General features: G+C 45.0%; 2 protein-coding genes across 2 annotated transcripts in view; both read right to left on the reverse strand.

The window, feature by feature from the left end:
- Positions 1-3,418, reverse strand: part of LOC146197169 (cytochrome P450 4V2-like) — a 26,757-nt gene extending 23,339 nt beyond the window's left edge. Inside the window, exon 1 of the mRNA XM_084596445.1 lies at positions 3,172-3,418. Within this exon, the coding sequence (XP_084452571.1) occupies positions 3,172-3,418 (247 nt within the window). The remainder of the gene's footprint in view (positions 1-3,171) is intronic.
- A 13,056-nt stretch (positions 3,419-16,474) lies between these two features.
- LOC146197170 (cytochrome P450 4V2-like) lies at positions 16,475-46,467 on the reverse strand. Its single transcript, XM_084596446.1, has 11 exons — positions 46,148-46,467; positions 37,485-37,603; positions 36,751-36,836; positions 33,558-33,757; positions 30,846-30,915; positions 29,457-29,583; positions 24,328-24,534; positions 21,300-21,473; positions 19,673-19,739; positions 18,430-18,609; positions 16,475-17,779 (listed from the first exon to the last, which is right to left on the reverse strand). Exons 1-11 carry the CDS (start codon positions 46,392-46,394, stop codon positions 17,613-17,615), a joined length of 1,644 nt encoding a protein of 547 aa, XP_084452572.1. The 5' UTR covers positions 46,395-46,467; the 3' UTR covers positions 16,475-17,612.
- Positions 46,468-72,089: the final 25,622 nt, after the last annotated feature.

Here is a 72,089-nt window from a genome sequence, read left to right on the forward strand (position 1 = left end):
TTACAAAAAATCTGAATGTGCGGTTCTCTTTCACTTCTAATTTTTTTATTTATTTATTTATTTGAAAATACCTTACAGGCCCATTAGGCATTGTGTAAGGGGGACATAAAATCTATACAGTGCAATATATACATAAAATGTAAGGAAACAGGCAAAAAATACAAAGGTAATTAATATATGAACAAACAAAATAGTACGACGCGGAAATTGTTATATTATTAAGAAAAAGAAATACGCAGATAACTTCGCAGTGAGCGATAAATAGCTGCTGAATACTCACAAGGGCAAGGTCTTTGTACACAGAAGAAAAAAAAAACTCCCTTAAATGTTTTTGGGGAAACAAATGTTTGTGTGCACCGCAAATGCCGATGGGATTGGCTGGCACCCTAAACTATATATATATAATGTAGAGACATGACGACAGTTGAGTATAAACCTCTAGATATTTGCATGTGTTAGTTGCTTGTACTAGCTATCTATTCAGAAAGTAGCATTGGAGTAATTGAGTAAGTGGATCAGTGCCTCTATGAGAGGAATCTTGTTGGCATTTGAATATTTTTGCAGACATTTCCCATTTGTTACATAACATTCATATCGCTAAAGCTGCTTTATAACAGCATCAAAAGGGCAGATATGTATAAACTAGACCTCCCACCTGTACCCGCTCATGTATTATTGCATGATGCAAATTTTCATTTCTAGCATGCCGTAAAAGCATATGGATTATTTTTTAAGGCGAAACCCTTTCTTGCTTCGTATACATGGCGTGCACAGAATGTGAGACCAGAAAACGTCCTTCGGACTGGCACTTAAGAAAAATATCTGTCTTCACCGACTATCGAGCCACTATCCCAACGATCTCTAGCCGAGCGCGCTAACGACTACTCCATTCCGGGCTCGGAGAAAAAAGATTCGTAATTCTCTTTGTGTAGCGTGTAAGGATGACAGTAGCGATGGCAATGACGACTCAATTTGTGATAATGAGATTAGTAGCGATGACAATTACGATGCAATTAGTTGGTGATGATAAAGATAATAAGCGATAATGATGACAATAGCAGCGAAGACAACGACGATACAGTTAATGCAAACATTACTGCAAAGCAGTTTTCTCCATTTCCGCTCTTAATCAGACTTAAGCGCAGTCATGTTAATTTTTTTTCTGTTACATACCATTCCTTGTAGGCTATGCTTGTTTAATCTATTGGAATGCCTGACGGCTCCTTATTTGTGTTCTCTTCACTTCAACTTTTGGCACAGTGTTGCGGACGATATAGCACATGCGCGGCAAGTGATGAGCATACGAAGTAGATCGATCGGTTGAATTGGCGTCCGAGGAGATTTGCCCTCTTCGTAACTGCGGGTATGGCAAGCAAGCCATTCGGTCCTTCGCTGGAGGAGATCGCACTGTGCATGCATGAGTCGCCACTCCTGCCTTGGTTGGTTAGAACTCGCATGTGCCGAAATAAAAGAAAGAGCGAAACATCAAGTCAATGTCGCGTTCATAACAGGACAGCGACCTTATTTGCACACTTTCATTTCATTTCATTTATTTCATCCTTAAGGGCCCGAGGGCATTACATAAGGAAGGGCTACAGTTGGGGTAAATACAATCTCGATGAAGGCAGGCACAGTTGACACAAACACTACAAATTGTAAAAGGCAGGAAAAATAAAACAAATAAAGAGCATTAAGGTATCCGTGGGATCATGCAGAAAAGCAACAAATGCACGCGCGGCGGCAAAAAGTTGAAAGGCAATGAATGATTGATGGTAAACACAGATGAAATCTTTACACATCTTGGAAATGACTAGCGAGTTTTGTGCGAAATGATTTGCGATCGTCGCATGATAACTATGTCGTTAGGTAGGGCATTCCAGAGAGTAATCGCGTTGGGGAAAAAAGAACTGTTCATAGCTGAAGTTCCGCTCCTGATACCTGCTATGGGGAGGCTGTGGCTTAGGCGATTGGATGTTCTGAGCGGTGGTTGCAGCAAAGGGTGTCTGGAAGCAGGGTGGTAAAAGAAGCTGTGCAGTAGGCAAAGACGGGAGATGATGCGGCGCGACATTAGAGTGGGCAGGGAAATAGAGCGTTTAAGTGCAGTAATGCTGATTTCTTTGGAGTATTCAGAGGTGATGAAGCGGATTGCACGATTTTGGATGGCTTCGAGTTCGGCGGTGAGGTAGGCTTGAGATGGGTGCCAGATTGATGATGCAAATTCTAGTTTGGGACGGACGAAAGTTTGGTAAGCCAGTTTTTTCACTTCCGGGGATGCTGATTTGAGGTTTCGCCGTAAATAACCTAGAACACGTGAGGCATCAGAGCATATTGTTTGGACGTGATTGACCCAAGATAACGAAGGTGAAAGATGTAATCCACGAACTACTTATTCTGGAATCGACATTTCTCCCCAAAAGATTGCTCATATCGATCGCAAATATTTCCGGAATGATTCCACGCGTAATATACAAGACTGTACGCAGATTAAGACTTAGAGGGGAAGTTTATTGTACACTTGGGTGCAAAACCGGTTGGAGGATTGAGCCAAACATCATCGTGGCAAGGCAGGGATCAAAACTATCGAGCGGACTGGCTCGAACACGCTCGCAAACCTTAACAAAACTTAATTCTATTCAACGCCGGTAAACAGGATTATCTCGGGAGAAGAGCATGAGTTTAAGCCACCTTAACGTGGGTTGGCACTTTAAAAGTAGCGATCATAACATATTATTTAAGATTATCTGCGTAAAGAAATACAATGAAAACGAAATAATAATGATATGGTTAAAAAATAATGTACAGATGCCGTTAGGGAAAAAAGGTACATACAGTACGGTTTAAAATCTATTTATGCCAAAATAATTATTTATATTTGTATATTTTATTATTATCTTTTTTTTTTTCGCAACGGCCTAAAAAAGCGCCGAAATTCATGCGACAGAATTCGAATTGTGCACACAAATTTCCGCATGTCGCTTTCTTGGGTTGCAAAATAAAACGGCTTTTTTTAAACCTGCATGAACTGCGCTCGGATAACTGTATTCCTCCGTATAGAAATGGTAGGACTGACTGACAGCTCCAATTTGTGCTGGGCTTCGTTCGCTTCGTAATTTGCAAACGTTGGGTGAGAACGAAAGCAAGGCCTCGTTCAAAGTATAGAAGCAGGCTTACGAAGTTTAAACTCCTCCGGAGTCGACGACTGTCTGGAGACTGCATTCTTCGCTCCCACAACAAAGGTCATAGGCAGCCAGTCCGGAGGCCCGGGAACCTTCTTAAGAATCCTCCAGGCACGGATGAGCATGATCACGTGATTCCACGAGAACACCACCAGAGAGATCGCACAGGAAGCCACAAGCAGAAGAGTCACGTTGACCGCCAGCCGATCACGCAAGTCACGGGCGTGCCACGCCACATCCATGGTTGAATAGAATCGATGGCTGGGAGCAGTGTCTGATCTCTGTTTGCCAAGGGTTCCTTCACACGCCAACGCTGACCAAGCGCCAAGACTGTCCGCTTCTCTCGGAGACAGCTTTTTCAAGTTTCGTCCTCCCTAGAGGCCCGCAACTCCTTATCTCCTCTACAGGACCAAGCGTACTGATGATGCTTGGGGCAGCCAGCAGAGAAACGGTTTTGCTTTCCTCTGAACCCGTCCTAAGTGCGACTCATGCCGACCTTGTAGAGTCGTTTAGTTACGCTTGACGGATTCGACACTAATGCCACGAGCTTGACTCCGATAAACTTCTGAGTTGACGGGCGCTGCAGAAGAAACGACTTGTAAAACACTCCGCTGTCAGTTCGCCGCCATGAGGTATGCAGACTAGTTGGGGTCAAGGCCAGCAGTGAAGCACTGTGACCGGAGAGCAAGCCAGTGGGCCTATTGGAAAACAGGTGCTAGGGGGAAAACGCTCGCTCCGTTTGAAGAAAACAAAGTTAATGGCATGCACACGCCTCAGTAGGCAACCAATCCAGCCTACCTGCAGTAACCAGTTGACTGTTTTTTTCCTGACAGCTCCAGTACACGCTGTCACAGAACAGGTGGCTCTTTTGAATGGAGGGGCTAATATAAGCAGTGCGCAGCCAACGAAAGGGAGACTGTCACTGAATAACGTCGCGAGCGAAGCGATTGCGACCGGTCGCTTTTTGGAAAGAGTGATCGTTAATTGTGTGGAGGATGACAGCGCTGGGAGATACTAGACCCGGCCTTCCGAGAGAGAGCAGCAGGACTATGTAACCGCAAACAGCGCTAGGGGAGGAGGCGTGCCACAAGCGCGTGCGCCGCGACCGCTGGCCACGAGATGTTCCCGCCAAGGCCGAGTCTATCGCCCGGGAAGGGAGAGAGAAGGCGGGGGATTTATTTCTCTTTTACCCTCTCCCAAGGTGAAAGGAAATGGGCAAACAAGGCTCGCATTGCCTCTTTACAAGTGAAAGCGAATATGGCGTGCTCGCGCGCGCGCGCGCGCGCGAGAGAGAGAGAGAGAGAGAGAGAGAGAGAGAGAGAGAGAGAGAGAGAGAGTGTGTGTGTGTGTGTGTGTGTGTGTGTGTGTGTGTGTGTGTGTGTGTGTGTGTGTGTGTGTGTGTGTGTGTGTGTGTGTGTGTGTGTGTGTGTGTGTGTGTGTGTGTGTGTGTGTGCGTGTGTGTGTGTGTGTGTGTGTGCGAGCGCGCGTGTACGCGTGCACGCGCGCCTGCAAGTGAGAGTTGCATAAGCTGATGGTTGTGGTGGGACACTCACTTACTTTTGGCCTTTTTCCCATGCAGATCGCCGTGAACGTGCGGAATCGAGAGAGACAACTGCCTAGAACGCGGCGTTGCTATTATTATCACGAACGCTCTTAATTTCCGTGCTTCCCCCATGTGAGGAATAAATTTTCAATTTATGCGGAAGCCTCAGGTAGCGCGTTGTGTACAGACACAGATAATGTAAGGGGCTCAATGAAAAATACAGGCTGGTGAGTTTGAAGCGCATTCTGAGGAGTTTGTCAGCCCTCCACGTTGTCATAGAGGCGGAGTTTTGCCATCTAAGCAGAAAATGTTCTCTCTGATTGCCCTGTCGACCGCTGCACGTGGTTTCGCTGCACGTGCTATTGTTGTTGTCCAAATAACATGTAGCACTTACCCACAGGAGGGGGCCGGCCAAGAAGAAGAAAAAAAAAGAAAGTTTTTGAGGTGTACTTCCATGTAATTAAAAAAAAAAAGAAAAAGAAACTAGAATGTGATTGGAGGGGTAGAGGAAAGGAAACAAAAAGGTGAAATAAATGAAATATAACATGAAAAGTGGTAACAAAACGGGAGATTGACAGTGGAATTGTAGAACAAGTGAAGTTGAAATATTTAGCAAGTCAAACTATTTGATCCCAGTAAAAAAATTTTGCATGGCGGCAAAAACAGACTTGTGACTGTGTCCAAGGATGGTGACACCAAAGGATAACAATATCGGGCTACTTAAGCTGAGGCCAAGCTGTTGCAATGACCTTTCCATCAACTGTCTTCTCAAAGTAGTGAAGCGGTGGCCAAACAATAAAGTGTGATCTAATGATTCCTGTTCACCGCAAAATGCGCAGGCTGGAGAAAGTGTCAAACCAGCAAAGGGCCTCACTTCCGCCACTTCCGCATTTCGTCAACGTTTGCTTTTCTGCCTCGCACTCCTTGACCTTGAAAGAAAAAAAAAAAAAAGAAACATCTGAAAACGATTACGACGCCCCCTAATGCGAAATTTGAACACAGCTAAAGCGTTCCTGCTACATATTTATGCAAGCAATTTTAGAATTTGTATGTCGAGCTGCCTATCAGAGCATAGCTGCGGAACAGGGCCCCTAACGCCATTGCGTTAAATGTGACGGACAAGCTTACAGCACTCCTCGTTTCTTCAAGTAGCGGATGCATCGCCCCGACAGGAGCCTCAAAGCCTGTAACAAGGACGCGAAGTGTCGGTGGAATTTACGGGATCCAAAGGGAGCTGTGAGACAGCTAAATACACAGGGTGTATGTAAAAACGTCCCCAGAAAAGAGGTCCCCGGAAGATACGGCCCCGGAAAAACGTCCCCGGGGGATCTAAAGTGATCTAATGATTGGGACATTTTTTCCTACTTCGCAAAAAGGGACATTTTTTCCGGGGACGTTTCTTCCGGGGACATTTTGTTCCGGGAACATTTACTCCGGGGACTTTTTTTTTTTTTCCGGGGACGTTTTTACCGGATTTGTGTAGGTAAAAACAACCCCGGAAAAAAAGTCCCCGAAAGATACGGCCCCGGAAAAAACATCCCCGGGGGATCTAAAGTGATCTAATAATTGGGACATTTTATTCCTACTTCGCAAAAAGGGACATTTTTTTCCGGGGACGTTTCTTCCGGGGACATTTTGTTCCGGGGACATTTACTCCGAAGACTTTTTTTTTTTTTTCGGGAACGTTTTTACCGGATTTGTGTAGGTAAAAACATCCCCGGAAAAAAGGTCCCCGGAAGATACGGCCCCGGAAGTTACGGCCCCGGAAAAAACGGCCCCTGAAGAAGCAGCAACTAGGAAAAAACGTCCCCAAGGCAAAAACTGGAACTAAGCATGATTTCTTCCGGAACTCACATGAAAAAAAAAATTATGCGTTTTATGCCATTCGTGTTTGGCTTTGAATTAAATGTAATCATCATTAGGAACCTGTGTCCTCTGGGCGCTCGAGATCTTTACAAGAAGTGCGTAAAAGCATGGTGAAAGAACCATCTGGCTCTTTACACGTTGCGTGGTTCCGAGTTCCGCAGCTCGTTAAGCAATCATTAAGTCAGGTCTAATAAGCTTGGTAATACTGCCCACAGAGAAAGATACAAGAGGATCAGCGCGTGGTAGCCTTGGGGAACGCCTAAAGCAGAAGACGTAACTAGAATTACATTGCAGACCTTCTCTTGACGAGGTTCAACCGTTCCTCTGATGATGGTGTAGAATGGTGATAAGGGTGAGGACGGTGTAAGCAGAGCGAGGATTAACCGATTGTGCACCATTCCCACCATAAAGCATCGCTCCAAGCTCCTGGTCCGGTAAAGCTGGTGGTCAGCTCGCCTTTTAGCCGCAAATAAGCGAAGACGAGGCGCTGTCACCGTATGATCACTGCCATAATTTTTCTCTTTTTTTTTTTTGTTATGAATGCCCGCACCAGTTAGATGTTCGCGGCCGCTTCCAAGCCGACAGGTGAAATCCCTGTAATAAAGTAAACACACATCATTCATCATTGCAGCTCACCACGGGGAAACGCAAGGCTTCAGTCCCCGTTCGGGGACATTTTTTCCTACTTCACAAAAAGACATTTTTTCCGGGGACGTTTCTGCGAGGACAATGTTTCCAGGGACATTTACTCCGGGGATTTTTTTTCTGGGGACGTTTTTACCGGATCCAAAATACACAGCAGCGAAAACAACAGGTACCACGGAGCGCCGCTACTCTCCATATGCTCGTGAGTACACTTTTGCTGCTGGCGCCTTGACGGCTTGCGAGCACGTGGCCAGGAAAAAGCCAGGCGGGCGATCTAGTAATGCGTTTCTCTCAATGGACCGCGATTACACCATTTCTGACCTCGTACGTGAGCTGCGTCCCATACGGTAGATGCGAGCTGCTTATCGATGCGGTTGGTTGGCCAACCCTACCCCGCCTAATTATGTAACACTCGACGTACGGTACGGCTGGCCACCGCAATTTACGCCGCTCGTGCGGTTACCGCAAGCGGGTTTGGTTGAGCTAAAGATGTTTGATAAACAAGCTTCTCCGTATAGGCGTGGTGTAAGGTAAAGGGTCGTCCACCTTTAACACGAACACGCAAGCCGGTTGTTGCTGTTTCCAAAGCGTCGTTGCGTCCAATGGGGCCACATATTGGAGCAAGTCATAGCAGGCACATATTATCCTATAAATGGTGCTTCGTAGCCACTTTACTTCAGTGCATGGACGGATCATGCTTAGTGACGCTTTGAAGAAAGCGACCATCTGTTCGCGTGTTCGCACTAATAGTAGACGACTCTATATATACACACTGCGTATTAGTCTTGCGCAGAGTGCTCGGGGGTGGTATGTAGAAAATGAGAAGCACAATAAGAGAAGAGTTAGATGATTTGGCGGGATGTTGCCCGTACTCAAGTAGTGCCTATCCTACCTGTTCTAACGCACCGTGAATATTGCAAGTGATCTTGCACGCTGGCACACACTTCTCTCCTTTCAACCTTTCCAGGTGCTCTTTTCTAGTTCCTTCTGTTGCGCGTTCGAGCATACGCCTCGTCGAGTGGTCTACTCAGTCATAACCATAGCAAAAGGCGGTACAGTAAAGATCAAGCGCGAGAAGAATCGAATCTGAATATTATTATCGCATGGAGTTACGGCGTTCTCCAGTTTGGAGCTCTTCAGCTTCGGAGAACGCAGACATAATCCATTGATATAAACATCCTGAAAAAAAAAATAATAATAAACTCAAAATCTGATGTGCTGGTGCTGCGAAATTTATTTGTTGTCGTTGTCGTTCTGATATAGCCACAAAGGTTTTTTGCTCCGTGGATAGAGCTCAGTAGCGCTGCCCAGCGGTCCTTACCAGAGGGAAAAGCCCCTAGCAACACCGCGTGACTTTGGAAACCGCTCCCACTGCATCTAATGCTACCGAGCAGCGCACACACGCACACACGCGCGCGCGCACGCACACACGAGCACGCGCACACGCACACGCATACACGCATGCACACGCACACACACACACACACACACACACACACACACACACACACACACACACACACACACACACACACACACACACACACACACACACACACACACACACACACACACACACACACACACACACACACACACACACGCGTACGCACACGAGAGGGGAGTGGGTAGAAGGGCGTGGACAGAAAATAAACCGAAGCGAACAGAACAGTTGAAGGCGGGAGCAGAAGGAAAATGCTTGAAAAAAAAAATCCGCGGACCAACGACCTTCGCACCGAACGCGTGGCAATGGGAAGAAATACGTGCATCTTGCGCAACGTACACTTGAGCGACCTTCGAGCGGTTACTGATACGACAAAGAATGTAACTGCATTGGCACGCTACTCAGAGTATTCGCTGGCGAACTGTGCAATTTATACGACGGAGGATGCGTTAATATATAGGCTCCTTTTCCGTAGGCTCTCTATATTGAACTGAGCTTATACAAAGCAATGACAATTTAATTTCTCTGTTATCCTGCTGCGCGGCTCTAATGACCCGCTGTTCTACTTACTTTTCTTGTGTTCTTAGGCAGTCCCTATTTCTGTATAAAAATAAACAAGCAGAGCCAGCAAGAAATCTTTTATAATAAATCAAGAGACAGTGCTTTGCAGCGAGATCAAGGTGTCTCATAACGCGAAGTTACAAAGCGAAATTTAACTATGAAGATAACAAATTACTCTGGTGAGCGAAATCCGTGGAAACAATGCCCCATATATTTTGTTAAATGGGACACTATCCACACGATTGCCGATACAGGCTCAGGAACCCTGTCTGCGGTCTTACAGTTTAGACAGCGGAAATGTAAAGTGAGGAATATACGGTAGACATTATCAAAAAACAATTAAAAGACTCGCAGCCCAAAAGCAGGGCGGGGACATAAATGTGCATATTCATGATTAAAAACTGGTCAAACGTTAAAATAAATAAAATGTTTATGTAAAGAAAAATACCGACTGATAGATAATGCCGCCAAGTCTGAAGATTGGTTGTAAAAAGTACAATAAAAAAACCTGACGGTTTAAATTGGGGTTAAGCACCGATTATGGTGCGCTATAGCACGTGTTTAGCTTCGGTTTTGCATCGCTAATGCTGACTTTCCGCGGTTTTTCTGGAGTTGAACTTCCTTACCTTATTTGATGCATCATTTTTCAGAGCGAAAAAATAAAATGTCCGGCTTTAGTTAGCCGAAGCGAACGTGCCTGGAAGGCTATAGGAATAGCTTGTAGACTCGGGCTTCCGAGTGTCACGGTGGGTTTCGTTCCCATCTCAGTATGGCTGCCCAATTTGGTAGCTCCTGACGATCCAGAAATGTTTTGTAGTTTCATGACGTCACGCAATCTGCCGACCAATCACTGCCCGCTCATATATCACCTGCGAACTACCACAGGCATGGACATATGCATCGCATTTTTCGTTTTTGTTTTCTTTAGAACGGTAGCTCTGCTCAACGGGAAAGTCGCTCACCAGGATATCCCTGATTTGGCCTTGATTGAATATTTAGAACAAAAGCATATCAATCAGGGCCATGGCTCCGGCAGTTGGTAGTTGGTAGATGACATAGCCTAGCATCCATTCGTTTAGCGGTTGTGTGACGCAGAAAGACCACGTGATATCAGATTGGAGGAGCTACCAGCTTTGAGGTCTCAGGAGGCTGGGATAGGAATAAAAATTCCTTGCCTTTTGGATGCCGCGGGGAAGGCACGCTAAACCTTGGTCGTGCAGGCATGTTCATACGGCTTGGCTGCGCTTTTTTTTATCTATGTCCAGTAGTAAATTACGACCAGCAGCTGAGCAGCGTGGTAGCTTAAGACTGTATGCTAATACGAATGTGAGAGGTATATCAGAGATACAGGATAAGGGATTGGTAACTATGTGAGCTGAAACCACATGCAAACGAGCGATGAACTGTAAGGAGAGCCACAGATATAACACATAAACACAGTCGCGCCATAAACTTGGAGGGAGCTTAAGTGTACCCGATAGCTTCAGAGCCGTTTAGTGTCGCCGAAGCCGCTGTGAGCATACTAATTCGGCTGAGGTGGATGAACGTTTGGTTGACTAAACCGAGTGACCACACATCGACCGTAGATTAAACCCTGTTTTTTTTTTTTTTTTTTTTTTTCTGCTTCCTTGGAGGGAGGCTCGTAACCGAGAGACGGCCATCGCTTGGTTTTCCTTCGGCTAATCGTTCTAATGCTATAACATATTAGTAACGGGTTGTACCTCCTATATTTGGGTCTTTATTGTGTATTGTGTGTCCTGCATCACAGGTTTAATTCCTTGTAATTTTTACTTGACATCCAGCGTCATTGTCCACAACACAATGTCGTATAGAGTTATAGCTGAATGTGCAATAAAAAAAAATTATGCTCTTAGACGGAATTGTTAGTGCTAATATAAAAATAGGTATATTTCGCTGTGACTCAACAGTGTTTCTATTCCGGAGGTAGAAGGGCTTCGAGAACTAATACTCTGCGTGACACAGGGCAAAAAAAAAAAAAAAAAAAAAAAAAAGAACATCACCATTTTTGTTATCGTAAGACGAACTTCGTCCATCGCAGAAAAATTGATGGAATGTATTTAATGGTGACATATTCAACCCCCGTGTCCGTCCACAGTGCAAAGAAAATGGCTGTCTTCAACTGGGTCACTATCATTGCCGGGTGCAGACAGAAGGGAGTTGAAAAAAAGCAATGCAAAGTATGGAACCATGCTCACTCCGCTGTAAACCTTAGTCAGGCAATTGCTGCAGCTAAAGGTATACCCCCCAAAAAGCCGAACACGAAAAAAGAATAGTGAACGCATGAACGTTTGTCATCCTCCACGCAGCTCATGCAATGCACAGTATTCAGTTAGTGCGCCAAAACTGCGATAAATTTAGGAGCAGGGAAGCACCAGGCGGAAAGCGAATAATTATATAAAGAAGACAGTTTGCGAGGAGAAATTCTGAATTGGTTGCGAATTTCCAATATTATAATGCAATTACCAAAGCCAAACTCCTCGAAAACGTGTAAATTTTAATGCTTCTGTGACGTATACATATATTGCGTGCTTCCCTTGGATGCGTTCACTGCTGCTCTCGAGCACAAGGTCGTCGCCTCCATCGTACGTGTGTGATTGTTCGCATTTTCATGTGCTTCTATGGTATACATTTCTTTCTTCAAGTTTTATAACGTTTCTTTTCTTTTGTGTGTGTGTGCGTGTGTGCGTGTGTGTGTGTGTGTGTGTGTGTGCGTGCGTGTGTGTGTGTGCGTGCGTGCGTGCGTGCGTGTGTGTGTGTGTGTGTGTGTGTGCGTGCGTGTGTGTGTGCGTGTGCGTGTGCGTGTGCGTGTGTGTGTGTGTGTGTGTGTGTGTGTGTGTGTGTGTGTGTGTGTGTGTGTGTGTGTGTGTGTGTGTGTGTGTGTGTGTGTGTGTGTGTGTGTGTGTGTGTGTGTGTGTGTGTGTGTGTGTGTGTGTGTGTGTGTGTGTGTGTGTGTGTGTGTGTGTGTGTGTGTGTGTGTGTGTGTGTGTGTGTGTGTGTGTGTGTGTGTGTGTGTGTTTTGGCTGGTCGCGTGTATGAAACATCTATAAATATTGTCAAGAACCAGGGAGCCGGGAAGCCGTGCAGGCACCCTGCAACAGATTCGTAGTAAGTCAACCAGCGCTCGGAATCCTCGGGTTTGCCACCGTGTCAGAGCATCAAAATGGGCTTGTTGGTGTAACTGTTCGGGATGCCTTATCTGATACGCCTTGTCTCCACCAACGCTTTGTCAATAGTTGCGTGACGCCGGTCGCCCACACCAGCTCTATCGGAGCCGTTGTTTGTTTAAGAACGTTTGTTTACAAACGACGAAACCGTGCATCCGTGTCCGATATCAGGTGTTTCTTTACCAGTCGAGCGATTTGTTTGTTGGATGGCTGCAAACATATATCTAAAAAAAAAAAACATGTGGTGTTAGCTCATGGGTGCGCGTTTTTGTCGAGTCACGACGCTGTTATCTGACACACGGTGGCGTTCAAGATCGTTGCTGACGTCACACGGTTTGGGCATCCTGAGTACCACCGCCCAGACCTATTGGGCGTCAAAATTATGGTGTGAAGAGGGCTGCAGGTAAGAAGCATGCAAAGAGGTAAAACTAAGCCTAGAAATCTGCACTAGTTGGTTTCTAGTACAATTGTGAGACATTGTTCCAGCGCACGCAAAAAACACGGACGAAGGTAGAAGAGAACACGTACGTGTCGTCTTGTGTTGTCGCTTCCACCTTCGTCCGTGTGTTTTCCGTGCGCCGGTACAATGTCTCACAATTGAGCTAAAACTATTTCCGATGTATTTTATTTTCGGCACTTTTCTATAGTGACACGGGCTGGCCGTCACAGCGAGGTGAAGACATCATGGTGAATACGTATATGTTAAATGCATTCATCCACTAAAATTGAAAACATGGTTGCAGTATAGAAAACAGGCAGTACTAATTCCAGATCTAGTAATCTAATGATGTCACGGCTCAGTGACTTGTTTAGTTGTAAGATAAGATAGTGGTGACCGCCGTACCATGCAGCTGTGATAAGTGGCTTATTCCTCACAGACGCACTGACTACGTGTTGCAGTCCCTAAAACAAAGATTACCTTTTTTACTAAATAATTTTTTTAACCAAGGTGTCCATTTCACTACTGCTATACTGGAGACAAATACGCAAATTCTTTGTTGCCTAACTGACGCCGGCTTCTTTTTTGATGCTGGTTTGTTCATAATGAAATTTTCTGGGTGCTGACTTTTCTTTGTTACTTTTCCTTTTTAGCAATATTTGTGATCTGTGTATGTTTTGCTTGTGATCTTGACATGGGGGTACACTAAGAAACAAAATGGTGATTTTTGTCCTAGATGCTAATGCACAGACATGCTTTGTATGTTGCTGCCTTGTACGGGCCCCAGGTACCCTCAAGCTGTTTCTCAACAGCTTTTTCGTCTGGGGAACCCCAACGACATGTTGGAAATAAATTATAATGATGATGATATTATGAGCAACAATTTTGCTATCCGTGCGCTTTTCTTCTTACTGCAGCGGTGGCATAGAGATAAAACATCCGCCTCGCGTGCAAGAGGAGAGTGGTTTTAATCCTGGGACCGCGTCATTCTCCATCGGATTAAAAGAAAATTCTTTGCAGGAATTTAGACCTCTCTCAAGTGCCGTAAGGTCAAAGCCTTTCTTGCGGCTCTTCGCACTCATATGCCGCTTTCTACGCCTTTTCTCTCATTTGCTTCCTTTTTTTTTTCTGTCTTTCTTGCTCCTTTTTGTCTTTTTTCTACGTTTTTTGCATAATTCTGGCGTACCTTGCACAATTTCGACGTCGGTGGCTGTTTTGACGACTAATTGAGTTTTTTGCTCTAATGAATTAACTAATCGCTCCACATCAACGAAAGTTTGCACTCAGACACGTTTTTTTACCCTTTACCTCGTGCAAACATTATTTTACTCATAAATCAATTCATGTCCCGACAATGACGATGTGACACCCTCGGCGGGCGCACAAATCATATATGCACTCCCGAGCGTGTAATGGTTATCGACTTCAAAGAGAATCCATGTGTCGATGCAATGGCATAAACAGGTATAAGGTGCGACCTCTTGCCTGCGAACACCTCCAGAAACGCACTTTCTCACCAGAACATGATTTGGCCCCACTGGTGTAGTAATTGGCTGCAACCTCCTACGAATTCTCCAATAAACCCCCGGCCCTCAGACGGCAGTGGCTTCGGAGCGACTGACAACGGCGGTGGTCACACCTGTGACGCAGCGGAGAGTGCTAAGAATCTCTGGTGGTGGTGGTGAACTCTTTTATTGCGCCCAAAAACAGGGGACCAGTCAAAGGACCGGTTGCGCTGACTTAGAGGAGGTCGGCGGGGATCCTTTGGGATGCCGCAGCCTCCACCGCGCGGCTGGATAAGCCAGTGTTGGTCTGCTGGCTCGGAACTACACAGGAGAGACTCCCACGTCTCTGGGGTGTTTGTGTTGTCTGTGTTGTAATGTGTACAAGTCCACACCATGTGTATGAGTGTGGCCGGAGTTGAGAATCTCTGGCTCCGCGCACGGTGGCCATTTAAAACCGACCCTAGCAACATTTACTGCTAGAACCTTAGCTAGTGAGGCTACTTTAGCAGTGCTCTTCGAGTAACTAGCGGGCCTGAAATGGAATAAGGCTTAATGAGGTTAGGAGGCCGAATGAGGCATATATACTGCACTGAAGTGCGGGAATATATTGTGTTATCGAGATTTACCGGAGAGACAAGAACTGGGAGTACGGTTGCTTGTCAATAGCCATATAGCAGTCTGCACTCGGTAGGCGCCGCCACCGTAGAGGCTGCGTTCGGCGCCCCGCACGGCCGGTTCTTCGTCCCTATCATGAAGGCTCCCTCCGCGTCTTCGCGTCTCCGCAGCGTATTGCCGTTCCCCGAAAACTGCAGCAGCGGAAGTTCCGGGTACGTCACTCAAAAATAAAACGCAACATACGTTTTGTTCCAGCATGAAGCGCAGTACGGAAACTGAAGTGCAATATTAATAAAATAGTTTTATGGACTAAAATTGCTTACTGTAAAGAGCGTAATGCATCGGTGGCGTCTGTCGCGCCATCTTTCCGACGTTGAATAAGTTAACTTAAAAAATCGGCGCGGCGTAAATCCGTAAAAAGAGTTTAAAGCATGTTAAAAGGCGATTGTTGCTGAGAGCACGCAACCTAAAGGTAACATACACTCACTGAAGACAGGAATTGATTACGGTGAAGGTAATTGTACAGTGTCAGTTCAGTTCAGTCGTGTCCGACTCCTCGTGATTCTATGGACCATATCACGCCACGCTTTCCGGTCTCTCACTATCTTCCTAAGATCACATAACTTCATCTGCAGCGCCTCGAGGATGCCATCTAACCATCGCGTTCGCTGCCTACCCCTTCTCCGGCAACCCTCAACTTTTGCCAACATCAAATCTTTCTCCAGCGACTCCTCTCTTCTCATCAGACGACCAAAGTAGCTGAGCTTTAACTTGTTAAAGCTCAGCTACTTTAACTGTACAGTGTAACATTTGCCATACCGTCACATCCTGGCTGCGTTCGCGGCTGGTTTTGCTGATTTTAGGAACAAAAACTCGCTCTTATCGTTTTCATTAAGCGTACTAAAGATGGCGCGACGGACGCAACTGGCATGAGCAGAGGATTACTGCAAGCAAATTTAATCATGCAAACTATTTTATTGTGCATGCATTTTAGTTTATGCACTGCAATGTATACTAAAAAACATATAGCTTCATTGACTTCCTTTTTTTTGCGTTTTATTTTTTAGTAACGCCACCCGGCACTTCCGTTGGTGTAGTTTTAAGGGAATGGCAATACGCGTCTCCGCAAGGATGTCGTCTGCTAGCGATGCGCCGCTGTTTCTAGAGGGAAGATTTGGAGCTTTTAATGGGGTTGCAAAATCCTCTTGAGGCGCAAACACCAGAAAAGGAATGAAGCTTTTTAAAGCAGGCCATGTACACGACGGGAAGGAGATAATTGGCGCCAGATGACCTGTGTTCTAGAATACTCGATTTCTCGCTCACCTCGTCGGCATGTGAATGGGGCAACGCACGAGGCGCTTCGCTCATCAAGGCTACCTCGCCCAAGCCGCTGGCTTCTCCCATCACATGCCAGTAAAGATGCGGCCATTGACCCGTTTAATTGTAATTGTAATTGTAACGGAAATTTTGCCAATGGTAATTTAGGTTCGTCTCCGTGCTTTACCTGCATTCGGGCGCCATCGTGTACTCGGCTTTTCTTCACAAGGAACGACATTTTATCTGCATTGTGGAGTCATAAAATGTTTTTGAAACATTTGTTTGCAAGTATTCCAAGTGTTGACATTCTACTCGGAACGCAGAAGTGGTCACTGATGGCGCTGAACGCAGAGCCGTTGGTGGCGGCACCTGGCGGGTACACGGAACCTATATTGGACATATGAGAAAACAGGCGGGGAACTGGTGGCGTGTCCTCGTCTCTGAAGAAGAAAAAGAAGTACTATACATAAGACCAGTGCAACTTAATTATTGCACGTGCGTGTGCGCATATGAGCTTTGTGTGCGTGCTGAAGGTAACTGATTATAAACTCATATGAAGCATTACCTATTCATAATGCTTAAAGTGATTTTAACCGATGAACCGAACACTAAGATGGCTGTCCATTCCACAGTAAGGTACCATCAGTTTAGTTGGACAGGCTACCAGCACAAACCTTCTGTCTGCTGAAACAGCGGCCACTGTTGCAAAAGTACATCTGCCGCTTAAGTTTATGCAACGAGAAATCCACCGAACACGTACTTGCGTGGATACAACGAGGTGTGTAAAGGTGAGGGCAGTACTTGCACATCCCGATAGTTGAACATTGCACAGTTATGCGTACGGCACTTCAAACTAGGTCCGATCAAGCCAGTGCCATGAAATTTACTGCCCGGGTTCTGCGATCGCGAACAGAGCCAACCGGACAATCCGGGTGCTACGGCGCATGCAATGTTGTGCGTCCGCTCCCACTGGGCCCGCAGGGCAATGATGTCCACTCAACGATCGTCCAGTTGCACTAAAATCCGTATAACAATAGGAAAATGAATGGTCTGAATATCACACAAGGTCTTCTGAACTCTGAAGTGCACTAGAAACAACGCAGCGGAAACGCTTAGAGATGTCCCACTGAAGCACTGGTCACTTTCATGCAGAAACGGGGAAAAAAGTCTCCATTATAAAGGCATGTCCTCTCCGAGCTCTTCTGTGGCCATATCGCAACACTGTTTCACGTGTGTGCACAAAGTTCAGATTCTGAGCAGGGAACGCTGGTGAAAGCGCTTGCTGCACGAAAAAAGATGAGAGTTGCCAGATGATGTCACTGAAAACTTCGTGGCAGGAACTGAACTTTTAGGCCGTCCATCGGTCTCAGGACCAGTCCCCACGTCAGCCGTACGGTGTCGCGATGATGCGGACTGCGTAGCCGGAAGTGACGCAGTACGGTCGATGTTACCACTTTCTCTTCTTGCAGTGCAAAGCGTTGACCTATTAAAGAAGAAAAAATAAGATTAAGTGTGCTCCCGCAAAGAACGTCATAGCAAGCGCTAAAATATTCACGTAGGGCAGTCGTCTGTCGCCTCGTTTTATGCACGCAAACTCCGACTACAGATAAGAGGCTACAGACTACAGGTGATATACGATAAGTCATGTCTGAAACCTGGTTAGGATATGAAAATCATGCAAAGGGTGCACAGAACGGAATATGGGCAGAGCAAGCGGCTGTTTTGGTTATCTCTTGCTTGTACCAGTCGCTTTTTTAAGATTACGACCTGAGTAGCTAGTTGTAACAAAGAAATGTCTTTTTTACGGGATGGCCCTTTCTTTTTAGATCAAACATCATTCTGTACTCAGATTAAATTCCCCATTTATATGACTATACAGCGTGGATTGTGGAGTAATATGAGAGCGCTACTAAAGGAACAAGAGCACAAAATAATTACTATAGAATTTCATAGGGAGACGCAAAACAAAAAAAGAAATTCTCACAATCGAATCACACTGCAGTGCGACTCAATATTTTCGGTTTTACATGCATTGGTGAAGGACCACAGCGGTCATAAAAAGAGTCATGTGTTGCTGCAGAGTAAAGACGAACGCTCCTGGACAGCGGAGCGTGCCGTACAACAGGTGCGTACCGATACAGTTGCGTGGTCCAGCCGAGAAGGGCACGTAGGCGTACGCGTGCCTCCCAGCGCTGTTTTCAGGCAGGAACCTCTCGGGCCGGAACTCCTCGGGCTCCGGGAAGAAACGCGGGTCACGGTGCAACGCGTACGTCACGGTCAGCACGGTGGCTCCACGCGGAATGCAGTGTCCCACTGTATGTGTGTAGGAAAGGGAACGGTATTGAGTGGTAGCGGGGGAGTGGGGGGGGGGGGGGGGGGGGGGGTTAAAAACGGAGGTGTGAGGAAGCGTGCGGGACTATTAACAAACTCTAGCCCTGTGCGCCGGAGAGGTAAAGGGGATGGACCTGAGAGTTAGAGGAGAATTAAGCGGGGTATGAAGGTAAGAATGAGCTCGAATTAGGAGAAGGTCAGGAAGGTACAGCCTCATGCGAGAGCAGAGACGCTAATATATGATGTATACCTTTGGCAAGAATGTGAATCAGCTGGGGAACATAAACCCTAGCTACGAGAGAAGAGCAAGGATATGAGTATGACGCGAAAGTGTTATTGAATCTCGTTTGCCGGTGGTCGCCTACATGGATCTACTCGCCTAATTACTAATTATTTAATTTATCCCACTATGATACCTCACAAATGCTCTTCAGCAAACATTCGTATGTTAATAGCCACTCGGCGTATATATAAATTAAGCCCCGATTAACCAACCTTGCGTCGCCTATGGGCAGCATGACTGACTCAAGGGTCCTGGAAGGCTGGACTCTGATCTAGCCCTTCCATGTGACAGGAGAAGCCCGGTCTGGCAGCTGCTGCCAAATCAGCCATGTCATGTGGCCGTGTTACGTCAGACAACCCTACGTTCAATCAGCGCACGGCCTAGCTTCCTGCAAACTACCACCCTCCAAGGGCATGCCCGCGATTCTTGACACACACGCCGACGCCGACAAAGCCGACGCCGGGTTCTGTGGAGAACACGGACTTTAACACTATCGCATTAATATACGTAGAAAGGAGAAAAGACTTGCAGCAGTTTGCTGTGAATAAAAATAAATAAAAATATTCGAACTATGCACTCGGTTTTGTTGATAACGATTGATCTCGACCACAGGGGCATTATCTCCCCACACAAAGGAGGTGGCAGCACCGTGACTGAAAGCGAGCAGCTGCGCCGAGCTTATACCCTTGATTCGTTCCACAGAGCTACGCGTGTCGGGGCCCTAGGACGCGCTCAGGTTTGCACAAGGGCTCTGAAACTTACAGACATCAAAATCTTCGTCGACGTTCCTGGCAAGGATTGGCACCGGTGGGTAGAGTCTGTGGCTCTCCTTCGTTTCGGTAAAGAAAAGAAAAAGGAAAAGAGACCGTTAGTCACAACAAATAGTCTTTCTTTTTTTTATATATATAAAGAAAACTCTACATAACGACCAAATATGAAAAAGACGAGAGAGATGTGAAGCCTCTGACAGGTAGTAGTTGGCAGGTTACAGGCGCCGCCAACTCAGACCTCACCATTGAGTTGGGAGAGAGACTGAGTTCAGGATCCAATATTTCAGGTCCCTTGAATCCCGAGCTAGACATGCTGCTCTTAAGCCGGATAGGCAGGTTATGCTTCAAGGGGGGATAATATCCTTATCACTCCCAGCAACTTGGCAGCATACATCACGGTCTTCCTCACTAGCGTGCTTCTGACAGGCGACATCACGGGGCACCGATTGGTCGGCGGCTTTTGTGACGTCATTGATCTTTAATTTTGCTTACATTAAACGTTTGTATGATGCCATTAGTGCCACCCTTCGCGACTGTTGCCGGGGGCTGAGATAGGCCAAGCCGCCTGAACAGCGGGCGAGAAGACAGCAAACATGTCATCCACATATACACCTGCCACGAAAAGGAAAAAAGGTAGGGTTTTAACGCTACTGAACCGAGTATGACGCGTGAAAACATTGCGCACCGATGGAGGTTGATGGAGACGACGAAGTGCAATACACAGCGCAAGATAATGTAGCAGTCTGCAGGCAGGTTGCTCTAGCTACAGAATTCCTTACTCGCTTTCAACAGGATTTCCTTGGTTCGCATCCGGTCCGCTTATTTTTCTTCTTTTTTTTTTTATTTTCGCCCGGGCTCAGCATTCTTGGTTTGGGTTTGACCGTGTGAAGTAGTGCTCGCACTGAAAGTATCCGGGTTAGATCGATAATACGATGTGAAACCACTGTCTGATTTAACCGCGCCAGGACACGTGCACTGTGACGTCTCGATTTGAAAGGCCAATTGGGAGTAATACATAAACACGATCGTTGTTCGGCTGCCGTATGAATGCTTTCGCACCAAAACGACGGATAGATAAAGGGGCCTCCCATCAGCAAAATACCGACGAACGCTTGGCAAAGGCTCGTCTGCGACTGCATACCTTGTGCGTGAATTACAATAATACGTCGTAGGGGTGAATTACTGCCAAGCTAAATCAGATCAAATGAATTGAAACCATTCTAAAAAGACCTCTCGCTTGACAGTTTGGTTTAACTGCATTAAAATCCAGCCATTTTTTTTTTTTACTATACTGCATCGTTACGTTAACATATAGTACGTGTGTGCGAGATTCAGTCACGCACAAATCGGCAGGCATGTTTGACCGGAAAAAATTTTAGACAGCGCTTGGCCTCGCGCTTTCTCCTAGGTGCCGGATGCCCTAAACTGGACCCGCTTTATACATAAGCATTTTTGGTATAGGCATTTCTTTTTTCAGGCATAAATTTTTCTCACTGTGCTTCCTCCGCGTTTGCGCCAGCTGCGTACGCATTGGGAAAATAAAAATGCAATGCATGAATTAAAACTACGCATTAATTAGCACAGTATTCTCAACATTGCCTCACTGCACGTTTCCTTACCTTGATGACGCATTCCAAGTAACGCATATTTCGCAGATCTTCAACGGTGGCCGCTCGTTCGATGTCTCTGCCGAAGATGGCCTCCAGTTCCTGGTATACTTTCTCCTGTACGTTTTCGTACAAGCCCAGCAGGTAGAGGGTGAAAGAGATGCCCATGGCTGTCGTGTCATGACCCTGCGTCGTTGTAGCACGAAATATCCCAGTCGGAAAGACCAACAGAAAATTTTCTGTTGTTACGACAGAATTTCTGTGCGGTTTTTGACGGGAACCTGTTGTGACAACAGAACGTTCTGTAGTAACATCAGAAATTTCTTTTGTTACAACAGAAAAGTGCTACAGCACTACAGACAACAGAAATATACTACAGAAAAACTACAGAACTACAGAAAAGTACTACAGAACTACAGAAAAATCTGACGTTTACGACAGAACTACAGAATGTTCTGTCGTATTTTTTACATGGTTTCGTAGTTTTTTTCGATTGGGTAGGCGTACAGAATATCGCAAGAATCCCTCTTGCCATATCAAATACTTAGAAGACGTTATTTGCAGAAGTCAATCAGTTATGCGAGTATATAAATATAGGAAAGAAATGAGCTCGTCAATTACGACTGACTTAGTGACTTCCTCTCGCACTATAATATATTGTTAGTTATTAACTACCGTCATTACATATGATGGCCCAGCCAATCTTGCTAATCACGAATCATTGTGCAAGATGGAGCTCCCTCCTTACCATAAATTTTGTTTACCTTAGCAAAGCTTTAAATGGGACTAGTTGGTGGTCCGTACTGGCATATAGGTGCGCTTAAACGAATACACAAACGACAACACAAAGCAAAAAGCGCAATTTTGCACTCATTGCTTTGTGTTGTCGTTTGTGTAGTCGTTTAAGCGCCCCTATATACCAGTTTGTTTACCTTATTACAGGACTATACAAATTTGCGCGATGTGGACTATTCGTGTGTGTGGACCATGCATGGTTGAATTTCTACGATCGTTTGTCAGAGTCGGATAAGAAAAAACGAAATCGTGGCCTTGTTGCACCTGCGACACTTTGCCATGCTAAATCGCATAACGCAATCAGCTCCGATATACAACCAACTATATATGCAAGCGAATAGTACTCGCAGTACTTAGAGTGAGTGGTGTCTTTTTATTGATTGGATCTGTGGGCATGTATGCAAAACTTCGATAATAATAAATAAATCGATAAATACTCGAATAACAAAGAGCAAGAATTATTTTATAGAATTATTTAACGCACATAACAGAAAAAAGTGCGCTGTTGCTGTAGCTGAGCATATCAGTTGAACTTTATTGGGTGAAATCATAAAGCAGCATATTTTCTACATTTGAGCTGATACTCAGCTATTCTTTAATTTATTTCAGAACAGGTACAATTAAGTAATGCCTTATTAGTAAGTATCCACGTAAGTAAACAGACCCTTCTTCGCATTTTCCGGAGGCGCGCACTCGTCCTCCCAATTCGAGCCGGGTAGCCGTCGTTCAGAGGTGAATAAAATTGGCGGGGTTCACCCGGCTGAGTCTAGTTAAAGATCGTAAACTCTGTAGCCCTTGCCCTGGCCTACATCAGCAGGATCATAACGAGATTGTAGTGCAGAGTATAGACGGGACACATGAAAAAACGAATAACAGATTTCTTTTGTCGGACTCATAAATAGATAATAATGGGTCATTACTCCATTATTTTAAGCAGCTTATATAACTGTTCAACAGTTCTCATGTGGCGGCCAGATCACTGGTTTCAACCAGTGGTGAGGCGGAATAGAAACGCACGGCACAGCTGCTGATCACGTGATTTAGAGACTGACGTGACTCGTGGATCGGCCGGCGGCGAGCCGCAGAAGCTAACGCGCGGAAGAGCTGCGGCGAGGTTCAGATGAACCTTGGCGAACGGTTGCATTAGAGCTACATTCTACAAAGAAGTCCCTTCACCAAAACATTGACAGCGAACTGAAGAACGTTTGTTTGTTTCAATACTCGCTGCGAAGAACAGACGCTTAAGTGGAGGTACCAAAGTAGCATCAAAGACGCTACCAGTTTCAAAACTATAGCTGAAATCCTCCTACGTGTTGTCACTTATTCTGCTGCGTGTTTAATTATAGCTGAAGCCCGCATACGTCATGGATAAACATAATATGAACGTTTAGATCGTGAGTGGGGTCGTGCGGAGACCCAGGAGGCCTGCGTGCCTCGAATTCTTCTGCAAATAAAGTTTTTTCCTCCTCCTCCTCCTTCGGGCCACCCACTTCATATGGCACAGTGGCGATCGATTGCGTGACGGCACTCTTAGCGGTTGGTGAGCGGTGGGGCAATGTGGGACTCAAAGCTGAGTATATGCCTGCTTTGCACCTGCGTTTATCATGTGAGACCGGGAATGCCATGATGCCACCAAATGCCCCTCGCCTAAAACTATACTCCGTTTCATACATCAGGTGCAACGCAGCGAAAGCTACGCAAGTAGTCCGCAAGAAAAAAAAAAACAGGAGGCGTATCACTACGCGCTCGTTATGTGGCCGAGTGGTTCCTGCGGAAACGGGCTCTATTCCGAGCATACACGTTTGCAATAACTTCATTCGCATGCCTAGACATCTTCGCAGTGCGGATCTGGTAGAAAAATGCGCACTGAAGAACCATTTTCTCAAAAAGAGATGCGCAGCGTGGAGGGCGCAGCCAGCGCCATCTAGTGGCACAGCTGGCAATGTTGCGGGGCAGCGAAAACGCGGCACGAACGAAAACGACATAAAAAACATACAAATTCACCGAATCCGACCCTTTCTCCCTAAACAAAGGTGCTTTTCATGAAGTTGAGGCAAATGTAAGATGCATTAAGCTTGCCAGACAAAGCAACTAATATTTCCTCTCGTCAAGAGCAGGCACTATTTTTCATCGCGGATGCGGAGAGCGCAAACAAGAGCTGTAGCTTTGGCAGTGTTGCACTTGATGTATGAAACGGAGTATAGCGCTGTGAACGATGTCGCTGTCTTCTTTCTGTACTTTTCACCTCGAACATGAAGGTGTCCACTTCCTCCCGGATGCCCTCCTCAGTGAAGCTTGGGTCCCTCAGATGGCTCATGAGCAGGATGTCGAGGAAGGCGAGCCTCTTGCCGCCGTACTGGTAGCTCGTGTCCGGCTCCTTTCCGGGTGCTTCAGCAGCGGTCACGATGAGCGACTCATTTTCCAGGTACTCTCTTTTGCGGGACTGGATGATCTGCGGATAAGGAAGGGAACATTTCACAGACGTCGATTCAGTCAAATCAAATATAAAAATGAGGGGTTTTAAGCATGGCTTGAAGCTAGTGATTCGAGCGAAAGGGGATGAGAGGTAGTGGCTGCTACTGGCCCTAAGGGACTGTGAATGCGATACCCCCGCGGGGGTTCACCTGCCACCGGTAGTTGTAGCTATTGTAAGCCGTCATTACACTCACTGCCGTTTCGATGGCGGACGACGGCTTTTTCAACGCGCTTCTTTCTCTCTCCCTCTTCTTTTTGTAGCGAAAGCTACATTGGCCGCGACACAGCGATTTCGCCATGGCACCCATTTTCACCGTGGTAGAGTGCACTAGCCATGGTTTCACCGCTCTCACCACCGCTTCTTAGCAACCACCTCCTCTACAGGCCAGTAGTGCGCATACGCAGAAACCGGAAGGGAGCAACAGGTGCGCTGCGCATGACATCAGAGCGCATAGGGGAGACAATCTGAGCCAGGGGGTGCTGCACCGGTCAGCGTCCTCCATGGAGACTTTGGCAAAATCTCCGCGCAGCGCGGTCGCGTCGTCTGCTCCACGCTGCACTGAAACCCATGTCGTCTGCTCCGCGCTACATTCCAGCGCGTGTTTACGTGCGCACGTGCGGTTGCGGTTGTTGCTTTCCTCCATCCGCCGTGTTCTAGCCGCTGTCGTGTTCCGACAAAGGGAAAAAAAAAGAACTGGAAGAAAAAAAATTGCCAACGATTACGTTACTTCCTAATGCAAAATTTGAGCGCAGCTCATCAGCTGTTTCACCTTTTCAATAGGTTGAGGCAAAGATTTCGAGCCATGTATGTACAATTACAGACCATTTCTTTTAGTTTTTCACACGTATTCCTCGAAGAAACACTATACTAACAGTTCTTCACTGTCATGAAGGAAGCTTTATGGTCGGAGAAATGAAGAGAGCAGTTAAGTTATCAGGGGGATGCGGGAGGCAGCGCGTGGGCTTAACATAATTGCAATGACACAGCACTTGTGTCAAGGTAAAAGCACAAAATCCCGGCTGAAGGCCAAAATACAGCACACATTGAGAAGACAATAAAATAATGTGCATTTTACAGCAGAAAGCACCGATAAAAAAAAACAAGTTTCCAACCAGCCTCTTTGTCAGCCGGGGAACCGAAAAAAAAGCAAAAAAGAGAAATCCCATTAGCGAAGAGCGCCGGCTTCACGCGCGTCTCTTCCTCATTCTCTTTCTCCTACTCCACGTGCACGAGCAGCTGCGCGTGCGAACGTAATAATCGGCGCATAGCCGCCGAGATAGGGCATGTGGAAGACTTCAGTCAATGAGAACCAACAGAAGAGGTTGTGAAAACACGTCGTGTGACTGATCACTCCATTTGAGTTTCCGAAAATGCATCTGCGACCCGTACATTTGAAAAAGACTTTGGGAACAATCCGTTTGGATATATGTGTTGGGTAAGCGACGGTGGTACCTAATTGACTTCACACCGGTGAGTTACCAAATGTATGATACTGCGTTTGGAGACTACCAAATCTAAATACTGTAAAGACAAAATTGAGACTGCTGCATGCTACTTCACAGATCATCGGGCCATCTTCGTCTCTGTCACGCAAAATGAATAAAAGATGTGTATACCCAACGTCTCTTATTGCTAAACACTATGACAACTGCAAGCTGAGCCAGGGAAACTTACCTCTCGCTATGTATATCCTGGCATAGCTGAGCTAAGCCATTGCCATTTTTCAGTTTTTAATATAATCATTGGTTCACAGGAAAATAAAGGCGCAGTATCTATCACATATGTGGGCACCTGAACTGCGCCGTAACGGGAGGGAGGAAGGTGGGTGTAAAAGCGGAGAAAGAGAAATGGTTGCCATGATACGCGGAGTAACTTCGACTTGGAGGGGGTGAAGGGTGGCTGATCCTGGCCCTACGGGGCTGGGACGGTAAGTCAAGGCCGCTTGCGGCGGGGGCTAGCCAGCCACCGAATTTTTATCTGTTGTAGGCCGTCATTGCACCCGCCACCGCTTAGGTGGTGGGCGACGGCTGTTGCGTCGCGCGTCTTTCTCTCCCCCTTCTTTTTCTTTCTTCTCTGCTTTCTTCTGTCCGCACGAGGCAGCGGAGGTGGCTCAGCTACAGAGCCAGTAGCAGGCCCATTCATTTTCTTTTCCTTCTTTCTACAGCCACAACAACAACAACGACAGCTTCGACCACCTGGGGATCTGTACCGCGCACTGACATCGCATAGCACACGGATGCCTCTTCGTTCACCCCCATCGAAAAGCAGCCTCTGGCGATCAGGATCGAACCCGGGTTCTACGGCACAGTAGTCCGGCACCTTAACCACTGCACCACCGGTGCGCAGCAATACTTTTGAAGCGAAAGCTTCATTAGCCGCGATGCAGCGATTTCGTCGTGGCACCAATTTCCCTCGTGGTTGCGCCATGCTTTCCGCTTTCACACACAAATTCCTCCATTTCCTTACGGTGCGGTTCAGGTTTCCACAGAACAAGTGTGATATGTACAGCGCATTTCCTTTCCTATGAACCAATTAAAAAAAAGTTGGCTGTGGTTGAGCTCTAGTTAACCCTAGTTGAATTGCGAAAGCGATCCTTAATGTGGACGGAGCTACTTCTACACCCATCAGTCTGGGCCCTAGGGACACACCTCAAGGCGCGATACTTTCACCACTACTTTTCAACCTCATTATGAAGGACCTTCCCAATAAGCTCAACAGCCTTCCGGGAGTTCGACACGCCATCTACGCGGACGATGTGATCATTTAGACTGCCCATGGTAATGAAGGTTAAATTCAAGACAACCTCCAAGCGGCGACAGACCTGGTCAGTGCCTATGCCGCTTCTCGTGGCCTTGCCTGTGCCCCTGAGAAATCGGAAATTCTTATTGTTGACTGTCGGCGACATCCCCCTTACAGTGCCACCTCGCCAATTGAAGTCATCCTGGACGGCCAAATGATAGACGTGAAGCCGGAGATCAAGATCCTTGGCCTCGCTATCCCTAACGGCGGCTCCCATTCCTCTACTCTCAATCATTCAATCATCAGTCAACACTACCGACCAAATTATACGAATGTTTCAACGAGCTAAACGTCGAAACTACGGCATTAGGGAGCGAGACGCACTGCAGCTGGTCAACGCATTCATTATCGCCCGCATTACCTATACGGCACGCCATACCTTCCGCTTCGTAATCAGATCGAAGCTCAATCGGTTGAACACTCTTATCAGAAAAGAGGTCAAGACAGCCCTGGGGCTTCCCCAATGCCCGTCTACTGACCGCTTATTCCAACTTGGCGTTCATAACACCATTGAAGAGTTACATGAAGCACATCGCCTGGCGCAACTTGTCCGCTTAGCGGCCTCGTCTACTGGAAGACATGTCCTTCATACTCTCAATATTGCCCCGCCCTATACCACCCAAACCGCGAAGATCTGCCACAGAATATCTGCCGAGCCATTACCGTCAAACCTCTCTCTAAGCACATGCATGCATCACCAAGACCGCCGACAGGCGCAAGAGCCACTCACCTCTCTCGAATATGGGACAGCCAACCGAATAATCTGTACGTAGACGCTGCTGACCCTGTTAACGGACATATGGCCATTACCGTGACATCTCCAGCGGGCACTCTCCTCAACTATGCCTCTCTCCGCATCACCGAACCGAGTACTGCCGAAGAAGCAGCCATCGCTTTGGCCGCCGCCACTAATGCACAAGCTACCATCATGTCTGATTCCCGCACCGCCTGCCGTAACTATCTTCGCGGACGCATCGGTGCCGCCAACCGCCGAATCCTCGAAGCTAATCCTCCGAAAATGATCAGTGTGATCTGGATTCCGGGACACCAGTCGATGCCCGGCAATGAAGCTGCCCATCGACACCTTCGCGCGCTCCTTCCCCGAGCCTCCCCTCTCCCGGACCACACATATGCCTCCCCGATCCTTACATACACAGAACTGCTTGAACACTACAGGCTGTCTCGCCGTACATCACCGCCCCCTTCTCCCACCCTGTCTACTCAAGAAGCAGCAACTTACCGCCGCCTGCAAACTGATACCTTTATTACACCATTTCTACTAAACCTCTGGTACCCCTCCCTTTATTCCCCTGACTGCCCACATTGCGGTGAGCGGGCAACGCTCTACCACATGGTTTGGGCATGCCAAGTTACCCCTTCTTTAAGCCCTCTCCCCCACCCCTGCATGCAAGATTGGGAGGCCGCCCTGCTGGACCCCTGCCCGGAGCGCCAGCAATGGCTGGCTCGCCGCGCTGTTACTGCAGCCACGGCCAACGGGACCATGGACTGAAGGCCGGGTGTAGATATCTCGGACGAGACTGTTAGCAGCCCAGTTGCCTGGAATCCCCTCGTAAGCAGCGACGCATATGATGGAGATCTCTATATCCAATACCGACTGTCCAAGTATCTTAACCTAGCAAATTTGCTTAACGTTTACGTTTTCGAAAACGCCACGCTGCGCGCCAGCGGCGCCCTCTCGGTCTCGCCTGTGCAAGTACACCTGCTTCCAAGACAGTAGTACCCCGTCCAACCGGTATATCGTAGGCAACCGCAAACACCGCGGTGAGTGCTTTCGCTCGTTATGTAACCAGGTTTAAATAAGGTTATATCCCTCCCGATTTTTTTATCATACACGAGAAAAATTTCCTTCTCAAGCTTGCACACTATAACCGTTACGTTTCTTTTCTTCGAATTCCCACTTTTATTTCCGTGCACGTATCAACGCCAGATGCTCTTGACACACGGATAAAACAAAACAAGAAATTCAGAAAAACTTCATATGTTCCCTGTTGGGGATAGATAAACATTACCTGCGCCAAGTGCATAAAGGAAATCTAGTGTCTGCCATTGGGCGCGGAAACGACGAACTATGGACCTACCCTTTCGGTGAAGCTGTGCAGGTAGTCGACGTTTCGCTTGACTTCCCAGCCGGCTGGGTTGTTGAAGAATAGCGAGTCCACCCACTTCCAGGGGCTGACGAAGCGCTCCAAGAACGAGCCGGACACGCTGCAAGCGAGACGTCAATCAGAGTGCCGGTCGCTGAAAGATATTGTCTGGCAACCTCCTATGCTTCGTCTGGGCAAAGCGCCAGTGTTTTACTATCATTATGATAAGGACAGGCAAAAACAGCAGCTCGTCCCAGAAAACGTTCAGGAAACGTAAGCCCCTCAGTGAACGCTGGATCGAAGGGAGGTCCTAAACGATTCATCTGTCTTTTGCTAGCCCACGCCCAAAACTGATTTCATGTCCATTTAAGCGTTGGGAAGAGAGTGCTCTGCCAAGCTCTTTGTCTACCTCAGTTCTGTTGAGAGAAAGAGGAACAGAAAGTACAAGAAACGCAGGATCAACAGCCACAGCACTAAGTCGGTACCAGGGAAGGGTACACAGGCCGGCTACCCTGACGGGCTGGCTGGCTGTCCTGTGTGACCACACGCAGATAAAGAGAGCGCGAAGCTTCTTACTTGCAGGTAAAGGGGCCAAGAATTATATTTTTACAGTGCAGTTATCGAGAAATACCGCCTTCTAGTCGGTACGTCTCGCGTTAATATACTAATTCGCCCCAAGCTCCTTCATTTTAGTCTTAATAGTTGGAGTATATCGGTATCTACATGTGCTAAAAAAAATGAACAAACGCTCTTTAGAAACAAGAGTGCCTCGAGCGGGCAGCACTTAAAATCGGGTTAATTGATAGATGGATTGATGGAGTGATTGACTGATGAATCGAGTGACCGATTGGGCAGCACTTTAAATTTAATTGATTGGTTTATCGAATAATCACTTGAGTATTATTGATAGACCAACCGGTCAATCAATCAAACGGATATTTATATGGTTGGTTGGTTGGTCGGTCGGTCAATCGTCTGAGCGATTGATTGACCTCCATGCGTCAAATACGGGCACTGACGTCTACTTCTGGCATCGTTATTTTGTGCACATATTCACCTTCTTGTTAATGTTGTCTAGGCGTGCGCATCTCGAACGTTAATGAACAGATTACAGAGATAATAATCCAGTCACTCCATGATCAAAGCTTTTGGGACTGCTCACACAGCATCATGCGGCCGGAACTCTTAAAGAATTCAGGATTTAAATTTGCGTAATACGTTTTCATTTCTGACACGCCATGAAATCGAGCTAATAAATGAGTGCATACCAATTATTCAACCTTTATTACTATCGGTGCCATTGTGCGTCCTGCATGTTTAAGTGTGTCCGCCGTGGAGACGCGGTGGGGCCAAAACGCAGGGGAATGGCAGTAAGCAGCTTACACTTTGACTGCTCTCACGTAAGGAGAATCGGCATCTTCCTGAGCATGCACGGACACCCCCATAGCAGTCTCTGCAAGGAAGAAAACAAACTGATGCAGTGGATTGCACAGCAGGAAACATAGCATGAATAGCTCCTACGTCCCCACTAATAATGCAGTTTACTGCGCTATTTCCCCGTCTATTGTTCATCCTCAAAACGTGTATCAGACCCTTTTCAGACTATCCCATAACACATTGCGAGCGCGCAGCGCAGCTTGGAAAAAATGTACGAGCGTACGAGGCAAGCAGCAGGCGGTGGCAAACCTCTTGCGCTGCTTCAAGCTGGGAAAATAGTGCTTACGACTGAGGTATCGAAACGGAATTGTCGTAAACATGTATATAACAAGACTGTCCATCTTCCCTCCGAGGAAAGAGTGCTCGCCACCGAGCATCGAAATGAAACCAGCCTTGATTCTTTACGCCGGCGTCATGAAAAAAAAAGTGCTAAACTTTGTTACTCGCGAAAGTAGTAAGTCATAGGACAGAGGAGCATCAAAATTAAATCATTGTTGATGACTTTTAATAAATTATGAGTTTCATGGCGAAGTGATAACTGTGGTGCAAATAAACTTCGCCTCACAGCCGTGCCGCTGCTGTTGTAACTTGATTTTATCAGATGCGAGTAAACTGTAAAGCAGAGGCCAGAGTATTACATTTGTTACAGCGCCGGCCAGTTCCGAGGTGCAGCCTGTCACAGCTTCGATTGGAAGCATGTTAGGCTCAGCGGCTATCAGGGCAGCGAGGGAGCTGCTGGTCGCCCCTCACACACTATCTCTTACATTTATATAATAATTAATTAATTAATTAATTAATTCAGTGCGACTTAGTGGAACAGTCGTCGTTTGTTGGCAACGCCGTTGCGGAGGCATTTTCGCATGCATGCTTTGTTGTGGCTCAATGAGAGCAGCCAAACTATATCTGGTAAACAGACTATTTTTTTTTTCTGCCTTTTCGGCTTCCAACGCGAAGTGCACCGAGCCAAGAAGCACTCAACACTACTGTGTGCTGGGAAAAGTGCGAGACCGGCTGTGTGAGGAGCCTTGGAGAGAAACGATCTTCGAGACGGTCTTGATTACAAATAATTTTGTCGTCTGGTTGTCGATGAGGTTACGCTGTTCTCAACTCAGTTTGGCAGCACGCAACGAAGGGTCTGCCGGTGCGTATGCACCTTTACCATAAGCATTTGAGTGGCCAGAGGTGGCGATGCATTGCTTGAAGAAGAACAGATTTTTCTTTCGTCTAACCCCGAAACAAAACTTTAATATAGGCGACATTCGTCACAACAACATAAATTATCAACACGAAGAATGTAAAAATCGATTATTCAGATAAGTTAAGAGCGAAAGCGAAATAACGTTGTTTTTACCCACTAAATTTCATCGCAAACAGGCAGCATACGCAGTGTCTTATGAAATATTAGTAGCTCACAGAAGTGACCATTTTGGGAAGTGGTACATTTTTTTTTTTCGTTTCGACGGCAGGTTGGCACTATCGAATCGCAAACGTAAAAGTCATTTGTGACGACTGGGTAATAAAGCCCTTTGTACATCTGTATCTTCGCTATGTTACCAGGTGAATCAAATGCATTCGCTGTTTTTCAGGAGGCGAGCAGATGTAACAGCCCCTTCATCCGCCGTTGGAAGGCTCTAATTTGCATCGGAAGAACTGCAGGCCCTCCCGAGACAAGCCGAGTTTGTTTGGCTGAGTTTCGCAACAGGTAGAACTCTATTTGACGGTCGATCAATTTTTGCAAACGGTTCCCGCCATGCCCATTTCACCATTGCGTCTCCGAAACAGAGGATGTAATAATCGTTAAAGGGCGGACATCCTGCTGCAAACTTACACTTCGAGCTATCTGTTTGCGCTAGCGATTCCCCAGAAATGCACCCAGCACCACTGAGCGAGTTGTGGAATAAAAAAATAGCTGTGTTTAATAAACTCGACTAAAGCTCGTTAAGCAGAGTTGAAGCTTTTTTTAATTATGGTTAGAGCCAGCCTCGCTGGTTCCGCACAGCGCACCTGCAGTGGGGATGAATGGCTGGATATCACCTTTATTGTTAGTTGCGGAGGCTCCGGCCCGCACCCGGCACACAGGCCTGGACGACGCGGGCCGGAGCCTCCGCGACTAAAGGCTAACAAGGTGGTACTGCCTCCTTGCAGCTTCAACCGCCCGGCGGATGGCTTGTCGCTGCTTGGCCTCCAAGCTACACTATCCCAAATTAGGAGGCGTGGCAAGTGACGTGGTATTTCGTCACGGACACATCCCTGCCGCGTAACCGCGAGCCGAGCGAGCGGCGAATGACCCACGCATCGCCCCTGCAAGGGGAGGCGCGGCTAGTCAGGTGCTATGACGTCATGGACACACCTCCGCTGCGCCGCTTCAACGTCAAATGTTCGGCGTACGGTGTACTTTGCCGCCAGATGACCTTCAAGTTTGGCATGGGAGAAGTAGAGTTTCCGCTATTTTCCGCACCACTCCCTTTCACTTGGTCTCTCCACACTGGCGCAAAAACTGGCATTTTACGTTCTCTTGAACGCTCCCAAGCGCTTTATCCCTTCTCCTCTTCAACCTCCTTCCATCAAATAATTCGCTAACAGGCGGCAACCTCGATTGTTTAGGCATTTGCAGCCGTCGCTGTACAGCAAAGCGAGACATGCAAGAGGTCTGCGTACCGCAGATGACGTCCAACGTGCAGCAGGAAACGAGCGGCACGACGTCCAGAGGCTTCCGGGGCTGACGCTGAGTGAGCGCGTGCAGGTGGTTCACGAAAGAGCGCGCATGCTCCGTCATCACCGGCACGAAGTCGTCCAGTAGCTTGAAGTGGAACGCAGGAGTGAGCAGCTTGCGCCGGCCGCGCCACTTCCGCTTTGGGCTGCATTTCAAGAAGGCACGGCGAAGCGTCATTTCATCACTCTGCACGCATAATTCACTTCAGTTGTATTAAGGCGAAAGCCTTTAATGGCTCATGCTGTCGTGAACAAAATGTGTCCCGCTTTTGCGGTGGCCCTGATTGGCCGAGGCGGGATGACGTCATAGAGGTCTCGACCAATCACAGAGCACCACCACAGTATGCGCGAATGCATGCTCATAACGCATTCTCCGGAACTCATAGGCTGCCATCCTTGTAATAAGAACAGGTGTAAAGTGTGTCCCCACATGACCACATCACAGAGCGCCCATAGCACTCGGTCAAAGTTTCGTTTTAACATTCACGGTGACTTCACCTGCGATACTTCAAACGTCATTTACCTACTGCAATGCACCGTATGTAACCAACAATATGTAGGACAAACTGAAACCCCGTTTAGATTGCGCTTTAATAATCACAGAGCCCATGTTCAATCACTTCCACACCTGCCTCTATCAAAGCATGTTCAACTACCCGGTCATTCATTTGACCAGATTTCAGCCACTATTCTCGAATCTGGTTTTAAAAGAAATCATGAGCGCGAAATTAGAGAGTCGTTTCTTATCTATAAATTCAAAGCAGTGTCGTCAGGTTTAAATGAAAGCACAGGAAAATTAAGTTCGATCCCTGCACCTTGAACGCCCAAATATGTTCCCATGTCAATGTTGTGTTAGTGCCGCATCTCACACGCGAGCCGACATACGCCACCTATGTCGATACCTTATGCACATTCCGTTCCGCGCCCATGCTCAGATCCGACAACGCTCTGCATTTATTTCCCACTTTAGCCTGCGAGTTGGACGGGGGACACCTGTCCTTGATTTGCCGTTTCCTGCACGCCTCTGGCAGAAACATCGGCTCAAATGCGGACTACAAACAGGTTGACCACCGGATGTCGATGACTGAATATCGGGACCCCACCTGTTCCCGATCTGCATTTATATCTGCTTTGCGCCGCGAGATACCCTGTCGCTATTACAAAATCAATTTGTATTATGTTTACCCGCGTACAGTATATACCAAATGAAGAAGCGAACCAACGTCTCTGCGCTGATTCCTGAAGTCACAGTTAAAGAGTTGCGGGCGGACTCCCCGAAACGGGCTTCGAGAACGGCGCAGGGACGGCTCATGTTTGTGCGTGGTGCGCCCAGTTTGTGACCACAGGCGAACGCCACCTCAACGTAAAGCAGCGCAGATGGGGTTTGCAGGGTGGCGCCTTGAGGACGGCGAAGAGCGAGGTGAACGTGCGTCCCTGCCGCGCGCGCGCGAGTCCCTGGGGTGGTGACATCGCTGGCCGTGGTCCATGTCTCGGAGCGGCGGCGGATCTCCGGAACGGCCACGCGTCTTCTTAGAGACAAGCGGGGCTTGAAGAAACAACGGACACAAGCAGCTACAAGGAGGGCCCGGAGAGAAAGGAGGACGACAACATGCGACTTGGGGAAAACAAGCCGCAAGGAGATGCGACTCTGGTGCCGAGCAGAGAGGCCGCATCTTGATTCGCCGATGCTTGGTTGCTCAGTCTCGCCATGGATGAGGGACGTGCCGGTCCGTATGCGTCAACGCTTCAGCACAGGCGTTAAACTGAGTCTGATCATCCAGTTGATATAGCTCGCCGAGAAGTAGCAGTGAAGAGAAATTGAGGTCGGCTCGAGGCAGAACCTTACGAAGTGCGGGAATCACGCATAGAGAAGAAACGCCCGTGTGATCACGTAACCATGCTTAAGAGAGCTTACGCTGGGATAGCTATAGGTTTCATAGAATTAAACCTCTGAATGTTTTTGTCTTTCTCCTTGTGAACATTAGTCAGACAGCAAGTGGAGACAGGAGAGGTGTTTTTTTAAGTGAACTATACACTTATTCGAACGAACCCCAACAGCGTCGCGTTAACACCAGGATCAGGAACACGGAGTATAGTCATGTTTATTGTAAGACACAGCAAATAATGAGACACAAAGGAACTACTTAGAAGCCTCGATACGTTTCGAAACCTGACTAGTAATTTATTTGCCTCTTTCTTAAATTTGTGGTCATAACTCGAAACGGTGACCGTTCCATCTTTGGTGTAATGCGCCACCCTTTGAAGTGACTGTTCGGAAGATGCTACATACGTTCACACACTTTATATATAACAAAAAAAAGTTAACAAGAACCGACACAGGCACGTCTTTAGACGTTAGCTATAGGGAATATAGTCCTTGCCCTCTTGTCGATCGAGTGCCCACCTCCTAGGAACCCTTTGACGACATCACTGCCTTAAGCGAGCATCGAACGAAAACCAGGAAAGTGTCAGCAGAAGTCATTATCCAACCCTTTTAGCTGCCGGCTTCCTCCCTTGAGCCAATTCCTTGACCTTGGCCGCCAGATTTGGCCCGAAGATGTTTGTCATATATACCTCCTCGAATTATATAGCGCGTGAGCCAGGCTGACTTCACTAGACACAATTTGCGTCGTGTTTCGCGCGATGGCCATGAAGATATTATCTGCTAGAGAGAATTTGCGTACCTCTTACAGAATGTGAGGCATAATAACGAGCAGCCAGTGAGCTACTCGCAGCGCCCTGCCCAGAGGTGACCTTATTTCATAAGCGCGAGTTGCGTGCAGTGCATTAATCACGTTGTTTTTGCCGACAGCGACTGCTTAATTGTCGTCAATGGCTTCCGTTGGAGAACCATTACAGCCTGCAACGTTTGTTAAATAAGCGATTAATTAATGTATTGATTTGGCTAAATGTTCCACCTATTGATATATTTAGTGAATATTTGAATAATCACATACTAATCAATGAGATCGCTCGAGAATTTTTATTTATTGGCTAACTGGCTGGCTTATTCAATTTTTTGAAGCTTAAGAGATCGAATCAATAAGAAAAAAAATATTGTTAGGAAGTTTCGTCCCCTGAATTCCAGCTGAGACCGGATGATGGCCGGACGTGACAGTATGTAATGGGGGCTGCTTACCTGGTGAGAAGGCCGGTTCCAAGCCAAGAGTTAAAAAGTCTGTAGAGCACGGCTTTGTCCAGTAATGCGCTGCTTTTCATCAGGACCTGGAGAGCGACGATTACATAAGCTGGCATGATGACAGAATCAGAAACTAAAGACACCAAATCTTGGCATCTGTTAAGAAGTTTTCGCATTTTAAGCGCAATTGCCAGGCATGCTGCTTGAGGCTAACCTTACTCTAAAGAACTCGCACTTTTATTCGCAGTATATTTTTTGCTTTACCCGTCAACGTTGCTTATAAGTTCCATGGCTTAATTCATTACGTTACAAACTGTCTCTTGTAAGTGCTCTTTAGGTTGTGGATTGCTTTATTTTGATAACTTAATATGGGGGGGGGGGGGGGGGGGGGGGGGCTTCTTTCATTCCTGTTTACAGAGCGTGTCCTGTTTGGACTGAACACGGTATGTTTGTAAATAAATAAATAAATTAAAGAAGAACCGAGCTCTGCATAGTGAATTTGACTGTACATTAGTGCCTTATTTGTTTTCGAATTTAAGTGTTGTATGAGGTGTGCTATCCGAAAAGCAATCAATTATACCGCACTGTGCATGGTCATTTTTCTTGTTTTGCCAATCTCCGAGTACAGCTGTCGACAACATCTTTTCCACGTAAATCATATTTGAGCGGGAAGACTTCGGTTACGAGTAAGCCTAACCATGTGCACTGAACAGTATGGTGGGGTGATTACTTACCTCTATGCCTTCCGCCGAATTGATGACGACGAAAGGCCATATGCCTATGTAGACTTTGGCCAGCGCCAACTTCGTCGTTTCCATAATCCGCATGTAGCCTAACAGGAACTGCACAGCAACTGCGAAGGCCCAGAATGTCACTTACAAACGACAAACTCATTTAGCACTAACAGCTCAGAGAACTAGCACCATTAAGCTGTTTGCTGCTGTCCGGGAAGCTCATGCATGAACTAACAAACCACGCACGCTTTCCACGAACGTGATGAATGGTTCAACCCAATAAAACTAATAGGTTGTTTGTTTTTCTGGGCTAACTTGCTTGCACATGAAAGAAATAAAATAGCGACAATTTTTCAAACAAAATTCAATACAGATGCGACGGTGATTTGTCTGAGCCTTTTCTGTTTCGTCTCAAGCTGTACTTGTTTATTTATAAAATTATGTATTCATTTATTCCGGACAACGTTTGGCACTGGTCCACGTGGTTCACTGTTTTGGCAACGTCGGCTAAAGGGACGAGCAAAGAAAGGAGATAGAAACAAAAAACAAAGCAAAGCTCCGTATGATTTTGCATACTCTTTCATGTTTTGCCACGCATATGCTGCATTGGGTTATGTACTAAAATGTTGGAGAGTTCAAATATGGACGCCAGAGTAGTATCTAGATTCAGGATGGAGACACGGGAAAAGGAGAAACGCCAGGCAATATCTACCGATTCATTAGCTTTCAACAGCCATGCTGCGCTTGGGGTGAACAGTGTGGGTTACATTGCTTCCTGCTTTAAATTTCACGAGCGGGAAAAAATGCTAAATATAGATGCATTTGAATGGGCCGAATTCGCCATTCAGGTCGATCATCAAGCGTTGTCATGCGGCCGGCTGGATTTTGCCCTCTGAGCCTTAGCTCTCCAAAAATACCATTACTGGGTGCACTACAGGAGGGGCACGAGGCAATGTTCCGTCTAATTTTGAAATCTTTTTCTCTTATTTCGCCACTCAATACGCTGCATTGTAATTTATACTAAAATATGGGAGAACCAAAATATGTATGCAAGAGTAGTATCTATAGATTCAGGAGACACGTGGTCAGGGAAAGCACCACACGACATCGACTGATTTATTAGCCTTCACTTCACAGCCATGCATCGCTTGAGGCGGGCAAATGGGTTACGTTGCTTCCTGCTATAAATTTCACGACCGGAAGAGGTGTGCTAAAAGCAGATAAAAAGCTACGCATAAAAGCTTAGGTAGCTTAATAATTAATACACATCTTATCAGCGTCCAAATAATATGCTCAAAATACCACCCACCATGTACGAGTGACACCAAAAAAAAAAAAAAAAAAAAAAGCCCATAAGATGCGGAATGCAATTAAGCGCCGCCTGGAGGGGGAAGCAGCCTCTTAAAAAGGAAAGGAAGATAAATTAATGCGTGCTAACTGTCTGCAAGAGAATATCATGTTTGTACAGTGCCATTTTAGCGACCTACAAGCACCGACGAAAATGGCGGGATTCTAGTGCTACAGCATTAAAAATTGTTCTCGCGATTTTCGCTGCATTTTGCTTATAATCTGATCACTTTTCATCTGGCTAGAGGGGGAGAAAGAGGAGCAGTGGAGCAGTGGAGGGCCGAAATTTCTCAAGCAGGCTGGTCCGCTGGTCTAGCTTTTAAGGCGAAAGCCTTTAATGGCTCATGATATCGTGAGCAAAATGTGTCCCGCTTTTGCAGCAGCTCTGATTAGCCGAGGCGGGATGACGTCATAGACCCCTCGACCAATCACAGAGCACACCATTGTATGCGCGAATGCGTGCCTTATAAGGCCATGTGTCAGTAAATGTCAAATTACTAATTAATGACCAATTATTGAATGAATTATTAACTAATTGATGACTATTTAAGTAAATAATTACTCATTAATTAGTGCCAGTTGCTAGCAGAATGCGGCACTTAGGCTTTCGCTTTTCACTACTTTAGTCGCTAAAGTCCCTAGTAATTTTTATTGCAATCTAGCAAATGTCAGTCTAACAGACGCATTGATCAAAAGAGATAAAAGGCGGGTGTCGAGAAACCGAATCTGAAAGCAGCATGAAAGCTGTGAAAAAGTGAAAGTGAGTTTAGCATCATGTGACGTGGGCTGTGCAGTGAAGCAGTATCGAAATGTCCCATCGTGGCCAGACGGGCAAGTTGCACTGCTTCACGGTTCCTATCTTAAACCACTCAACTCCGTAATGCGAAAAAATGGCGTTCATAAACAGCTGATGATAAAACATTTGCGCGCACAGAATTTTCCGGCATACCATCGATTATCAATAGCCGAAATTTAAAGCATTTTGTGCAGCTCTATTCTAGTGAAAGACAAAATTGGAAACCTTATATCAGCTCGCGAGCCCACTGCCAGTTTTTGAGCCCGCTCTCAGGGGCGCCCGTTATATATATATATATATATATATATATATATATATATATATATATATATATATATATATATATATATATATATATATATATATATATATATATGTTAAGGATGCTTCATTCTGCTTTTAGCTGTATTTTTTATTTTTCGTCGACATTTCGGCAGGAACCCTGTTTTTCTCAAGACTAAATGTTCATGGTTGAGTTTCAATTTTATCATCACCGGTAACTGGAGGAGCCACAGATGCAATGTGTACATGCATCCAGACAGCGCGCGCACAACACACACATAGATGCACATAGGCGGACTGCCTGACTGTGCCTGACCTGCTCTCTGTATTCATGCACCGCATGTATGTATGATACATACATACATACATACATACATACATACATACATACATACATACATACATACATACATACATACATACATACATACATACATACATACATACATACATACATACATACATACATACATACATACATACATACATATATACATACATACATACATACATACATACATACATACATACATACATACATACATACATACATACATACATACATACATACATACATACATACATACATACATACATACATACATACATACATACATACATACATACATACATACATACATACATACATACATACATGTCCCGCCGTGGTAATGCAGTGGTTACGGCACTCGACTAGGATAAGGATGCGGGATTGAATCCCGGCCTCGGCGGCCGCTTTTCGCTGGCGGCGAAAATCAAGGCGACCGTGTACTGCGCGATGTCAGTGCATGTTGAAGAACCCCAGCGGGTCGAAATTTCCAGAGTCCTTCACTCCGGCGTCCCTCATAACCTGAGTCGGTTTGGAACGTTAAACCCTTAAACCAAACCAAATATACACGTTGTGGAGGTACACATGAATCTCCTGTCGGATTGTAACGGCCGTGCATAATGATCAAGCGAGGTTATGCGCACGCTGCTAGGGGGGATGCAGAGAGGAGGGCTACCCCCACTACCTCCTGCAAAAAAGAGAATGCAGGAGACTGTACGGCCTAATTTAGAAATCGCACGTTCATTTCCCCTTTTCCTCAAACAGTTTCCTGATAAGGATGGCAAACATTTTGATCCGAAAGTGCTGTCTACTGAGAATATTTTGACGTCAAACGTAGGTGTACAGGCTTGATCGATGTCTATAAACGATGCTTCGCGAATTTGTTATGAATGCTGTTCACAAAGGTTTACCTGCCCAGAGTACTTTCTCGAACGCATTCAAGCATCTTCCACTCCAGGTGTGGCCTGTCGGAGTGGAATGGACACCATTCATATAGTTCTTCCCTTTAGTTGCTTCTTGTTGCTCTAATAACAACGTCTCTTATTGTATTGTATCGTTTTTCTTTTTCTTTTTTGCGCATAAGCAGCTCAGGTTATCATGCACCATGAACAAGGTTTGCTTTTATTTTGTGGATAAGGACTGATTTTTTTTTTTTTTTTTTGCATTAGCGGTTTTAGGAGCTTTGCATCCTTGGACGTCAGTGAAGCAAAGTGGAGGGCAGCATGTTAGCGCTTGGCAGGTGCAATTGGTGTAGCAACAGAACGTCGCCTTGACCTACTTGGCTTTACAAAATATACGAACTACAGCTGTATATTCTGTTAGAGGAAAGAATTTTTAGACGCGGTACAAACAAGTGCATGAAGCATACCTCGTGCATTTCGACTATAGCAGGTGGCTGCTACACGCTTCCGAATGAGCCTTTCAGATGCTCTGTGCACAATTATATGCATAGAAGTACGCATGGAGCTATTGAGTATACGTGCATGTACGATTGAGGTCATGGCGAACTCGTAGCATTAGTTAAAAAAAAAAAAAAAAAAACGTTGCAAAAAGTACATTTTCTGCTTCGGATGACGTTAGCGGGTGACTTTTTTACTAGTGACTTTTTACACACTTCCAGGTGAGTGCTTATCCTGGGTAAGCTTACCAGCGTGTCCTCACGCATAGTCTCCTGGGTAGATTAATCACTCAAGTAACCAAATTTTATTCTCAGTTTCTGGCCTCTCCACCCCCGTCGCACTGATCTTTGAAGAAATGTAATATGTGGTTACATACAATTCAGTCCTAAGCTACAGTCTCAAACTATTGTAATCATGTAAAAAATTTCGCAACTTAGACCTGTGTTAACTATAGGGGGCAGAACAAAAAATACTTTTTCGTGTATAATTGCTGAAGTGCTTTTGAAAGCTTCAAATGATAATGCACATCACTGGCTTCGTAATTTGCAATCGTTGAGCAAGGGCTTAGTCAAAACCCCATTTGAAATTATACGACCAGGCTTACGAAGGTTAAACTCCTCCTGATTCGACATCTGTTTGGAAACGGCACTCTTCAATCCTGCTACAAATGCCATGGGCAGCCTGTCCGGAGGCCCGGGAACCTTCCTAAGGACCCTCCAGGCACAGATGAGCATGGTCACGTGATTCCACGTGAACGCCACCGGAGATACCACAAAGGAAGCTACAAGTATGAGAGTCACGTTGACCGCCAGCCGATCATGCAGGTCGCCGACATGCCACGCTACATCCACCCTCCAGGCACAGATGAGCATGGTCACGTGATTCCACGTGAACGCCGCCGGAGATACCAGAAAGTAAGCTACAAGTAGGGGAGTCACGTTGATCGTCAGCCGATCACGCAGGTCGCCGACATGCCACGCTACATCCATAGTTCAGTCGAATGAATGACTCCGGGCAGTCTCAATATGCGCGCTCTGTTTGCAAATGGCCCTTCACACATGGGATCCGAACCTATCTGCTTCTCTCAACGAGAGCTATTTCAAGTTTCGTCCTTCTAGACGTCCGCAACCCCTTATTTCATCTGACGCATGAGTTACAGTGGACCGATGTCTACAATACTTGCTGAGCTTGCTGAGCTTGCGGAGTCGCTTAGTTATATATGCTTGGCGAATTCGACACAATTGTCATGAGCCTGGCAGCGATAAATCTGTGAGATAGGCGGTGCAGCACTCGTGAAGAGCTTCGCGGGTATACTTAGCTGTCCTTAGGTGCATCGGAAATTTATGGTCAAGGTTGAAAGCTCTGAGTGAAGGGCAAATCAGCGGGCCTTTTGGAAACCGAACGACAGCGATAAACCTATGAGATAGGCGGTGCAGCACTTGTAAAAGAATTCGCAGGTATACTTCGCTCGCGTTAGGCTCATTGGGAATTTATGGTCAAGGCCAGGAGTTGAAAGCTCTGAGTGAAGGGCAAATCAGCGGGCCTTTTGGAAACCGAACGACAGCGATAAACCTATGAGATAGGCGGTGCAGCACTTGTAAAGAAATTCGCAGGTATACTTCGCTCGCGTTAGGCTCATTGGGAATTTACGGTCAAGGCCAGCAGTTGAAAGCTCTGAGAGAACGTCAGATAGCTCTGAGAGAGTCAGCGTTCATTTCATTTTACTACGAACCAAAGCTGATCTTTCGTTTAAGCCCACGTGCTTGTCGGTACGTCCAACGTTGTTTCTAAAAGCATATTCGGCTTGGAATAGGTGCAAATAAGGAGAAGGAAATGGATCGCCGCAAGCAAAAACGAATCCAGCCTGCTTGGAATCCAGCTTTTCCAGAGAGCTCGCAGTGCACTTTGTAACGCTAGATTTTTTCTTCTTTTTTTTTTTTTTTTCTGGGTACAAGGGTACTGTGGGCACAAGCAGGATGCAGTCCACGAAAGGGGTGTAGCCACTGAATAATGCAGCGAACGAGGCCAATGAGACCGGTCTGCTTGGCAAGCTTGGTCGTTGTGTGGAGTGACACTCTATGAGATACAAGGCACACCTGCGAGGTGATGTAACAAGACTCGATAACGGGCGCCAAGGGCAAGCAGCGCTAGGAGAGAGGCACGTCGCGAGCGCGTCGCATCCTCGCCGGACTCGGGAAACTGCATGTTGCGCCGCGGCGTAACATGTAGGCTCCCTACGCTGGATGCGTGCGCAGCGACAGCAGTCGGTGAGATGCCTTCGGCAAGGCCGAGTCGGCCATTCGTTGTTGTTGGAAAGAGTGGTCACTTCACTATTCCCGCGACCCACTCCCAATCTTAAGGGAAACCAGTAAATGAACCGCTGAAGCGGCATCGGCTAATGGCATGCGATTTCAGGGGAAGAATATATGTGAGTGTACGTGCGTGCGTGTGTGCGTGTGTGTGTGTGTGCGCGCGCGTGTGCGTGTGTGTGTGCGCGCGTGCGTGTGTGTGTGTGTGTGTGTGTGCGCGCGTGCGCGTGCGTGTGTGTGTGTGTGTGTGTGTGTGTGTGTGTGTGTGTGTGTGTGTGTGTGTGTGTGTGTGTGTGTGTGTGTGTGTGTGTGTGTGTGTGTGTGTGTGTGTGTGTGTGTGTGTGTGTGTGTGTGTGTGTGTGTGTGTGTGTGTGTGTGTGTGTGTGTGTGTGTGTGTGTGTGTGTGTGTGTGTGTGTGTGTGTGTGTGTGTGTGTGTGTGTGTGTGTGTGTGTGTGTGTGTGTGTGTGTGTGTGTGTGTGGTTTAACGTCCACAAGTGACTCAGGCTATGAGAAACGCCGTAGTGGAGGACTCCGAAAATTTCGACCACTTGGGGTTCTTTAACGTGCACTGACATCGCACAGCACACGGGCGCCTTGCTTTTCGCCTGCATCGAAAAGCGGCTGCCGAGGCCGGGATGCGATCCCGCGTCTTTGGGAACAGTAGTCGAGCGCCGTAACCACTGCGCCGTGTGTGTCTCACACACACACACACACACACACACACACACACACACACACACACACACACACACACACACACACACACACACACACACACACACACACACACACACACACACACACACACACACACACACACACACACACACACACACACACACACACACACACACACACACACACACACACACACACACACACACACACACACACACACACACACTTTTCCGCTTTTCGATGGAGGTGAAAAGCAAGGTGCCCGTGTGCTGTGCGATGTCAGTGCACGTTAAAGAACCCCAGGTGGTCGAAATTTTCGGAGTCCTCCACTACGGCGTCTCTCATAGCCTGAGTCGCTTTGGGACGTTAAACCCCACCAATCAAATCAAATCACACACACACACACACACACACACACACACACACACACACACACACACACACACACACACACACACACACGCACGCACGCACGCACACACACACAAACGTGTATATATATATATATATATATATATATTGAACGATAAGCCGCGAATTTCGACGAACGCTGTTCACAAGGGGTTAACTATACCGAGGACAAACAGCTCCCGTCCAAGATGTGGCATAGCAGGAATGTGATGGACACTCTCCATAGCTCGCCCGATTAGTTTCTTCTTGTTGCCCTAATAACGGGGTCATTGGACGTCGGTGACGGCAGCATGTTAACGCTTGACAGGTGCATGTGGTGCACAGCAAACTGCCCTTATATATTTCGCTTCATAGAACACACGAAATAGAGCTATATTCTGTTATATTCGGTTTGAGAAAGGAGTGTTTAGTACGGTACAAACAAATGCGCGAAGCATACCTCGTGCATTCCGACTATGGCAGGTGGCTGCTTCCGACAGGGTCTTTTATGTGCTCGGTGCGCAACTATATACCAAGAAGTACGTATGGAAATATTGTCTACGTGCATATATGCTTGAGGACATCGCGAATTTGTAGCATTATTTAAAACAAACGTTGCAAAAGCATATTGCCTGCTTCGGATGACGTTAGCGGGTGACTTTGTTACTGGCGACTATAACCCACTTCCCGGTAAATTAAGAATGTTTGTCCTGTGTAAGCTTGCCAGGGTGCCCTCCCATATAGTCACCTTGGTAGATCACTCAAATAACCAAATTCTATCTTAAGTATCTGGTCTCCTCAAGCATATATTCTGCTTCGGTGGCTACTTTAACAATTCCTGGCGGATTACGAGTGCTTATTCTGTGTTGGCTTCCAAGCATGTCATCGTACTTAGTCTTGTGGGCAGATTAGTCACTCAAATAATCTAATTCTATTCTGATTTTCTAGCCTCTTTACTCTCGCCCCATACACCATCCACTAACTTACACCTGTGTTAGCTGCTGGGGGCAGAACAAAAATGTATACTTTTTTAGGTATATAACTGCTGAGGCGTTTTTAAAAGCTTCAAACTACGACGCACGTCACTCGTTTCGTAATTCAAAACCACATTTGAAATTATAAGCAGGCTTACGGAGTTTGAACTCTTCCGGAGTTGACGTCTGTTTGGAGATGGCGTTCTTCAATCCCACTACATATACCATGGGCAGCAAGTCCGGAGGCCCGGGAACCTTCCTCAGCATCCTCCAGGCACGGATGAGCATGGTCACGTGGTTCCATGCAAACGCCACAAGCGAGGCAACGAAGAATGCCACGAGCAGATGAGCCACGTTCACCGGCAGCCGATCGCGCAGATCGCCGACACGCCACGCCACATCCATCGCTCAGGCGAATGAACGGCTCCGGGTAATGTCTATATGTACACACAGTGTTCGCAAAGAGCTCTTAGCGTGTGAGTGCCGAACCTGTCCGTTGTCCGTTTCTCTCAACGGGTGCTTTTTCAAGTTTTTTTCCTTTAGAGAGGTCCGAAACTCATTATCTCATCGGCAGCGTGAGTGACGAAGTGCACGGAAGACGTTCGGGGCGGCGCGCAGCGAAAACTTTTCCTGCCGAATGCTTTTCAACTACAATGCATGCTGGCTGACCTTGCAGAGTCGCTTAGTTACGCTCGACGAATTCGACACAACCGTCATGAGCCTGACTGCGATAAACCTATGAGATAGGTGGCGCAATACTCTTAAAAGACTTCGCGGGCATACTAAGCTACCGTCAGGTGCATCGGGCACTTATGGTCAAGGTCAGCAGTTAAAAGCTCTGAGAGGAGTACATCAACGGGCCTTTTGGAAACCAGATGTTAGGGAACAAAATTCGTTCCTGTTTACTCCGAACCAAGGCAGATGACCGCTCTCCCGTCTAAGTCCACGTGCTTGGCGGTGCGCGATGCTTTGTTTCCATAAAGAGACCGGCTGGTAATAAGCAGAAATAAGAAGGCAATGGCTCGCCTCATCCGGAAACGATCCAGCCTGCTTGGAGTAACCAGCTCTGCGTTATTTTTGTCCATACAGCTCGCAGTGCACGTTGTCCAGCTAGCTGTGGCTCTTCTGGGTACAATAATGGTACGGTGGATGTAAACGGGCTGCAGTACACGAAAGGGGTACGGTCACTGAATAATGCAGCGAACACGGCGACTGCGACCGGTCGCGGCTTGGCAAGCGTGGTCGACGTGTGGATAACGACGCGCTGAGATACGAAGCACATCTGCGCGCTGATGTAAAAAGACTCGACTACGGACGGCATGTGCAAACAGCGGGAGGAGAAGGGTATAGCGTGGCGCCGGTCGCGCGCACAGCGACAACCGCCGGCGAAATGCCCACGGCAAGGCCGAGCCGGCCATTTAGTTTGTTTGAGGAGGGTGGTCGCTTCTCTCTTATTACAGCGACCCCTTCCCAATACGAACGGAAACCAAAAGCAAACCGCTAAACCGTTGAAAGCCAGCTGGCACGTTGCATAGGGGAAAACCCATATTGTGCGTTCGTGTGTGTTACAAGCCCCCTGCCTTTCCCTTTTAGATGCCTTTCTCGGTTTTTCTGTGCTTCGTTTCTCCTTGAGCCTTCTCTATGTATCCATTATACAAAGTTTCCTTAACGAGAATGCAATGAAGTGATTCACATTCTTTTTTTTTTTCCTGTCAGTCTTTCATTGATATCATTTGTATTTGATTAAGCCACCTTTTCTACGGCGCTGATAGCGAATATGGCGGTGGGTTGGACTAGCTGCAGGACGTGGTGGGTTGCTGTACCCGCTGACTGAAGTTAGTGTAGGTAATTAAAAGGAAATAAATTAACGTTGCCTCGCCCGCACCGCCAAATGCAAAACGGGATTAAACTAATATAAAGTAAAATGTTGGCAAAAAAAGAAAAAATTACGAGGGACTTTAGCGACTAAAGTAGTGAAAGGCGAAAGCCTGAGTGCCGCTTCCTGTATGCAACTGGCACTAAGTAGTAATGAATTAATTAGTCATTGGTTAATTAATAATTAATCAGGCAATAAATACTTATTTAGCATTAATTGGGAAATAATAAATTACTTGATCAGTCATCAATTTTAAATTAGTTGATTGATTGAATAAGCATTCATTAGTAATTGATCATTGATTGACATATGGCCATATAAGGCAGGCATTGCGTATACTCGTGTGGTGCTCTGTGATTAGTCTAGACCTCTATGACGTCATCTCGCCTCGGCCAATCAGTGCCGCCTCAAAAGCGCGACACATTTTGTCCACGACAGCACGAGCCATTAAAGGCTTTCCCCTTAAAACTTCAAAGGGAAGGGGAGTCTAAGATGGTAAAGGAAAAGCGCGTCATTTTTATTTTTTATTTCTGTCGATATGTCGCGAATTCTGGGGCAAGGTGACGGCTTTTCGGCTGAATGAGCTCAGTACGTCGTAGTGTAAACATTTGTTCTAGGGCACGGTTCGAACCCATCAAGGGATCCGCCAATCCAGGGTTAATCACTCTACCAACTTATCTCGCCCAACTTTCAACCTTACAACTTATCTAAGTTAGAAGGCCTGCAGTTCAGATGGCATTGCGAGAGGGAATTGACCAAATACATGGAGTATGAATTGAGTTTTTTCAAAGGTTAGGGGAAACCAATAAGTATAACTAGTTTGTAATAAGGAAGTAATTAACATATTAAGAAAACGCTCTCAATGCGTAACCCGCCACCGCAACCGAAGTTCCGTTCCATAAACAAGAAGTATACGTGTATAGATCGGACACAATCACAACGCTAGCAGAAATCGGCAATAGCACTTGCTTCTCGAGTATTGCTTCGCGCAAAGAAAAGCAAACACTCTTGGCGCTCTTTTCGTCAGCTTCAGCGATGCACATGCTCGTTTCGTCTCTCGATCTCCGCTCTGCTTTGCTTCGTCGCCCGAGCAGCTAGAAATCGACGCTCGTGCCGTATTACTAAACATCAAGAGCGCTGTAGATTTGTTACCCCGTATTTAATTATGGTTTTGTTTATCTCTGCCATGTTTATCTCTGCCAAGTATAGTAGAGATAAACAATCCTCAGTGTGTCGCTTGCGCCGCCAAGTTCCTGCATCATATCTTTTAGTAGTGGAGAAAGTATCATCAGAGAACCAGAAAGGGAACAGGCGGCATCGCCTTTAACGGTCGCGTAAGGGCGCTCGCCACAAGAGGAAGCGTTACAAAGGGACTAGCTAACACTATCATCAGCGTTGGAACCTAAAGTGTCTCGGTGCGCGCACGGAGGAGTGGACTCACTGAGGCACAATAGTGGGAATCGGGCATTGTGTGGAGGTAAATGCTAACAAACAGTTAACGTGAAGATAACTAAAAAATTAGCCTATCTTTTCCTTACACTCTTGGATCTGAGCCAATGACCGAGGTTAGCGAATACGAATATATTGGTGTCACAATAACTCATAACCTGAAATGGAACATTCACATTTCTAACATATGTGACTCAGCTTTTCGTAAACTCTGTCTTCTACGTCATAAACTAAAACAAGCTCCCGCTGAAACTAAACTTTTAGCCTACACATCAATAATAAGACCAAAACTGGAGTATGCCTGCATAGTGTGGGACCCTTACACAAAAACGAACATTGATGCACTAGAAAGAATACAGCATAAAACAATCAGATTTAGTTTTTCGAAATACCGTATGACTGATTCCCCGACAGAAATAATGAGACAACATGGCATTCAGACATTGGAAATAATAAGAAAAATACAACGGCTGAAATTTCTTTTTCTTCTTAAAAATAATCTCCTCACCCTCACTCCTGAGCCTTATGTAACGCCAATGGCAGCACGCGGAACACGTCATCGTCATGCTGACTCTCTGACTCCCTATAATGCCAGAACTAACATTTTTAAATATTCTTTTTTCACACGGACTATAACTGATTGGAATAATTTACCTCAGTCGCTACTAAACAGTACTGATTCCATTGACGAATTGAATTATTGATTTCATTTTCTTGTGAATTAGTAATTATTCAAATTAATATTCGTGTTATAGTCCTTCTCACTGCTTAAGCTGTACTGACGGTTCATTTGTACATTTACTCTTCACTTTTTGTTTTGGGAATTGTTTGGTTATAAGACCAAGTGTTCCTTTTACCCATTTTGTTCTCGCAGCTGGTAGGCTGCATTGCTATTGTGCACACTATTAATTTGGTCCTTTTGTTCTTGCGTCTGGTAATGTAATTAATCTGTACTTTGTATGCCCCCCCCCCCCCCTACCTGGGCCGCAACGAGGCCTGCAGTATTGTATAAATAAATAAATAAATAAATAAATAAATAAATAAATAAATAAATAAATAAATAAATAAATAAATAAATAAATAAATATATTTATTTATTAATTATTAATTATTAATCTATCATCATATTGCTTAAAAGCTGCGCGTATTGTGGGAATGACTGATCTATACCTACCACGGGGACATCCATCGCAGTGGAAAATTTGAGGTTACTGCAGAAACTGCACTGAGAGAATAGCGCCGCCGCAACGTTTTTGTAATTTCGTTACTTTTTGATGCGCATATTATTATTTCATTTTATTCTTTGATCCCTTACTCTTCGTTTTGTTATTTTATTTATTAATTTGTAAATTTTTTTTCTATCTTTCTCTTTTTCTTTACCAATACAATTATTATTGTTATTATTTCAGTAATGTTATTAATTACCAACCTCACTAATTATTATTATTTTTACTTAGCCAATACCCCGCTGCGCTGGTACAGTGGTGAGGGCACTCGACTGCGTGTCCAGTTCACGGAGAAAGAAACCATTCTTGCTCCGTGGCTCAGATGCCAGATCGAATCCTTGCCGCGGCGGCCGCTTTTTGACAGAGGCGAAAAGTAAGGCGCCAGTGTGCCTCACCACCATAGCCAATTAATGCGTTTCGATGAAGGCGAAACGGAGTGGCGTCCGTGTGCTGTGCGATGTCAGTGCACGTTAACAACACCAGGTGGTCGAAATTTCTGAAGTTCTCCACTACGCATCTCCATCGCCTGGGTCGTTTCGGTTCGCTAAACCGTGCAAACCAAGCGAAACCTAATGCTTTTGCACTTCAAGAAAAGTGATGACGCTTCCCAGAGCTTTCGAAAATTGATTTGACTTATGATATTTTACGTCCTAAGTGGGCCCAGGCTATGAGAGATGCTGTAGTGGAGGACTCCGGAAATTTCGACCACCTGGAGTCCTTTAACGTGCACTGACATCGCACAGCATACAGGCGCCTTGTTTCTCGCCTCTATCAAAAAGCGGCTGCCGCGGCCTAAATTCTATCACGCATCATTGGGAAGAAAAATCGAGTGCCCTACCACTTCGCCACCACGATGGGGCGGAGGGCTCCTAATTTATTATATATTTTTTTGCTTCTTCAAATAGCCAACACCCTTCCCGACCGCAGCTTCAAAGGATGTAAAGAGTACGAAAGGAGGAGGTGAGTTGATGGCCTTCAGTGGAAGAATCTGCGAGGCCATAAAGATATTACTTACCACTGCGCCCTGAGGCGTCCATCGTATGGTGTGTCCTTTCTTTCACCTGACAGGTGTTGCACGACGATAGAAATAAATTGGCTAGAACAAATAATTGTTACTGGGCAGCACTTATCTCGAACTGCTAACGACAGCACCTTCGTCCCTGCCGTCTTGAAAGCGTCGGCTCACGTGGCCAGGAAAAAACGCAGAGCGAAAGTTCTGGTAACGTGTTTCTCTCAATCTACTGCCATCACCCCAAATTCGGCCGCCGCACGCGAGCTGCATATTATACGGCGGAGTTACGCAGCTTGGCGTTGTGGTTGGTTGGCCCGCCCTATTGCGCCAATCTACGCAACACTCGGCATACCGTGCGGCTGACCACAGGGATCTACGTAGCATGTGTGGTTACCGAGCAGGTTTTCTTGCATTAGAGGGGAAATAATCATTTCCGCGTATGCGTTGTCAAAGGCATACATACTCAGTATGTAGCAATATTGCGTACAGAGCTCAATAGTTGTGGTGCAGGTGACGAAACAAACGACAATCAGACAGCAATCATGATTTGAAGGCAAGATGATGGAAAGCGAGTTGTTGCTATGCAAAAAAGAATAATACGCCGCGAGCATCTCTATTACTTTTACACTGGTACACTGCACGGTCACGGTGACGAACAGGCTTTTTTGCATGGTGCCTTGTACCGCGCTATTAGCGAGCGTTGTGTCGAGTAGCCAATCAGACACAGCTACGGCGCAGCATTTGTCCAACGAGATGACTAAGTGCGAAATGGATTGAGTCATAGCGTGCTTAGAATAGAATTATCACTTTATCCCGTTGTCAGCAGTTCCACTTTGGTGAATGCTAGCACATGGCCATTAATTCATTCATTCATTCATTTAAGTAATTCATAAAAATTCCCAAACTTGAACGACAATCTTTACATCTCGTGTTTTGATACAAGAAAGTATTTTTGTATCCTTCTTGCGTCTCAAAATACATAGCTGATCTAACCAGCCTTCCATGTTAAGGTTATAAATCCGCTAGCAACATCATATGACTTTCCGACTTGGTACCTATCCGTCTGACGCTGTCCCATCAGCTAGGATGAAGGGTGAAGGCAAGGAACAGATGCGAACAGTTGAAGAAAAAAGAAAACCAGGAAAATGGCTTTGTGGAAAAGCAATTGCGGGGAATTCAGCAGCGAAGAGGCTGAATTACGTAATGTGAAGAGATACGTTTAACTTGCGTAAGCTGCCTTGCACATATGCGACCTTCAAACGGCTATGTATCCTATAAAAGACTAGCTGCAATGGCAAGATGCTCGAAGAACTGACTCTGCTTAGGTGTTGCAAGGTTTATTTTGTTTGTTTGTTTGTTTTTTTTTCATTCCCTTTAGCGTTTGGTACGCTCAACCAAAACTCTTATGCATAGCTAGATGGACAGCCTGTATGGCTGTTTCAAAAAAGTATTTCAAGGAAGCCCACCATTCATTTTACGACGTAATTGTATCAGTGTTGATGGGTATTAGAAAACTGAGGAATAATTGTATTAGCAAGCTGTATAATTAATTTCGCGCTAGGAAGGAGCTTAGATCGTGACCTATTCGAAATAGCGTGCCTTCTGGTGCACGACGTCTAAAATTTGTTCAGCTACAGCGCCGAGGGTAATCGCGTTTTCAAAATTCTGAAGACTGATATGGCTATAACAATGGCAGGTATAAATGTGTAACACAACTAGATGCCCAACTGCCATAATTAACAAATTAGTTATAAAAAATCAGATAGCCAGCGAGCTGGTTAACATTATTCGCGGTTTTCTTATGCTCATCAGCCCAGTTGCAATAGTGCAAAAAAGCGATTTGAATCTCTCAAAAAGCCTCTTTTAAAAAACAAAAACAAATGCGGCAGGTTTCTTTAAAACGCCAGGTATAATTTTGCGCTTTAATTATTAGCAGGGGTTGCAAATCCCAATATTGAACTGTATATCTTTCGCTTGACATAAAATTTATTTCACTTCGACGGACAGAAAGGTTACCGAGAGCTTGAAAATTGACAGATGATCAGACGATAGATTGGGGGAAGGGGGAAATTTCCCCTTTGAAAAAAAAAAAAAAAGAACAAAAAGAAAAAAAAAAACTTTCCACCCCTTCCTTGTAGCTTGCTTTGTCTTGGAATGCATTCCTTTGCGCTGAGGGATCGCCTGTTCAATTTACTGTGTCCGTATCCGTGCAATCATCTCAACTTGAGCTACGATTTCATTAACTCGCTAACCCACTCTGCTTTTTTCCTGTCTATTAAGAAGTTTCTAATGCAAAGCTTGTTGCGTTCTCCTCAAGTTAATTTCGGAGATTTTTTCCTCGGATTTCATTTTGTGCTCCTTAGGTGAGCAATGCCCTGATACAATTATTATAGGACATATATCTTTGCGTACACTTTTTTTTTTTTTTTTTGTCTAAGTATAAGGGTCCGTTGATCCTATAAGGAATTTATATAGCAGGTATTATGCAGGCGACAGATACAAGCAAACAGTTGGATTTTTTTTTTCAGTTATTTCCCTTCGCCTTTCTTATTTATTAACATTATGTGAGCCGTCTGTCGTGATCTTGGTACGAGTCTTGTCAAAAATCGCTGCACTGGTCGTGTCAGAAGAGTTCCAGTCACAGCCTCTTTCCGACTTTGATCAAGTCTGGGGTTACTTGCTTCTCTACTGCCGGTTTTATTCTCTCCGTCGTTTGCTAAGCTTTCCTCACATCTTGCTAATTCACAACCAGACCTTGTATTTCCTTAATGCCAGCATTTGTAATATTAGCTATGGAATTATTTTGGTTGCGGTAAAAATACCTGTACAAATCTGTCAAATACACAACTATCTCATATGTATTGTTATTAGAACCGCTGTCATCGTTTTTTCAATGCACACATTTGACTTTACAGCGTTTCATTTTTTTTTTTTTTTCGCGCAGCTTTAAGGCCTCCTCCGTGCTTTAGTACTCGAGCAACCTCGTTAAGGTTATACTGGATTAGTCACTTACTCAGACAACTGACTAATTCGCACAATTCCTTTTCTTTTGCGTTATCTACGGCATTCGAACATTTCATGCTCTGGAGATATACGTCTTCTATAAAAGCTTCCTGCCAGCAAGCTGCATACTGCTTAATCAACAACTTCAGGCCGCGTAGGAGCACACACAAGAGAGGACATGCAAAGGCGTGAACAGCACAAGGCTTTACATCGCCTGAAGAACTGGAACGTCAAATCGGCCAGCAGGACGTGCTCTTGGACACCTCTTTTGTTTATTTTATGTATTTATTTTATCCTCAGTATACTGAGTACATTTCAGGGTGGGGTGGGGGTGGGGGGCAAAGAGGCACAATATACACACTATCACAAATCATTAGGTGTAAAAATCATTATTTATTTATTTATTTATTTATTTATTTATTTATTTATTTATTTATTTATTTATTTATTTATTTATTTATTTATTTATTTATTTATTTATTTATTCAATCATACTGCAGGCCAGTATGCTGGCCCAAGCAGGAGGGGCAATACAACAAAATATTGGAATATAAAGCAATACAGAGCAAAAAGGACAAAAAACTGAGGACAAAAGTTCAACTCTGGTCACTGTAATGAAATGGGCCAAATTCAAGAACACAGTTCAACTTAAGGAGCCTTTGTTCCGAAAAGACATACTGGTTCTTTTAGGAAGTCGTTTGATTCATAAACATTTAGTGGCAGTTCATTCCAATCGTTCACAGTTTTAGGGAAAAAAACTGTTCTTATAAGAGTTAGTTTTTGCGAAAATTGGAGCTAGCATGTGCAGTGTAGTATGGCTTGTTCTTCTAGTAGTAGCTTTCTGAACGCATTTCGGAAGGTTTAGGGGAATTATTTCTGATAGACATTTATGAAGAAATAGAAGTCGACTTATTTTCCTGCGTATGTCTAACCTGAGGAATCTGATGTTCTTGCATAGGGAAAGATGAAGAATCTAGTCTTTTGTATTTGCAATATATAAATCTTACGGCCTTTCTCTGTATACGTTCCAGTTTATCTATGTCTTTCTTGGTGTAGGGATCCCATAGTACTAACGCATATTCCAATTTAGATCTTATAGATGCATTATAAGCTAAAAGCTTTGTACTCGCAAGAGCATTTTTTAGCTTCCTTTTCAGAAAGCATAACTTTTGAAAAGCAGAAGCACAGATGTTCGAGATGTGTGTGGACCATGATAGATTGCTGGTAAGGGTTACTCCTAAGTATTTATAACTCTCAGCTTCGCAAATCGCACTACTACCAAGGTGATAAGTATATCGCTATAATCTGAGAACATAACAGATTTGATGAACGTTAAAGTAGTGCACAGAAATATCTCATTAAGTCAGTTAATGAACGAAAACACGACGCTTAGTTAATTAACCTTGTAAGGTTTTTTTTTAAAGAGAATGGGATCATTGATGCTCATTGATAATGAAGGTAAATAATTCCATTTTTTACAGGTTGTTGGAAAATACGATTGCACACATGTCACTGTATTTCCAAAGGCCACTGAGACTTCCGGTTGGCGATTGCGGCGATGAGAAATGAATGAAGGGTGCTGATCGAATCAAACGGGAGTGAAGATTAGCATTGTGATAGAAAATTTTATGAAACAGAGAAATGCGCGCGAGTGTGCTCTCAGCAGGTAGCTAGTGGTTTGAGGTTTAATGACGACTTCGTTTGAGTGAGTGTAGCGGAATGATGGTAGTCATACAAAATAAAACGTGCTGCACGGTTCTGCACAGATTCCAGCCGGCATGCCAATGCTACATGTTCAGAATCCCATTGTGTGTTCCATGAAACAGTAAGTTGTAATTAATCGCGCATATGCATGATTCTATGCCTGCCTATACCTGAATGAAATCTGAAAATGTGTCCGTGTCGAAAGAGGTTATAAACTGTTGTGCTCTTCCTTCTACTCCTTACGCTTGTTCATATTAGCCTGAAACCCTTTACCTATTCTCTTTTCAGGCGTGAAACTGGAAGGTGACAAAGCGAACAAAAACAATGGTCTTCATTCTGGATAATTAGAGGGTGTTTTTCAGTGAGCGTACGATACCTGACCTGGCGCGGAATGTTTATTAACATATTTATTTTTCTCTCCTCGGGGGACAGATGAGCATACGTTAAATAGAGAATTTTTAATATGCGAACACAAATTATCCAGCAACAAGTCCTTCACAAAATGTTCAGTGCCAGGGGGCATAATATACGACACTGGAAAAGGTAAGAAAGGTGTTCGTAATCGAAACATTTTGATAGCGGTGTGCATTTAATGTGATCCGGTTTATTAGGCCGGTTACAAAGCAGCTCAGGGGTGCGTTATCGATGCGTCCTGAACAAGGCCATAAAAATGGAAAAACCTTTTCAAGGATGCAATTGTCTAAATTCGCTTTCTGCGGCATCGAAGGGGAAAACCCCGGTCACGTGAGCAAACAGACGATTTTTGAATAGGAAAACAAGGCGAGAGGAAACCGCTTGCGAGCGTTGTTTTTGAAGGTATCTTAATGGCGAGCGGCAATTAGAGATGCTGGCCGCGCACAGTTAAGCAACGCCGATAGGCACTTACACACGTACTGTATCGCTCCACGGCATCCTTGCAATGAAACGCAGCACGAAATCTCGGATCGCGGCCACAAGGCCATTCTAGAATGTCAAGGAAAAGTCGTACGTGACTCGTTGCAGCTAATGGGCTACTTGTTATAAATTGCGCTTTCTTCGAAATTTGTTATGAGTTTTGGCTTTTTGCGAGTAGTAAAATGCTCTCGGTAAACCGTCATCTTTCAACAATTTATCGCTCTAGTAGTCAGTCACTTAATTTCTGTTCGAGCGACAATTTTAATGTATACAGTTTATGGAGTTAAACTTTCCAAATCGGCACATTGGCGGCGAGAGACGCCGTAGTGCTGTAGACTTATATTAATTTAGACTATACATACCTAGCTTGGTTTTCTTTGGTTTTTTTGTTTGTTTGTTTTTTGCAACTTCATGCTTCAAGTAGCTATACGAGTCGATGCTCAAAACTTCTCATTGCAACTCGGACCTCCGCTCAAGCAAGTGCAACGCGAGTGCTTTTACTGTCATAGCTGATGTCGCCACTGTAAAACGTAAAAACGAAATACCGACGAACAACTGCTGGAGAATAATGACAGCGCATGCATTTAAATGCAACAAAAAGAGATCAGTGAAGCCGTACAAACTGATTCTAGACCGTGTATATATTACTACCATTGCAAAGGAAAATTACGTAAGTAGGCGATTGCTCTTTTGTGGCTGCTGAGTTGCATTTGATGATCTGCAATTTGCTATACGAAAATCAGTATACGTCTCTGGTTTAGAAATGTAAATTCTAATCGCTTGCTTCTTTTCTGTACTTTGTTCACGGCAGTACCAAGGACACTTCGTAACACCAGCCGTCTTTGTCTGCCGTTCACCGTTTTCAAACATTTTTTTCTACGCTCATTTTGCGAAACTCTTAGAAATATTTCATTATAAAATCTTATCCCAGGAATCCTAAATTATGGGGTTCCTACGGCTGCGGGTCGCCTTCCGAGTGTAAAGAAAAAAATCACCTGTCCCGGTAGAAGCTAATAATAACTGCCATTCCGAGATTGCACGTCTTTTTGTCTACAAGTTCGAGAAAAAGCAGTCTTTTAACTAGCGCACTCTTTGCGGAACAAGTACAGCTCAATCGTTATGCTTCGGTTCAGTGAAACCACTGCCACTAAATCACCGTATGTCTTCGGGAATCGATGTTAAACATCATTCTATATATATACGTCGTATTGGAGTTCTATCCTGGTGTGTGTGCTGAGCATGAGCCTCAGGAAAGCTAAAACGCTTTTTTTAACAATCAATTTTGCGAGGATGCCTCTTATAAATAAAAGTGAGGAAATAGAAAAGCTGACGAAGCAGAGAGAGAAAAAGGGAGATATAGACAGATAGATAAAGAAAGAAATAGAGAGAGAGAGAGGGGAAGAGGAAAGGTAAAGAAAGAAACGAGGAACGGTCTGAGAAGATATCATCATCATCATGATTGTCACTAGAATGTCATTAACATCGAGTTATTAACTTTCCTCTTAAGCGATACCGTTAAGCTGCTAGTCTTTATCTGCGAATGCTTGCCAAATGCGCTCCACTCCAATCTTATTCTCCTAATCATTTCCCTTTCGTGACCCACAGATCTGCTGTTTTTGCCTCTCCTAGGTAGACATATTCGCCTACCACTTCCAGTGTGACGCTACCTATTCTAAGCTGCTTCTCCTTTTCGAGGCTGTTGAGGGTTACCTTAATCTTCGGCGCATTAATTTTTACGCCTACTTTTTTGCTTTTTTATCTAGGTCATCAATCAATCTTTGCGATTCGTCCCTTGAGTTATGGCAAAGACAATGTCATCAGCGAATAGCAGATTAATAAGATATTCTCCATCAACCTCTAAAAAAAGAAACGAGTTAGAACAGCACGCAAAAGACCACGCTACAGACCGTGCCCATGAAGGTATACCTTAAACCATACATTAAGGTTTTAAGAGAGCGCCGCACAGCTGGAAGGCACGCCGCGTCCTGTGCAATCTCCTTCTTCTGCGAAACCGCACCTGAAGTCCTAATCATGGCTCTGACCTTCGCCCCAGTCAAGCTGTCGTAGCAACGGCAACTATGCGGCCGTCAAGCGATAAGTGACTAGCTGCCGATATTTTACCTCCAACAGACGGCATGTGGTCTTTCCATTTCGGGCTCTCATCGACTTAGCATTAACTCCAAGCAATGGTTTTGCATATATCGTCGCAACGATAGACGCGGTACGCTAGAGAAATAAAAAAACAATAACGGGAATGTGCCGGCTGGGTGGCACGGTTTTGCGTTCCCTCTCAGGGACAATTCAATAGAGTTTCTCTCTATTCTCGCAGTTATGAGCGGGTGAAATAGCGCGACGCACTTGACTTGCGCCCGCGTGTGCAATTCACAAAGGCTCTTTAGTTGTCAACACCGTATGATCACAAACATGTGCTTTATCAGCAAACAAAAAAGCACGAGACAGACCAGCCAGGCACGATTATCAGCGCGAGAGAAATAGAAACCCCTCTGTCTGCACTACAGAAACTTATGTGGGCAGCCTTCCAACTGTGAACTGCTTTTCCGGGAGAGGCAACCAGAAGGAGTAAACGCGCATATTGGATTCCGCTTTCGGCCTGTTCCTTTCGCCCGTGGCCAGTTTGCTACATGTCCTCGCATAACAGAGGAACAGATGCATTCTTTAAACTCTGGCGCCGCTTCAAAAGGACTATATACGTACCAAGGTTGACCAGCGTTGAATTCATGCACCGCAACGTTGATCATAGCTCTTAGCCCAAAATAAAAGTATATCACGTTAACAGGGTAAGGAAACTTATTACGCTGAATATCACGTTATACAAGGTTTACATTTAACTTGTCGCGGAACGGGCTCCACAAACAGCAGAAGTAAGTTGCATGAAAACGCCATTACAAGCAATCATAGTCTATAAACGAGCTCTTCCGGTTTTTTTTGTGACATTATGTTTCTTCGTGTATGCTATGCAATGCGAGCGATAGGCCGTATTCATAAGCTTCTAAGGCCTGCCCTCGAATAGGTTACACCTGAAACACGGGCCAACTTACCCTTTAATAGTTCTCTAAGACCATTTAAAGAAAAAACGCGAATAAACATGAGTGGAAGCCTCCTCAATCAAGACTTTGCCATGCTGAAATCAAATGAAAATAAAAGAAAAGCAGGCAATAGTTCAAAGACCTTTTATAAAAAAATGGCATGACACTTAAACTCCCTCCAACTTTAAGGTTATGACGCAATCGCGTTAAAGGTTCCAGTCTGCGACTCGTTCACGTACATGAACTTTGTTACTGCCTAATAACTAACCGCTGAATTTGTGCCTTTATTACCTCACTCTCGCTCCGTAGCACACGCTCATAAGCAAAGACATTGTGTGAAGAACCATCCGAAATATACAAAGCCTACTTTAGCCAAGCCGCATATAACACCGAGCTTCCGTGGTACAGGGTAGAGTACATCTGACTCCGGCTCTATGAACCCCGGCTTATATTTCTGTCTCATTTTTTCATCTCAATGAAATATTGGCCGAGTATCGGCTGGATGCCAGTAATGCAAAACCAGTGGGTAAGATTGAGTTGGAAATAGTGGGCAGCCGATAAATCTGGCTGGATGCCAGTTATGAATATCCAGTGAATAAGCATGGATACAAGATATTGAATAGCCAGTGAGCTCGACGGGATGGCCGTGATATAACAACCAGTGAGTGAGCTTGGGTGAAAAATACTGAGTAGCCATTGAGTGCCGTTGAATGCCAGTAAACAAGGTAGTATGCCAATACTAGTTTTGATAGGAAAGCCAATCAAATTGGTTGGAATATATCTTGGATCTTTGTGCGTCCCCAATCAGATGCCAATATTGACCAATATTGGGACCAATGTATCCCAATATTGGACCAGTGGCGGTCCATTGACGGCATGCTGCTTGGGTTTCAACTCCTGCCAAGTCAGTCATGTCACGTGGTTTTGTGACATCACGCAACACGTTGACCAATCAGTGCCTCGTCATGTCAGCTAACACAACCGAGGATTGCTTGTTATTCTTCACTGACAACGCTGACAGCGTCGACGCCATATTTTGTCGGGACGTTTAACGTCATAGCCATAAGAGAATTACAAAACTAAGGCTGGAGATTAATTCGGGAGTTCAGTTAGCCACTGCACGATTGCAATAACAATTCAACATTGCAAGTACGAAACTCAGTGAATAACTCGGAGCAGGAGAGCATATTAATAGAGGGTGATTAAGTGGACCAATAAAATTAAGAAGACGGTTAAGAGTTTGTAGCGCGAGCCTTCAGCGCTAACTACGATGTCAGTCGTATAATTCTTATAGTGTTCGATGTATAATAAGTTAGCCTCTAGACGGATGCTTAGGTGGCGAATAGAGCAGGGTGTGTTCAGATAAGAATGATAATCGAGGTCCCATGACCATTTTTGTTTTCAACGAAATTTTTATATTTGGTGGGCAAATGTCTCGACACAAAGGTATGAGCATTAGTTTCAAGTGTGGCGCTTCTGTGCAAAGCAAGGTTTCGACTGCCAAAAAAAAAAAAAAAAAAAAAAGCAAAGGCTATTGGCAGCCGGATGCGCGCGCCTATCTCAGATGATAGCAGCTAGACGGCGTGAACTGGGTCTTTTGCCGCTTGATCTGCTGTTCTCACTTCATGCCGGCACGCATTGCCGGGACTGCATGGAAGAATCTGTGTACAGGAATGAAGGCAATCTGCGCTGACGAATGGCTCGAATAAACGATTGCAGCTTAGAAACACTGTTTCTTAATGAGCAGTTTTCCGTGCCCTTCACGATTTTCCCATTTCACTAAAAATTATTTGTAATACTTTGCTTGCTCATTGCACTTTATCGTCTTTTGAGTAATCCGCGTTATGATGGTGAATTGTAAAAAACATCTGTGTGCTGCCCGATGCTACAGTGCGTCAGGAACTCCAAAACTGATTCCGAATCATTCACTGAGATGTCTCTCACAGCTAACTTGCAATGTCGAGACACAAAAAGACTAGATATAATATTGTTACGGGTGGGGGAACGATGAAACGAAGTGCAACACTCTTGCGTGGAAGTTGAAGAGAAAGAACTGCACCGAACCTGGGCCCAACGTTCTTAGAAGTCTCTATCTAAGAACGTTGCCTGGGCCCTCATTGCTTCCTCCTTGTCTGCCTCCCATTGTGTATATTTTTCATCCTCTTCTGTAAATATATCTCTCCCCGTTACAATATTATGCAAAATTTATAAATCGTAGGCGATTTATAAATGTCGTAGGGTCTTCAGACCTGCCTGGTGCTCAGTGCCTTGCGCAAGGGCCTTATTGAGGTGTCCGTAATTATATGTACAGCAAAATTATGCAATGCGTTTTTAATGATTTTGAAAGTTGAAGTAGAGGATAATAGGAGGACAAAATTTTAAAAATATTAAGAATATTTTTATTTAATTGTCCTCAGAAATGTTTATTGTTCACTGTTTTCTTGAAATTAGCGCGACCTTATCTCTGGATTGAAACGTTATAATAATATTAGGTTTTGCAGTTTGATAGACAGGTATGCTGAAAACATAGTGTAGAATGATTGCTGCGCTGCCATTAACATTTTTTAAAGATAAATGCCTGCAAAGTAGGTAAAACTTTGTTTACTAATTTTGAGAATTTTTATCCAAACATCTAAATTACACAGAAAAGCAAAAATTAATTGAATAGAAATAAAAGAAAAACAATCATATATTTAGTCAGACAATTTCCAGCTACGTAACGTTAATATATTTTTCGTAATTCATAAACAAAGTTGGCCAAAACAGCAAAGCAGATAAGCGCGGCACTCCACCTCTTCGTCATTATTAATTCCCTGTACCTCAAAAAAATGTTTGGCAGCAAAAACAATTGCGAATCTCTTCTTTCTAGTAATCAGCAACAATATTTATAAATTCTAAAGACATTGGCCGCAGTCGCTACCGCCGCTTTGATCTTGGCTCGCTTCCACGCTTGTTTACCCCCTTGGCGATGGGCTAGTCTGGCTTCTCGTTGTTCGATGGCAGCTTTTAAGGCACGGCCACGGCTGCAATCTCTGTCTAGGATTCCTCTACGTCACGCCACCTCTATTTTTGTCGCGCCACCTCGTGGTTTCATCCTACACTATGCACTCGCAAACCTCGCTCACATTCGCTCAGATGGCGCATGTGTATAACGTGTCTCCTTGGGTTAAATGAAATAGCGGTGCAAATTAAAGTTCATGAAAATGAAGATGTTCATTGCACAGCGCGAAAACGTCTTGCAGTTGCAATTTACTGAACACGACGCATGCTGCACAGAGTGAGAATGTGTTGTAGTTTTACACGAGACATGATTGACAGAAGCGATGGCATAGTGCTTTCTTTCCTGGGGCAGAGAGCTGATTTGTTTGTTCTACTACGGGTTCGAAATCCAGTAGCGGCACTGTTTTTTGCGGCGCAGCTGTGGCGAAGTGCATATCATACTGGTACATGGGCAGTACCTACTGTGAAGAGATTAATGACCCCCAGAATGAAGACTATGTTTGCTGCACGGCGTAAAAGTTCAAGGTCAAATATTCGGAGCCAGATTAACTTGAGGTTTCTCAGTACGATCTAAAGGTCTCCTTTGATATTCTTTCTGTTTAAGTCTCTGTCTCTGTTGATATTCTTTGTCTCCAACATATACATCGACAATGTCATGCCTTGAGTGTCACGGCAGGCAAGATGCAAACCCTGCATCAAAGCTACCATGTCAGCGTATCACGTTCTCTGCCCTGCTATGAGAGAGGTGGTGACAGACGCAAATCGCACACCAGCACTATTTGCGCACTGCGCTTATTCGACACACAAGTGGCCGTAAAGACAACCATCATGCTTTCCCCCTTCACAATCATCGCGCCACTACTATAAAGCCACTCCAAGCGCGCGCTCCAAACCTGCGCTCGCGGCGGGCCGGATCCCTGACCAGGCACATGGGATCCTAATGCAAAGCCAAAATTCCTATTTTTTTTTTTATAGCCTCGTACTCACTCCTTGCCGGCAACACTTCCGCCCCTAACGCCGACCGCAAGTTAGCCTACCGGACAAAAGCAGGAAAGCATGCCGAGGGAGCTCACGAGGGTACGCTACTATATACTATGATTTAATCCAATTCAATTCAATTCAATTTATTTTACCAAATACATAGTAGGAACTCTTGGGCAGAAAGCTGCTCGGGGCAGCTTGACAAGGCCCAAGAGACCATAACAAGGTAGAGCGCGTGACAAATACATGACTGCAATAACACAAAGAAAACAATTAATATTTTATACAATAATATACACTCATATACAATGAAAACCCAAGTACATATAATTTAAAAGTACCTTGGCTATGTAAGTGGCTCTGCTTGAGCGCTATTAACGAACTATTCTCTTTACAGTATTGAACACATCACATGTACAACATTAGGCAAGAAACAAATATAGAAACACAAGCGTACACCGACTTGCACGCAGCAAGACCCCTGCGGGACGCAAGACACCGGCAAGGCCCAAGAGCGTTATAACAAATTCCTCCTATGACGCCCCAACCCGTCCCATACGGATGAAATACAAAATAATTCCAGTCATTAAGCTGTTCGAGTACAGGTTTGCTTGTTTTTATAAAAAGCATACCGCATGAAATGACCCATTTTTGTCCCGCATTGTACAGCTGGTGCCACACAACACGCCCTATGCTACAAGAAACCCTGAATTGTTTGAGGTACCCAGATGTAAAACAAACTACGGTTCTGCTATGTTGAAATATATACTGCTAATGTGTTTGAACACTTTTCTTTATAGCAACATGAACAAAATGACTTTTTCTTTCCTCCGAGAAATGTTCACTGATTAGGCTGTATTGATAAGCAATGCGTCTGTCGACCATTCATATTTTTACTTTTTCCTTGTTATTGTCTAATTTTTATGTTTCAAAGCACTGTCTCATTTTGTAACGCGTGAATTGTTCATTTTATATCGCACAAACTGCCGCTGCTGTTCATTGTCGACTTTACGGGTGACGAAGCCCGTCAAGCGGTCATTGCGAACTTTTTTTTCGTCACCCGCGCTTTTTGTACGACAAAAGAGGAGTATTCATTCATTCATTCATTCATTCATTCATTCATTCATTCATTCATTCATTCATTCATTCATTCATTCATTCATTCATTCATTCATTCATTCATTCAGTATGTCTTGCAGACCAACATATACCCACACCCCTTTCTCTGCGACCGCATCTATCCCGATTGCCACGCCAATGCATGCAGGCTTTTCAAAGAACCCGCAAACGTTCTTTGCGCGTGTCCGCAAATATCAACCCCACACTGTACTATCCACACCATTGAGCAGTGGGAGGCACTGATGCGCTGCTTGCCTTGCCGTTCAAGCGAGCTCCCGGCTGTCTGATTCACAATCTTCCTGAATTTAATTGCTCCTAATTGTATACCATACAATTACCATGAAGAAAACAAGAGTGTACGAAAGCATATGGTTACAAACTACAATAACCCCGCCGGGGTGGAGCAGTGGTTACGGCGCTCGACTACTGTTCCCAAGGACGCGGGATCGAATCCCGGCCTCGGCGGCCACTTTTCGATGGGCGAAAAGCAAGGCGCCCGTGTGCTGTACGATGTCAGTGCACGTTAAAGGACCCCAGGTGGTCGAAATTTGCAGAGTCCTCCACTACGGCGTCTCTCATAGCCCGAGTCGCTTTGGGACGTTAAACCCCACAAAACCAAACCAAACTACAATAAACTGCAAGCGAAGTATAGGATACTCACAAACATTATTGCGCACGTACGTAATAGCATGTGCGCAATAATAAATAGCAGAGTAAAGTATGTTTCAAAAACAAGGTAACAAATGTGAACTTCACTAAGCGAGAAATTCAGGCACAATTTGATTAGACTGGTAATACAGTTTACATGTCAATTTAAAATTTCTGGCTGCTTTTACCTTGATCGGAAATTCATTCCGTATTTTAGCACCATTAAGCTCCATCCGTCGCTCACCATATACATTTCTACAATTGGGGAGTTATATTTACAGGTACTTTACTACTTTAATATTCGTAACGTAGAATGGTCTTCTTTTGAGACAGCAATTCGCACTGCATCCCTTTTATATACCGCTTTTTGCGAAGTGACTAGTACCCACTCATTATTACAGTGTGTTGAAACCCCAAACAGGCTTAGCTTTACCAGTGCTAATGTGCTAGACTTGTTTTTCTGCAATCACACTAGCCTAGTCTCGTCTCTCAAAACGCTGACAGGCATAAGCGACAATGCTGTATTTTTAGCAGAAGTATCCTATAATGCTATCGAGAACCCGCATACGCAACCACGCAAAGTTTTTTGTTTGTTTTTTTTTAATTGAAAAAAGGGGAATATATATCGCTATCAAGGGAACTCGACGCATTTTTACCTGAGTTTCTTTCACAGCAACAATATCTGAATATAAATTCCTCCTGGAATTTGTTTAAAGCTAAAATTTTATCGCTGACGCAGACGTTCATGATATGATATGAAGTTTTACGCCACGGGCCGAAGTTCGCCGTCGAGCAGAAAAAAAACCGCACCGGAACCTCTGGCTATGGCACGACGAGTTGCGCGGGCTGCACCGGAGTCCGAAAGTTCCAGGTCAGCGCTCGTTGTGTCGTCCTCTAATTTTGGGCTCCTGTCCACGTTCCGCACTGTTATTTCAAGATGCATAACCAACATGCCCAAGCTGCTATTCTAGCTAATTACATTTGTTCGAGCAGTGTCGGCTGGTGCCTGCAGGAAAGGCCTGTTCTGTGAAAGCCTTGTCTCCCGTCTCCGCTCTCTGAACCCTCAACCTGAACTACCCCCGTAACAATATGTTAAAAGTAAGAAAATTTCTTATTTTCTGTTCTGCAAAAGCTTTTTTCCGATCCCATTAATATACATACTGACTTACAAACTTCCAGCACCCTGATCAGAATGAATGACGTATACATTTCTGAACACGGAATAACGCTTTTATTGCAGAAAATTAAAGGTACGTCACGGCCTGACAATGTTTCCAATTACATTTTGAAAAATTGTGCGGCTTCTGTTGCCCCATATCTAGTTGCATTGTTTGAAAAATCGTTAAAGAATTGTGCTTCATCTCTTGGCCGCAGAAGTGCCAATGTCGTCCCTATTTATAAGAGCGGAGAAAAAACTAAAATCTATACCTATAGACCCACATCTCTGACAAACGTGTCGTGCAAAACACTTGAACATGTCATTCATACTCAATTAATTATAGTCATCTACAAAACAATAATTATTTTTCTCTTCGACACAAAATGAATTTCGGTCCGGCTTTTCATGTGAAACACAGCTCGTAGAATTCCCCCATGACATTTCTGTTTCCTTAAACTCCGTGGATCCGGTAAATAATATTTTTTTTCTTTATTTTGGAAAAGTGTTTGATTTAGTTGTTCAAACAATTACCATAGCAGATTTCAGGATTAAATATTCCTTCTACACTTCTGTAATGCATTGAAGCTTATCTTACATAGAGGAAACAGTGCGTGGTTATCGACGGTAGCTGCTCAGAAAGTGGGGAGTGTGACATCAGGTGTTCCCCAGGAGTCGATTTTGTAATTTTTTTTTAATTTTTTATAGATGACCTGACTTGCAACATTTCAAGTATAATCAGACTTGATGCTGATGACGTCTGTATCTACAGCAACATTTCCTCTGAAGCAGATGCAGCTGCACTAGAGCATATGACCTCAACTCTATATTCTCTTGGTGCGAAAACTGGAGCATGGCTCTAAATATCGCAAAATGTAATTTGGTCCCGTTTACAAAAAAGAAACAACTCCTCTAACTGACTATTTCTGCGGTAGCACTGAATTAACTTCAGTTTCAACTTATAAGTACTTGGAAGTCTTTCTCTACTGACCTTTCATGGAATAAACATTTAAACTATATATCTGCCAAAGCCAGCCGCGCATTAAACTTCCTTAGACGCAAATTTAAGAATGCCCCTTCCCCCCATTGCTATACGTGTCCAATGTACGTCCGATATTTGACATTGCTTGTGTGGGTTGAGACCCGCATAGAAAACAGAATGTCGAGTAACTGGAGCGCGTCCAAAAACGGGTTGCTACGTTTGTGTCTGCCGATTACGATTTTCAAAAAAAGTTATTCCTGTTTGCGCGAGACGTTGGGATGGTCGTTACTTGAAGACAGGCGCAAATAACCCTGCCGAAAACCGTTTTAGATGCAGTAATATTATATAATGAAAACTTGCACAATAATTATATGTATTTGAGATCAAATCGAAGTGAGAAGGCCTTTTTTATTTTAGCTTCGTCAAGTGCTTCGCTCCGCGCACATTCCTGAAGGTCCTCTTCTCAAAAGGAGAGACCCCTCCTCACAATTAGGCCCCGTTGCGTTTCGAGGATGCTTCACAGCACAGTTGACGCAGTCACGTATTGCAGTGAAGCGCACAATACGGTAAATTCGAACATTTTCGGTTTATTCGGTGGTTTTCGAATATTCGAAACCTTTTTAAAAACAGCGTTTCAAATACGAATACGAATCGACTAACAAACATATTCTCATTAAATATTTCGAATATTCGCACATCCTCACTTATAATAGAGTACTAGGCTCGAGTACTAGGCGATAGAGTACTAGGCTCGTTCAGCCGAAATTCCTTCGCCAATTGAGAGCCGTAACTCAGCAACGCGTCGGGAAGAATAAGCAATTCAATAAAATAAGCTTGTTGCCATTGAGGTTCGAACCCACCGCAGGGGGGCATGCAAAGAATAGGCCACGGAGGTTATTGAGTTTATTTTTTAGCATTGTATTCATATTACACTCAAAGTTTGCAATATATCCATGACTTGTTCACAGATGGTTTATGAAGCCCCACAAAAGTCACCTCGAAATACAGGGGAACGGAGCATCTGATAGAAGGTAAGGTAGAGAACTTCACCAAAAGAGAGTGCCAGTGCGATTCAAAGTCGGTCTGTTTATATTACAAATGACTTGGTAACTCGAGTGTCAGATGTGTACCGATGTTGCAGTAATATAGCCTATCCATTTGCTTTTACATACGGAATCTACACAAGCACTCTGACACTTACGGCCTTTAATTAGTACCTTAGTTATCATCAGTGACATCTGCTATACAGTGCAAACATTTCCTTGACCTGTGTGTGGGGTTTAGGCTCCCACCACTATGCACCGTCTAATAGAAACTGATGACGCGCCCTGTTCCCAGAGTGTGACAAACCCTCTGCCTGTGTTGAAGTTTTCTCCAGGGGACGCCGTAATTTCTCCACCGCTCTAATCTGCTTGAATTCCACCGTGTAGATCCAACCTTCCCGGTGGTCTAACTCGCCGTGAGGAGGTGGCGCTGAGGATAATCCGCATGGGTACGTGCTGAATTAACGCCTGCTGTCAAATCATCTTGGACATATCGCAGACTGCTCTCCTGAACTGCTCTTTCTGCACAGATACCGCTACGGCGGCGACAGTAGATCATTTTGACACAACTTGGTCTTCACGGGGCCCGCAAGTTACACCTTCGCAGCCACGCTTACCACCCACGTATACCAGAGTATGGACGTATGGTCCCCCCCCCCCCGAGAGTTTTTGGAATTCATTAATGCCACAGGCATTATGAATTCATTAATGCCCTTATTCTGAAGGGCCTATTTGTGCAATAAAAATAATTAAAAAATAAATAAGGTAATGAAAAAAATTTCAATAGAAAATCATGCAATGAAAACACGGTGTAAAAGGTGCTGTCCCGTCTACTCTTAAAGGGAAGGTGCACCGGTTTTAGATTTCAGTGAGTTTCGAGCGGTTGAATAATTATAACTTGTACTTAAAGCATGCGAAATATCTTGGCGCTAGCATTTGAAACAATGCCGCAATTAGCGATTAAGATCGCCACGGCTATCAGGCTTCACCGCACTGTACGGCGACGCATGATAACGTCATTGACGGTATCGGTACGTTTTCTGCATAGACATACTTGGCTTGAAGAAATGAAAAGAAGGCTGCCAAAAACAAAGCCCTAGAAATGTTGGTTAGCACCGTCAGAAAATGTGCACCAGAACGTGGGCGAATGCAACGAACATCAGAAATAGTACCGTCCGTGACGTCATCACTGAACTTCTCCGCAAACTTTAGTGTTGTGAGGAGAAGCTCGAGGTGTAATTGTCGATTACACCATAAGTTAGAATGCTAGCGCAGAAACACTTTGCATGCTTTACCTACAGCCTATGTAGATTTGAATCCTTGAATGTCTCTAAATTTTCGAAAAGTGATGCAGCTGCTCTTTAAGCTACAGATTTAGAAATGTCGGAAATATTTTGTACAATTTCTCTTTTTCTGTGTTACCTGAAAACTGAAAGTTTCTGGCTGAATCGAGTTTTGCATACATAGAACTCGCACACATTTATCTTTATTTAGCCAATGTTATTCCTAAAGAAAAACGTACTTGATTGCTGAGAAACTACTGAAAGTGCGTGTTTGAAAAAACAATTCGCGTTATAAGAATGATTCAAGGTCAAAAAAATTGCAGTGGTTTAGCTCTGGTTAAACCTAGTGGATCACGAAAGCTAGTACGCATGTTTACACGTATACTCCGTTTCATACATCAAGTGCAACACTGCCAAAGCTAGAGCTCTTGTTTGCGCTCCCCGCATCCGCGATGAAAAATAGTGCCTGCTCTTGACGAGAGGAAATAGTTGCTTTACCTGCAAGCTTAATACATCTTACATTTGCCATCAACTTCATAAAAAGCACCTTATTTAGAGAGGAAGGATCGGATTCGGTGAATTTGTATATTTTGTTTGTCGTTTTCTTTCGTGTCGCGTTTTCTCTAGACCCCATTTCCGCAGAAACCAATCGGCCACAAAACGAGCGCGTAGTGATACGCCTCCTTTTTTTTTTCTTGCAGACTACTTGCTTAGCTTTCGCTGCGCACCTGATGTATGAAATGGAGTATAGTAAGGCTTTTTATTGTCGCAGCTTGTTTACCTTCTGTTTGTCGCCCATTTAGCGAAGACGTATAGAGCGATTACCCCAGATACTGCTGCGGGAGCTAGAACTGCAATTGCTTTAGGTGTCACTTTGACGATTGACAAACCGACACTGTGAGTGAGCCTGAGGAGTCGGCGGCGGCGCAACTCTGACGTCGCGCGCGTCGCATCTGTAGCTCCTGCGCATGCGAAATGCACACAGCGAGGCTGTGGAGTCAGCGGCGGAAGCGGCGGGGGTACAACTCTGACGTCACTAGCGGCGCACCAATTGCTCGGCACGTGAACAGTAGCGGCCCCGGTTCCATGCGACGACCTTGGCTTTGCATGGCGTAGTGAAGCTTTCGCTTCAAAAGCATTGGCTCGTTTCCTAGGGAGCATCGCAAATACATACATAGATTGCTATAGCTTTCATTTCATAGATTCCATTTCATTGCGTTTGATACATTGGGTTTTGTAAAAGCAGAAAATTAGGCCAGCCGATTTTGTGGCAATTTGTTTTCTCCAAGCGGAAAATTTAGATATACCTTTTGTATACCTTTTCAAAACCCTATCATTATCACTTTTTTTTTTCATGTGTTCAAGGGCTGTCAGAAGTAAATGAAAGGCGATTCTGTCTAAAATAGTCCCTTAGAACGCCTAGCGCAGTGGCCAAAATTTATTAGTTTAATTCATAATTCACACAGTTGTATTTAACCTGCATATGTCTATTCAGGGACATACGAAATGAGGGAGACGAAATTAATTTTTTTTTCACTAGTATTGTCTTTCATTGAGAAAAAAAATGGCATCATCTCAAGCTTTCAGTGAAGATCGTGCACCTCTTACCGATACTGTAAATCGCGCAATCTTTCTATTTTGACATAACCCTTCCGAGCTTTATCACACAAGATCCTC

Source organism: Amblyomma maculatum, chromosome 3 (assembly GCF_055883805.1).
Source record: "Amblyomma maculatum isolate TAMU_Amacu chromosome 3, ASM5588380v1, whole genome shotgun sequence".
Classification (NCBI taxonomy): Eukaryota; Metazoa; Arthropoda; class Arachnida; order Ixodida; family Ixodidae; genus Amblyomma; species Amblyomma maculatum.

Excerpts from the sequence above, each read along its gene's own strand:
- LOC146197170 (XM_084596446.1), bottom strand. The coding sequence starts at position 46,394 with ATGGATGTGGCGTGGCGTGTCGGCGATCTGCGCGATCGGCTGCCGGTG. Across the intron at positions 30,916-33,557 it reads CACGTTGGACGTCATCTGCG|AGACTGCTATGGGGGTGTCC; the intron begins GTACGCAGACCT and ends TCTTCCTTGCAG. Across the intron at positions 17,780-18,429 it reads TGGACCACGCAACTGTATCG|GTCAACGCTTTGCACTGCAA; the intron begins GTACGCACCTGT and ends CTTCTTTAATAG.